Source organism: Delphinus delphis, chromosome 5 (assembly GCF_949987515.2).
Source record: "Delphinus delphis chromosome 5, mDelDel1.2, whole genome shotgun sequence".
NCBI classification, from domain to species: Eukaryota; Metazoa; Chordata; class Mammalia; order Artiodactyla; family Delphinidae; genus Delphinus; species Delphinus delphis.
The window spans coordinates 67,798,460-67,851,089 of record NC_082687.1 but is presented as its reverse complement, the minus strand read 5'-3'; the positions used below and the strand labels follow the sequence as shown (position 1 = coordinate 67,851,089).

General features: G+C 41.9%; 1 protein-coding gene across 1 annotated transcript; it reads left to right on the top strand.

Annotated features, from left to right (window-relative positions):
* The first annotated feature begins 2,244 nt into the window (after window positions 1-2,244).
* CWH43 (cell wall biogenesis 43 C-terminal homolog) lies at window positions 2,245-50,629 on the top strand. The gene is given in 16 exon segments (XM_060011748.1): window positions 2,245-2,287; window positions 3,913-4,104; window positions 9,509-9,629; window positions 10,224-10,378; window positions 12,530-12,612; window positions 12,614-12,732; window positions 16,637-16,725; window positions 21,441-21,698; window positions 24,516-24,641; window positions 29,632-29,711; window positions 31,512-31,617; window positions 32,680-32,815; window positions 35,126-35,275; window positions 40,400-40,544; window positions 45,413-45,474; window positions 50,470-50,629. Coding segments are annotated over 16 exon segments (2,025 nt in total).
* The last annotated feature ends 2,001 nt before the right edge of the window (window positions 50,630-52,630 follow it).

Here is a 52,630-nt window from a genome sequence, read left to right as displayed (position 1 = left end):
GGCTCACGGGCCCAGCCGCTCCGCGGCATGTGGGATCTTCCCGGAACTGGGCACGAACCCGTGTCCCCTGCATCGGCAGGCGGACTCTCAAACACTGCGCCACCAGGGAAGCCCTATCTGACTTTTTTGATTATAGCCATCTTAGTGAGTGTGAAGTAGTATCTCATTGTGGTTTTGATTTGTATTTCCCTAATGAAATGATATTGAATATATTTTCCTGAATATACTTTGCTTATTGGCTACTTGTAGATGTTCTTTGGAAAAAGGCCTATCAAATCCTTTGTTCATCTTTAAAGTGAGTATTACTGAGTTATAATTTTATTTTATTTCTTTTAAAAAAAATTTTTTTATTTATTAATTTTTGGCTGCATTGGGTCTTTGTTGCCGTGCACGGGCTTTCTCTAGTTGTGGTGAGTGGGGGCTACGCTTTGTTGAGGTGCGCGGGCTTCTCATTGCGGTGGCCTCTCTTGTTGAGGAGCACAGGCTCTAGGCGTGTGGGCTTCAGTAGTTGTGGCTCACAGGCTCTAGAGCACAGGCTCAGTAGCTGTGGTGCACAGGTTTTGTTGCTCCATGGCATGTGGGATCTTCTTGGACCAGGGCTCGAACACGTGTCCCCTGCATTGGCAGGCAGATTCTTAACCACTGTGCCACCAGGGAAGTCCCTGAGTTGTAATTTTTAAAAATATATATTCCAGATACCAGTTCCTTACCAGATGTATAATTATAAAATATTTTCTCCCATCCTGTACATTGTCTTTTCACTTTCTTGGACTGTGTCCTTTGAAGCACAAAAGCTTTTAGTTTTGATGAAGTCCAATTTATTTATTACTTCTTTTGTCATTTGTGCTTTTGCTGTTGTATCTAAAAATCCATAGTCTAACTAAAGATCATGAAGAGTTACTCCTATGTTTTAAGATTTTTATAGTTTCATCTCTTACATTTAAGTCTTTGATCCATTTTGAGTTAATTTTTGTATATGGTATGAGATTTGGGGGGGGGTGTCCGATTTACCCTTTTTCCTGTGGAATTTCAATTGTTCTAAATCCATTTGTTGAGAGGACCACCCCTTCCCTCATGTAATTGTTTTGGCAAGCTTGTTGAAAATCATTTGTGCCTAAATGAGAGGGTTTATTTCAGGACTCTCAATTCTATTCAATTGATCTCTATCTGGTGACAATGAGTACTAGTAAGTAATTAAGCGATTTGGAACTCTGCTCAAAACTGCTCTTAACTGATTTACACTTTTAGGCAATCCATCATTGTTTAATTTCAGAGCAAACCTTCCGAAAGTGGTAAATGACAAACTGTTCCAAAAAAATTAAAGCGAATTAAAATAAATTGTTTGAGAAGGTTCTAAAAAACTCAAAACATCCTGGGGTGTGGTAATATTTGAATGAGAAATAACTGGCCTAGTTCACTCGCTCCATTGTTAGAACGTCTCTCCCTTTCTCCTCAGGGACGGGCACTCTCAAAGATCATTATCCATAAAGTGGAGGAAGGCAGAACTTCCACTGCCATCACTGGTTTTCTCTCCCCTGAGCAAGTGTTGCGACGTCTCTAAAAGCCATAGAAAATTCTGTAATCTCTAGAATTTTTCAACCGCCTTCCCAGAATGCGATTTGTTTACTACCAAAGCTGAGCAGGAGAAGCGCACACCTGGCCATCGCAGGTGCCCGCTCGCCCGAGAGCGTCGCCCAGGCCTTAGGAACGCCAAGGTCCTGTTCGCACCTGCTCGCCGGAGGCGCTAGAGCCCCTGGCAGCTCAAGCTCCCCACCTGCGTCTAAGCCTTCCCCTCGCAACGCGCCCCTGGGCCTCGTTTAAAGGGCACCGCGGGTGCAGAGTTGCAATGATGCAGTCCTCTTGGGCGCTCGCAGCGCGCCATCCCCGGGGCCGCTCTGCCGGCGAGCCCGGCCACCTGGTTTCTTCTGGGCGGCAGGTCAGAGGCCCCCGGGTCCCGCTCGCTGCGCGGTGGCGTCGGCGGAGGCGGTGGCGCCGGCGGGACCGCGGGCCGCGCAGAGGCGGTGGGGCCGGGAGGGCGGCGCTGGATGGGACGGGGCGGGGGCAGCGGGCCCCACCCTCGCGTGGGCGCGGCTTGCGGGTGGGCGGGCGGCTGGGCGGCCGGCGGCAGACTTGACGGGAGCCTGAGGCGTGGATGGCGACCCCGGAGAACTCAGCGGCCGGCGCAGTGCGGCGGGTGTGCGGGCCGCGCGGCTTCCCTCGGCGGCGCCGCTCCGGGCCTCGGCCATGCCCTCGCTGTGGAGAGAAGTGCTCCTGGAGAGCCTTCTGGGTAAGCCGAGGCCGCCCGCCGCGCATTCGCCGGTCCGCTCCCCCGGCCCTGCCCGGAGCCGCGGTACTCCGCCGGGTTGGCTGAGCTCCCGGAGGGAGGAACGCGCGCTTGGTACCCGGAATAGAGATGCTTATCGTCCCCTGGCAACTTCTGCTGCTGGAGGAGTTGAGAGAGAGAGAGAGCTCCCACGCCACCCTGGTGTTGCGCCCAAGGGACCCGACTTCTTCACCTGTCGGCCTTGAACCGCGAAGCTGGTACCAACCCCGAGTCCCCTCACCCGTGATCTTTAAGTTTAACTGAATAAATTTCAGCACCGAACTTTACCTTTCAGAAGGAAAGGGGCACCCGTTTCCCCCGGTAGCTGTAGGTGAGCACTCAGCGTGGTGGCTACCGCGTGGGTTGACCCCTCACAAGTGGCCTTGGGTAGTGGCTGCACATTTGAGTATTTGGCGGAAAACGTCGAACTGGAGCCCCATGTGCTCACTTAGCAGCTTTGCAAAAAGTCCCAAGAACAATTATTGTTGTAATATTGTCGGAGTTGTATGGTTGAAATCAGAATTCCCAGACAAACGTTCGGGAGATTGCTAGCATCTCGCTGTTCACGATGAAGGGGAGGGGTGCCTTCCTAAGAACTTGATTTTCTGGGAGCTGGTAATGCTCGGGCTGGGGGGCGGGGCTCATTTTTTGGCCCAGTCTGTATCTCACAAGTACGCGATGTAAAGCGAATTACATTCAGTGAGTACCTAGGGTGCTAGGTACTGTGTGTACTTAATCTTTTTTAATCTTAATAACTGCGAGGTGGTTAAAAGTACTGCTTTCGGTGGTTAAGGATGGTTTGGAACCAGACCACTCGGTTTTAAGGTCACTCTGCCATTTGCCACTTTTGTGACCTTAGGCAATTACTTAACTTTCTGAGTCTAAGGAGTTTTTGTTGTTTGATTTTGCATTTGTAAGAGGGGAGTAGAAATAGTGTCAATTTCATAGGATGCAGAAGAAGAGAGAGGATCAGGGTGAATACTTAGCACAGAGCCTAGTGCATGGTAACTGCCCATTGGTTAATTATCATCATTGTAGAAGATTGCACAGTCAGTAGTTGGCAGCTGTGAAAGTAATGTCAAATCTGCGTTTTCCACTACTCTACACTGTCTCCTAAGGGTTAGGTTTAAAATAGTTTGCTCACAAGAAAATGATTATTTCCTAACTAACGTGCCTTTGGCTGTAGTCTGGAGTGGGAGGAAGGAGTTCTGCCGTTTGTTACTCTTTTTGATTTTCACGATATTTCTCAATAAAGAAGGGTCGATTTAGTTAAGGAAATTTTATCAATCGGGGTCCTGACAGGAAACCAGATTTAACCTAGATGGTCCAAATGAAGAGCCTTTAATAAAGGGACTACCTACCTACGGGAGGTATGAACGAGGTTAAAGGGACAAGCAAGGGATGTTGAGCCATTCTCATTCTGGGCCTGACAGGAAAGGGGAGGAATTCTGTTACTGGAACCCAGTTAAGGCCAGGGTCATGAAGGAGGGCGGCCGGCTGGAGGAGTTTTAGTGGAGGGAAGGGCTACTGTTTGAAACAATGAGAAAGTTATACTTTCTCTCTCTCTTAAAAACTTTTGTTTTCCCTAGGATATGTTTCTTGGTCTCTCGGCGATGGCCTGGGACCGATGATCTATTACTTTCCCCTGCAAACACTAGAACTCACTGGGCTTGAAGCTTTTGCCATAGCATTTCTTTCTCCATTATTCCTCACAATTCCTCCTGTCTGGAAACTGGTTAACAAGAAGTGGATGGTAGCCCTGCTGTGGATAATTACCGTTGGTAAGATTTAAAAGTGATTCCTTAAGTTTTTTGGTTTTTTTATTTTTAGCTAAAAATGAAATGAAAGTGAAAATATGTAGACTGTTCTTTGAATGCTAAATGATTAAATAAAAAATAAAAGATTTCTCTGTCTCTTACTACTACCTTGAAGAGTTTTAGTAGAATTGGAAGTCTAGACCAAGAGTCAGCATATTTACGTGTTTAACTTTTCCGTCAGTTTGGAAGAGCTTAAGGATCACTGAGATGAAGAGGGGAAAGATACCTTGGAGAACAGCTTAACTCTTGAACATATTTTTGTTCTTTTTTCCAACTATGACATGAAACTCCGAAGCCATTAAAAAGTTGTTAAATGATACTGCCTAAAAATATGAAAATTATGCATGATGAACACCGTGTTAAGCAAAGGCAATCAACAGGTTAGGACAGCTGTTGCAGCTCTTCCAGTCAGAGGGCTAATTTCATTAATATATGGAGTTCTTACAAATCAATAATAAAAAGGGACCAATAGTTCAACAGAAGAGAAAGCAAAGGATATGATCAGTTTACTGGAAAGGAAATATAACTGGTTCTTAAAAAGATACTAAAATGTATAGAATACAAATCATACACACACACATATATGCATAGACAGTCTCACATATCAGGTTGGCAAAGAACAAACTCTGACAACACTGTTGTAAGCGTGGGAAAGCAGGCACTTACGCATTGCTGGCAGAGCTGTAAAGTGTCACAACTTCTGCAAAGGATCAGTTAGCATTGTTTATCAAAAGGACAAATATGTATCTTTCACTCAGCAGTCCCCCTTCTGGGAGTATATCCTATAGATAAACTCACATATGTGTAAAATGATAAAAATAAAAGGTTATTTAATCATTGCAGCAATGTTTATAATAATAATGTTAGAAACAACCTATATGTCATTTGTATGGGATCGGTTAGGTTAAATAAGTTATGGTTCTAAAACTTGGAGTACTATAGAATACTATGCAGCTATATTAAAGAATGAGAACATTTCTGTAAGGAAATGGAATGTTCTTCAAAATATGTTGTTAAGTGGGAAAAAAGAAGCGCTAAACAGTATGTGCAGAATACTAGCATTTGTGTAAAATAGGTTAGATGAAAATATATTTAATAGTTAATTGGACATGCATTAAATAGGTCTAGAAGTATTTTTTAAAAACCTGATACCATTTTAGTTGCTTCCAAGGTGAAAAATTTGGTACCTAGACACAGGTATGAAAGGGAAAGTTTGCACTGTATACCTTTTGTAGTTTTCGAATTCTGAAGTTCAGTATGTCACATTGCCAAAACCCAGCAATTAGAAAATGTACACTTACTATCACAGACACTTGAGGTTATTAACATTAATAAATATTGAGAGACCTTGGAGAAGTACTGGTAGTAAAAAAAAGTAAGGTGAGGTCATGGAGAAAAGGTTTTAAAAAACAAAAACACCAGACTCCAGTCTGGTGGAATCTGTAGCTGAAAAGTCTGCCTGTCTTGCCCTTCTGCTATTACACAGTTGGTTTCTCTGAGTTTTCCAAGGGGCATTTGTTCTTGAGCCACGCTGTGTATATCTTCTGTCTAGGAACAGTCACTTGACTTTTTTCAGAAACAGTGACAGGAATCACTAGGGAATTGCCTTCTATTTTTCTGTGCATCAGTCCCTGAAGAAGGCAGAACGTGGTTAGTGAGTGTAGTGAGTTATGTGGTTACCCACAAAGGTCTAGAGCTCAGAAATGGCTGTGGTCAAGACCACTGGAAAATGCATCCTTTTAAAAGATGATGTCTATAGGAATGAAATAACCACGAAATTTTCAGCTCTAGAAATAATAGAAATGAAACTTTCTTCTTTTTGAGTATGTATAGTAACTGAGTTAAGCTGGCCTTGGCTTACAGAATCCTTCTATGAATGACGATGGCCTCATCACACTCCTTGGTTGGCTTTACGAGAGGAATCTGCTCAGTGGCCCTTTTTCGCTGCCTTTGCTCAATGCTGCCTGTGGCAGCTTTACCTACAAAGCCACCCACTGAACAGTTACTGGGACAGTTTTGTATTTTTGAGTCCAGTTCTGGCCCAGGAACTTCTGGAGGCTATAATGTAATAGGAAATAACTTCGACGGGGGGTATGGGATTTGAGATGCTTCTTGTTGCTCCCCTTTCATCTGCTTCTTCCCTGAAAACCCATCACCTTGAGTAGAGGTAGAATTGTATTTGAGAAAGGGGAGTGGGTAGGAAAGTGACTCAGAGTTGAGGATGAAGAAACCAGTTTTTTTTTTTTAACACCTTTATTGGGGTATAATTGCTTTACAGTGGTGTGTTAGTTTCTGCTTTATAACAAAGTGAATCAGTTATACATATACATATGTTCCCATATCTCTTCCCTCTTGCGTCTCCCTCCCTCCCGCCCTCCCTATCCCACCCCTCCAGGCGGTTACAAAGCACCGAGCTGATCTCCCTGTGCTATGCGGCTGCTTCCCACTAGCTATCTACCTTACGTTTGGTAGTGTATATATGTCCATGCCTCTCTCTCTCTTTGTCACAGCTTACCCTTCCCCCTCCCCGTATCCTCAAGTCCATTCTCCAGTAGGTCTGTGTCTTTATTCCTGTCTTACCCCTAGGTTCTTCATGACATTTTTTTTTTCTTAAATTCCATATATATGTGTTAGCATACGGTATTTGTCTTTCTCTTTCTGACTTACTTCACTCTGTATGACAGACTCTAGGTCTATCCACCTCATTACAAATAGCTCAATTTCGTTTCTTTTTATGGCTGAGTAGTATTCCATTGTATATATGTGCCACATCTTCTTTATCTATTCATCCGATGATGGGCACTTAGGTTGTTTCCATCTCCGGGCTATTGTGAAGAGAGCTGCAATGAACATTTTGGTACATGACTCTTTTTGAATTATGGTTTTCTCAGGGTATATGCCCAATAGTGGGATTGCTGGGTTATATGGTAGTTCTATTTGTAGTTTTTTAAGGAACCTCCATACTGTTCTCCATAGTGGCTGTACCAATTCACATTCCCACCAGCAGTGCAGGAGTGTTCCCTTTTCTCCACACCCTCTCCAGCATTTATTGTTTCTAGATTTTTTGATGATGGCCATTCTGACCGGTGTGAGATGATATCTCATTGTAGTTTTGATTTGCATTTCCCTAATAAGCTTAAAATGGATTAAAGACCTAAATGTAAGGCCAGACACTGTAAAACTCTTAGAGGAAAACATAGGCAGAACACTCTATGACATAAATCACAGCAAGATCCTTTCTGACCCACCTCCTAGAGAAATGGAAATTAAAACAAAAATAAACAAATGGGACCTAATGAAACTTAAAAGCTTTTGCACAGCAAAGGAAACCATAAACAAGACCAAAAGACAACCCTCAGAATGGGGGAAAATATTTGCAAATGAAGCAACTGACAAAGGTTTAATTTCCAAAATTTACAAGCAGCTCATGCAGCTCAATAACAAAAAAACAAACAACCCAATCCAAAAATGGGCAGAAGACCTAAATAGACATTTCTCCAAAGAAGATATACAGACTGCCAACAAACACATGAAAGAAACCAGTTTTTGTCAGATGCTCTTCCAGGTGGCCATTGAGCTTTGTTGATGCTAAAGAGAGGCTGAAGTAAGCCATGATTTGCCTTAAAACTCCCTTTTCAGATGCTTCTTAAGGAAACAAAACAACTTTGTTTTTACAGAGTCCTAAGGCATTCTTACATAACTACAAAGAAGATCTGAGTATTCTGTGCTATCTCATCGCTGACACCTCAGATATTTTAGGTTGATTACTATGTAGTTAACTATTAAACTAGTTCATACTACCAGTGATTTAGGTTATTTTTGACCTTAAATATCTTGACCCACTAAAATGGCTATGTTCAAAATCATAGACAATAAGTGTTGACAAGGGTATGAAGAAATTGAAACCCTCACACACTGCTGGTGGAAATGTAAAATGGTGCAGCTGATTTGGAAAACAGCTTGGCAGTTCCTCAAGATGTTAAACATAGTTGTCATATGACCCAACACCTCCACTCCTTGGTATAGACCCAAGAAAAATGGAAACATATGTTCACATAAGACCTGGTACACAAATGTTCCTAACATCATTATTCATAGTAGCCAAAAAGTAGAAACAACCCAGATGCCCATCAACTGATGAATGGATTAAAAAAAGGCAGTATATCCATGCCATGGGATATTATTTAGCCATAAAAAGGAATGAAACTGATACATGGTACTACATGCATGGACCTTTTTTAAAAAAGATTAAAAAAATTTTTTTTTTGCGGTACGCGGGCCTCTCACTGCCGTGGCCTCTCCCGTTGCGGAGCACAGGCTCCGGACGCGCAGGCTCAGCGGCCATGGCTCACGGGCCCAGCCGCTTCGCAGCATGTAGGATCTTCCCGGACCGGGGCACGAACCCACGTCCCCTGCATCGGCAGGTGGACTGTCAACCACTGCGCCACCAGGGAAGCCCCTAGAAAAGATTTTATTGAAGTTTAATTGGTTTACAATGTCATGTTAGTTTCAGGTATACAGACAGTGATTCCGTTTTGTATATCATATAATATATTTTTCAGATTCTTTTTCCCTATAGGTTATTACAAAATACTGAGAATAGTCCCCTGTGCTATACAGTAGGTCCTTGTTGGTTATCTATTTTAAATATAGTAATGTGTATATGTTAATCCCAACCTCCTAATTGTCCCCCTCGCTTACTTTTCCCATCGGTAACCATAAGTTTGTTTTCTATGTCTGTGAATCTCTTTCTCTTTTGCAAATAAGTTCATTTGTATCTTTTTTTTTTTTTTTGTAAGATTCCACATGTAAGTGCTATCATATATTTGTCTTTCTCCATTTGGCTTACTTCACTTAGTATGATAGTCTCTAGGCCCATCAACGTGGATGAACCTTGAAAACATTATGCTAAGTGAAAAAAACCAGTCACAGAAGGCTGTGTATTTTATGATTTCATTTATATGAAATGTCCAGAATAGGAAAAATCCATACAGATAGGAAGTAGAGAAGTGATTGTGGGGGCCTGGGGGTCGGGGTTGGGGGGAAGAGGAGGAAAGGGAGGGGCTGCTAATGGGCACAGGTTTCTTCCTGGGGTGATGAAAATGTTCTGGAATTAGATGGTGGTAAGAGTTGCACAACTTTGTGAATGTATTAAGAACCATTGAATCATACACTTTAGCAGAGTGAATTTATGGTACGAATGATATCTCAATAAAAATTTTCAAAAAGATTTATGCACTCAGATAATTATATATTAATTCTACCTTCCCGAGTGTAACCATGGTATCAGACACAGCAGTTATCAAATGCAGATCATTGAATACCAATGCATGATTGCCAGAAATGTTTAATTCTCCTTCATTTGCAGGCAGCATAGCCTCCTTCCAGGCTCCAAATGCCAAACTTCAGCTCGTGGTTCTCGCGCTCGGTCTGTCTTCCTCACTGGTAGTGCAAGCCGTGGCATGGTGGACAGGAAGTGGTTTGCAAAGGTATGTTCATATCTTGTGCCTACAGACAAACAAATGTGGTCAATTACCAAAGGGAAGGTTGGGACTAGGAGCTGCAAGATATAGTCTTTACCTTGCATAAGGCCTTGTAGAAGTCTCACTTTTCACAAAATCGGGATGTGAATATTTGCCATCAGTCTCAATAACGTTGTGAGAATGAAGGCATTATAACAAGTTGCCTAGGTAACGGCTATACAAAGGCTAAGTCATGTGCCAACGAGGCTAAGTCATGTAGATTACCAACAAGACTACCTCATATACTCCTTCTATGACACTGTGAAATTCACAATGGACATAGTACGTTGAAACCACATAAAAAGTTGTTAAAGGGCTTCCCTGGTGGCGCAGCGGTTGAGAGTCCGCCTGCCGATGCAGGGGACACAGGTTCGTGCCCCGGTCCGGGAAGATCCCACATGCCGCGGAGCGGCTGGGCCCGTGAGCCATGGCCGCTGAGCCTGCACGTCCGGAGCCTGTGCTCTGCAATGGGAGAGGCCACAACAGTGAGAGTGCCCGCGTACTGCAAAAAAAAAAAAAAAAAAAAAAAAAAAGTTGTTAAAAATACTTCTGTACTTACAGGTACTTCGGAATCTGGGGATTCATTTTAGGACAGATTCTTCTTGTTGTTCTCCACATTTGGTACACTTCACTGAACCCAGTCTGGACTTATCAGATGTCCAACAGAGTGATACTGACATTAAGTACCATCGCCACACTCGATTGCATTTACACAGGTAAGTGTAGGCCCAGTTTATTTAGGGATTTTCTCTTTCTTATCTGAATGTAACACATCTTGGAAAGATAAAACTAGTCTTTCTGCATCTATCTCCATTTCTACTTTTTCTCCCTCTGCAAGAGTAGCCGGCGCAGGTAGTGGACTGTTATCTAAGCAGAAGGCACCTTTTCCTCGCCAGCATAGAGGGTGACGATAGCAATGCGTCTCTGGCTTGTCTCAGCGTGGAGTGCGAGAGTAGACCCAGGCCTCATACTCCCTGCTGGCTTTCAGCTCTGTCTACCTCCTCTTTCCCTCTGGACAGGACTTTCCAGGACGAGGACTGTGGGAACTGCATGGGTTTGTTTGGTTTCTTTTGGTTTGTTTGTTTTTTGCTTTTGTTCCCGCCCCGCCCCGGGCCCAACTCTGAAGATATTTAAGCTCCAAATATGAAATTTAAAAAGAAAGGAAATCCTACATATTCATACCACCTTTCAGATCACCTGTCTGGAGCTGACAAACAAACTTGGACATTCGCTTCACATGCTAACTCGAGACTCTTCTGAAAAGAAGGGACAAGTGTTACTAGATTCTACATAACTTGCTCCTGGCTTTGTGTGTAACTCTCAGTGAGTCGCTGTTCTTTTGTAAATACAAGGAGAAATCTCACAGGTTAATGGAAGTTTAGAGGGTTTGGCTCACCATGAACAAAGGGCTTGTATAATTCCCCCTTGGCCCCAATTTTGGCATGAAGTGGGGTTAGTGAGAACAAGGGAACATCATGCACGTAAATTGGTCGAGGGACATTGATATTAATTAGAACATTTAGAACTCGGTCTAGTGCCCTAGTATATGTCTTCTATTTCATAAATCGCTAACATGAAGTAGAAACTCAGGCAGCAGATTTCACAGGTACAGCCTGATAAGGATATTCAGGGTATCGCTTACATTTCCCGACTGGAGTTTTCTTCTTTCTCACCTCTGTTTTAAATTTATGTGACCCAGTTGTTGGTCCCTTCCTGTTTTTGCACTGTGCCCCATTTACAAAACTTGACTCCCCACCAGCTTCCCCAGGATGTCTGATCATCCCAGGCATTTTTGGGGGTTGCTTTGTTGAAGATTTGCTGGGTCTTGGGGGAGGGTCACCCACCATAGTATGAAGCAGTGTTAATCAGCAAATTCAGCTTAGGCTTCTCTCTTCTCCAAAGACTGTCTCCTAGCCTCCAGGCCCTGGCCTCCTTCCGTCTTCACATCTTCTCTCCCTCATCCCTGTAGCTTTCAGCTCTGCTTCTCCTTCCCCTCACTCCTTTATTGGCAGAATGGCTTTCTTCCTCTTTGTGAAATCGGCCTGTCATCCTCACAGGCAGACCCGAAGTTTTCTTTCTATCCTGGAGAGGGCTTCTCAGTGTCATGAAGCATCTACCCAGCAGGTTCTCTGTTCCTACAAAGAAATTCTCCTGCCAGCATTTTCTCCAGTAGTTACATTTCTGTATGTGAAGTCATTAATGCAACACACTGAGACCTTGTGGTTAAACAGTCCCGGGAAGTATAGTATAGTGAAGTGCACAGGTGCTGCCTAAGTTCTCTTTACCAGCTGTATGATCTTGGGCAAGTTACTTGTTTTCTCTGAGCCTCAGTTTTTTAATCTGTGAAATGGGATTAGTAATAGAGCCTACCTCGTAAAGTGGTTGTGAAAATTAAATGAGTTCATGTAAAGGGCTGGGCATAGGGCCTGGCCCATGGTAACTGCTCAGGCGATGCCCTGTTATCACTCCGGGGACACAGAGGGTTAGATGAGAGCCCTGTTCTTCTGGGGAGAAGCAGCCTGGTATTCTGAAAGTGTTCCACTCAAGGTGGACTGCATTTGTTTCCTGAACATACCTTTCACTTTTCGTACATATATTTTAGCTCATACTCTTAATTTCACTTTAATGAAGTAAATAAATTTCTGCATTTTCAGTTGTCAAATTCCAAAATGATGGGTTCTCCCTAAATCGTTCCCGATCTAGCCTGCCTGAAATAACCCCTCCCACTGACTACCTCCCAGCACATTCTGCTTTGGACTGGGTCTCATCTCCTCTTCTGAAGTCAGCTCCTTGAGGCCAGGTACCATTCTGTTAAATACAGAGGGTAAATTTCCATGTAACGGATCCTTTTCCATTTTTCATTCTAGATGGTGCCTGCTGTAGACCTGAGGGGAAGAAGTCTGAGGAGGCAGCCAGGGTGATGGCTTCTAGACCGAACTGGTTGTTGGCAGGGGGCTGCCTTTGGCAGTCTCATGTTCCTTACCCACTGGATTTTTGGAGAAGTCTCTCTTGTTTCCAGATGGGCAGTGAGTGGGCATCCCCATCCAGGGCCAGATCCTAACCCATTTGGGTGAGTTTGGGTGTGGAAGCAATCCAGCAATTGGCTAGTATTGTTGAAGAAATTCCTCCTCTATTTGAGCAGGTAGACCTGCACCAGCCCGATGTTTCGTATTCCTCTTTCCCTAGATGTCAGAAACATTGCAGGACGTTACTGCAGTAGGACAGTACTGGATCCACTCTGGAGATGACGGAGCTGGAGGGGTATTTGCCCCAGTGCTGAAGGATTGCTGGGAGGTAGATGAGGGAGGACTAAGGATTGTGCACGGCTAAGTGAGAGGTCCTGGGAGCTCCTGCGTGGGCACGCTGAGGAATTCCTGCCAAGAAGAGCATTCTCAGTGGCAGGGAAAGCATGGCATTTCCTCCAGATCCCCCTATTACAGTTTTGGGCACTGGGTAGGGCGAGACAAGAGGGCCTTGATGAGAGAGCGGGTTGGCAGCAAGGCAGAGAGCTTTAATCTCTGCAAAGGAGGGAAGCCTGGGGGAGCTCTGCATCCTCTGTACTTTGGGACTTGTTCCAGCCATGGGGCTCGCAAGGAGTTAGCAGTCTTGAGCTTAAGTGCTGGTTCCTGTGCTTGGTCCTCACTGACCCTCTCTCTACTCTTCCTGACACCTCTTTTCTCCCATGGTCAGGTCCAGCCTTTCACATAAAAAGATGGGAGGAACCCTTAAAACATCTGCCGCAGATATCTGTTTTCTCCTAAAGCGCTGAAATTCCCACATATGGAGACACACTGGCTCTTTCCCCAGAGGATGTCTGGGCACATTCCACAGTTGTCTCACATGCAGTGTGTCCAAGTCTGGCTCAGTAGTTTTCACTACCCAGAGATGTCCTTCCTCCTCTGGGCCTTGGTTTACTCTGTCTGTCCCTCTACCGTCTAAGCTGGAAACCAGGAATCATCTTCGAATTGTGTGTCTTCCTCATTTTCTGCATCTCACTTGGTATTAAGTCCAGTCGATTCTACTACTTCTCTTAAAGCACCTATCCCTCCCTCGCCATCCCCCACCATATCTCCTTAGTGGATCCTCCCATCTTTCATCAGGCTACTGCTCTGGTCTTCTAATGGCCTCTGTGCAGTGTGGCCATCTCCACACTGAGAGTGCGATCTCTAAAATGTACACCTGACCCCATCACTCTTTTGCTTAAAACCTTTCAGCAGTTTTTCTCCCCCAAACCAGGTCATATGAGACAGGATCTGCACCCTCAGCCTCACTTAATGTTTTAAAGATGCTCCCTGCCTTATCCCCAGGCTTCACCTGGGCTGAAATCACTTTCAGTTCCCTAGACGTGCCAGATTGTCCCAGCCCCCCATGTGTATGTACGTGCTCTTCCCTGTGTCTGGGCTACCTTCTCTGCCTTGATGTCTCGGCAAGCTCTCACTCACCCTTCAAAACCCAGGTCATGCATCTCCTCTGTGAAGTCTTCTCTGATTATCCCACAAACTACCTTGAATGCCCATCCCACCCCCACCCCCTTGTACATCTCTTATTATTATTCTGTATTACAAATTGTTTATACTACAGTTATTTTATGTCCTTCATCCTTTCTAGACGCTAAACTCTTTGAGGGCCGGGAATGGGAAAAGGAACTAATACTTATGAGTTCCTCTGTGTCCGGCCCTGAGCTAGGAAGTGTACATATGTGATCTCATCCAGAGTCTATATCTTTTTGATCTTGGATGCTCTGGCATATTTGGGAGGAGGAGAGAGAAGGAAGAAAGGCACAGAAGAGAGGGGGAGGGAAGGAGTTTATTCTTATGTGTTAAAGCTTCATTTCCAAAGCTCCCATGAAAACAAGCATAAGATGTGAGGAAGAGCGACAGGAGAACTGGACCAGGAATCCGAGGCCAGTCTTGAGGGTTGGAGTCCTGGTTGGCCGACAGCAATTCACCATTCAACTTTGGACCAGTCGCCTAACGTCCCTGGCCTTGTTTTACTCACCTTTAAAATGAGGGTTTTCATTTTATGATTTTGTGTGCTGGAGTGACACATTGAAGATGGAGATGCACCGCCTGAGACCAGCATTTCCCAAATCGTGTTGTGTGGAACACTGGTTTCTTGAGATGTTAATGGGTAATCTGAGAGAAAAAACAAGCAAAACCAAAACCTCATTTAGATCAAGTAGGTTTTGGAAACACTGTACTTCATCTTCCTTTGTGATTCACAAGGCACATTAGCATCACAGAGTCACTCGGGAGTTTCTCCAACTTACTCGAACATGGAATTCCTTTGTTAGAACACCTATCAACACATCATAAAACTGGTGTTTCTCAGAACCCTGTCTGAGAAGTGTTGCATTAGATCATCATCACCTATGACCGTCATAGTAGGAATTGCTCTCTAAAATTCTCTAGTTTCTACTTAAGGGGATGGGTCATAAATCTATTTTGATGGGCTGAAGATGTGGGAGATGGGAGGAAGCTGAGAGAGAGGCACAGATGGTGCTGAGGGGACTTTGGGAAACCAGAGGATCAGTGCAGACCACAGAGCCTGGGAGGATGAGGGAGCAGGACACTTTCTTAGCCACATGTTCCAGCTTCCCATTAGCCCACCCCAGCACTCCTGACCCCCAAACTCTCCCTCTTTAGTGTCTTCTACCTTCTAATATCCTGTGCTATTTTCTAACTGTGTTTATTGTCTGGCCCTCTCCGCCACTGGAATGTGAGCGCATGAAGGAAAGGGATCTTTGTTCACTGACGCATCCCAAGCCCCTAGAACAGAGCCTGGCACACAGTAGGTCCTCATAAACATTTGTGGTTGACTTGGGGATAGACAGTGATCCACAGTGTCCTCGCCAGCCTTTTCTCTCTTCTGTAGACCCAGGACCACCCTTAACCTTAGAAGGTGGGGATAGGCAGGAGAGCGGCTGAGAGCCTCACTCCAGAGCTGGAGGGCCTTTTTTGGATTCTTAGTCCTACGTGGGCGACTGTGTACAATCTGTGGCAGGTTTCTTAGTGCTCTTTCCCGCAGTGTCCTCCTCTGCAAAATGGGGATAATTATCGCATTTACCACAGACTTGTGAGTGTTAGATGAGCTAATATATGTAAAAATCTTCAAACAGTGCCTGGTATGTAGTAAGTACTATGTTTTTTAGTTTATTTATATTACAGCTATTTTACTGAGTGCCATGTTGTAGCTTTTATTGCTGCTGGATTTTCCCCTAAAGTTTAAATTCCTTTTTTTTCTCCTCCTCCAAGTTTTTGCCAAAGTAGCAACAGAATGAAATAGTTTGTGGTTGTTTTTAAAAACACACAACTATTAATTATTTACCAAACTCACATCAGTCCCAGGAAGGCAGAGACTTTTTTTTTTTTTTTTTTGCTGTACGCGGGCCTCTCATTGTTGTGGCCTCTCCGTCGCGGAGCACAGGCTCCGGACACACAGGCTCAGCGGCCATAGCTCACGGGCCCAGCCGCTCCGCGGCATGTGGGATCTTCCCGGACCGGGGCACGAACCCATGTCCCCTGCGTCGGCAGGCGGACTCTCAACCACTGCGCCACCAGGGAAGCCCAGGCAGAGACTATTGATAAAAGCAGTACTGAGGTTGAGAAAAGAGGCACACTAAATAGAAACTATTCCCAGTGTCTTTTTCTTTTTATCTTTGGCAGAGTCATTTAAAATGTCACGTGGCCAGTATGAACTATAATTTAATAGTCTGAGAAAACTCAATTACTGTGTTTACACTGACCATGAAAGACTGCAGATATCGTTTATCTCAAGTCAGAGGTGCTTTTATGTCAATGTTCTGAATGTATATAATATTGGTTCCCAGTGGGCTTTCATTATCTCACTGGTTGTTTCACACTCATACTATCTCTTGGATGTGCCTAGAGGTAGTAGATACATATCTGTTTTATATTTGGGACAATGGAGTAGTAACAATGTCAGATGTCCTATAACGTATCATTTTTTTACAGAGGTGCAGTTCTGCTGGGCTTGGCGAGTGGATTGATGCTTTCGCCTTGTTCATGGTTTCCTGGTTCCAGTTTAACCTGGTGGATGACAGGTGTGTGGTTTCCCTACAGAAATGCTTCGTTGTCCAATTTACTTGCAGTTGTCCAATTTACTCCATGTGCCCCTGGAGTGGAAGGAGATGACCATATAACATGTGCTGTTGCCCGGTGGGATAGTCTCACCAAGTGCAGCCACTAAAACCCAGATATCACCACGGTTACCAGTGACTACTGGTTCCAGTTCCCTGCTTTCTCCTCCTTCACTTTCCCTCTCCTCCTTAGCTGTCTTATCCCCTGACTGTGCTGATATACTCTCCCCTGCCTCCTAAATGACTTATCCAGGCACAGATGTCAGGAACAGTTTTACTGACAGTCTGCGGAGATGGAGGGTCAGACATTGCCACTTTGCCAGACCTCTTCCCCTCTCCAAGCGCTTCTCTGTTTTCAGGAATACCTTCCTTTGGGACTCGACAATGAAGCTCACTTTCCCTTTCTCTTTTGTGTGTAACAGTTTTGGCCCTCCTCTACCCAGCCTTGGGGTCCACGTTTGCTTATTCAAAGGCTTGGACCCTCTCTGCCCATTCACACCCTTCAGGAATATAGAATATCAATGGAGACTATCATACTTCTGGAGCAATCTACTTATTTTTATGATTATGACCATTTCATTACTGTGACTGAAACTGAATTATGCCACTCTGTTCCTTTCCCCTTAAAAGGCAGGAATGGTGAGAGTCAGTTTTAGTGTTAAATAAAAGAATTCCCGCTCTGTGACAGGGCAAATAGTGTGTTTGGTTTCTGTGAGATGTCCTTATACATTTTAATTAAGCAGGTGATTCAGAGTTTTGTACTAGAGGCTGGCGTGGGTTTCTGAGACTACACGTAACGGTAATGGAAGATGAGGGTTAAATAACCTCGTAGGTACGTTTCTGTGCACCCTCAGTGCCATCATCCTTGCATGAAGACGTGTATGTCATCCAAATAGGCTGCTTAATTCCTAAGGTTAACCAGGTCGTCATCCTCCTGGAGCTGTGTGAGCAAACGGTTGCGGTCATGTTGAGCTGTTTTTACTTGCTTGTGTATTTTCGGGTAGACATTCCATATGGGGATGCTTGTGTGAATATAATGTAGGAGGAACTTTTCTTCTCATCAGAGAAATGCCTCCTGAGATTCCGCACAAAAATGGCCAGGTAACTTTGTAAATGCGGAGTGTGCAGTGAGCATATATAGCTTCTTAATCTCTATGCAATTAGGAAAATGAACATGAAATACATTGAAAGTTGCGCAGCATTTATATCATGTCTTTTCTTACGAACTAGGAGCAGAAGGCTTATTGGGCAGGTAATTAGCAGCTTCATTTCAAACATGGGAACACTGAGGTCCACAGAAACATAAACTTAAAGAACAGAAAAGCTGTGAACTTGTTGTTTTATGCTCATGCTTATTTCCCCAGATAAGTAAACATAGCCTCCAGAGTTAAAGCTAATTTAGTTTGACTGTCTCTCTGAAGTGTGAAATAAAAGGCCCTCGGGGCAAGCAGATTCCGGGCTTCTAATGGGCTGTTTGCAGTAGAGAGGAAAGCAGGGCCGTAATTAGTGAGCTCCATCTCCCTCTCTGATGGTCTCCTCACCTGAATTAAGTAGGAGCTCACAATTATCTAGAGATGGTGCCCACTTTTCACTGTGATTCGTCTCTGGAAAACACCTCATAAAGCAGAATGCAGATAAAGAAATCATATTTTTTTCATTGTACAGTTAAAGTCCCAACTGGGTCCCAGTATGAAATTAATTATGGAAGTGACCAATAGAATTTCCCAAATGCAAAGATACAGGAACTTTAGATCTTGATGGCGATTAAATTAGTAAAATCAAAGTTCTATTTAAAAAGACATAAATGTACTCAATGCACTGGTAGGACCCCAGTGTGCTATACAGTGTGCTTACAGTTTTATTGTATAAGAAACTTGATCTGTTTAAAGTGAACGTGTTAGTTACTATAAATATCATTGGAATATTCAATTACCATGAATTCTGCTTGGTGTCTTAGATGTTATAAAGATCTGTGGGGGGATTATTTGGGAGGACTCAGTCTCAAACAAAAAATAGTTAAGCTGTATAGTTAAGAGAAAAAGGTAAAGTAACAGTGTATCATATGCTACCACTGGTGTTCAAAAAGGGAAATGCACACACATGCCTTTTTCTTCCTGTGCACAGACTATCTCTGGGAGGATGCAGAAGAAAATGCTAACATTGTTGGCCTTCGCTAGGGGAACTAATAGGTGACAGGGGACAGAGGGACTCTTTTTTACCTTTCAGAGTTTGGATTGAATTTATAGTCTATTTAAAAGGACAATTTTAGGGGCTTCCCTGGTGGCGCAGTGGTTAAGAATCCACCTGCCAATGCAGGGGACGTGGGTTCGAGCCCTGGTCGGGGAAGATCCCACATGCCACGGAGCAACTAAGCCTGTGCACCACAACTACTGAGCCTGTGCTCTAGATCCTGCGAGCCACAACTACTGAGCCCACACGCCACAACTACTGAAGCCCACGCGCCTACAGCCTGTGCCCCACAACAAGAGAAGCCACCGCGATGAGAAGCCCGTGCACCTCACCGAAGAGTAGCCACCGCTCGTGGCAACTAGAGAAAGCCCGTGTGCAGCAACGAAGACCCAACGCAGCCAAAAATAAATAAATAAAATAAATAAAATAAATAAAAGTACAGTTTTAGTGGACTTAAAAATATGTAGCCTGTTTAAAAATAGAAACTAAATTAAAAATGAAAGTGGTAACAGTCGAGGGAAATTTGAAGAGATGTTTTCTTTCCCTTCAGATAATTCTTTGTAGTAAGACAGACACAACAAAGTCATTTTGATATCTTTAGATTAAAATATCAAACTAGGACTCATTCTTTAGAAAAATAGGCATTATAAGCTGGTAAACAGGAAAAATTCCCTCTCCCTAATAATCAAATAAATGAAAATCAAAATATGCTATGACTTAATCATTAATTTGGTAAAGATTTTTAAAAAGAAATGGTTTTGGCAGGGTCCAAAAGGCTCACCTTTTGGACTTCTGGCAGGGTTTCTGGAGGAAGTGAGAACTGGTATAACCTCCCGGGAAAGCAGTTGACCACAAGTATTGACTCTTTAAAATGCTTTCGCCTCTTGACATAGTAGTTGTACGTCTAAGAATCTTTTTAAGAATTATTTTAAGGAAATAATCAGAGGTGTAGTAAGAGATTAATTGACAAAGAAAGATGTTCCTCACAGGGTCAGAAGCTTCCTAAATGGCCAAGAATAGGAAAATGGTTGCTTATTTTTGTGTGTATTTATCCAGTGCAAGAGTGTACGTACATAAACATGTTTTAGAAGAAAAACATTAATAACACGAAAAACATGTTCTTGATATAATGTCCCACAAAAAGCAGAATAGAATCCTCACTATGTGGTACGATTCCATTTATGTAAAAATACTTCTTCATATACACAGAAAAAGACATAGGGGAAATACATAGGAGTATTAGCTGGGATCATCTCATCTCAGTCCTAGGCGATCCTTAATTGCTTGTTCACAGCTCTGTATTTTTAAAATTTCTGCAGTGAATAGGCATTATGTTTGTTCATTTCAAAATGAAAAAAAACTTTTGTCATTAAAATAATTGTTGTTGGATCTAAGATTTTGAAGGTCTAACTATGGAGTTAAAATCTGTGGGTTGTTTTTGAAGTGGGGAGGAATAGGCAGTCACATGGCATTGTCCTGTGATGGTGCAAGTAGAACTTACTGACGGGTGAGCGCCATGGGGCACTAAGAAGCTGGCTGGATCCTCTTCCCGGGGTTCTTGCCGCAAGCAGTGAGGAGGCTGCTGTAGACATACTTGAAGGGCGGCTCACTGTTATACAACATTGACTGAAATGTCCAATGTCTAGAGGATGTCATATTCTCTGCAAAGGTGTTATATTGATGGCTCCAAAATGGGGTGCTGTAAGCCCCTGCTGTGCTGCTGTCTCACAGCGGATTTCATAGGACTATGGAGAAATGTTATATTCCCTCAGATTTGGCTCAACGAATTAGCAGACATTTACTAAGTGCCTGCTGCGGACCAGGCAGATTGCACAGCCCCCAGCACCTCCGAGGCTGTTGTGTGAATGAATGAACTGCCTGCAGAACTGTAAACTAGTGAGTCTACAAATGCAGTCTCAGTCACAGCTTCTTTGGGGGGGGCTATGGGGTTGGTAAAGCCAACTTATATATTGTGGGACGAGGGGCAGCATTTAAACTCCTTTAGAAAGTTTCTTAACAAAAATGTTCTACAAACATGACTCTCCATGTTTCCTAATGTCCTAGATCTGGCTGGTTAAATTAAATTAACAAATTTTGGTATTACAGGTAATTTCCTTTTTTTTTTTTTTTTTTGCTATGTTTGCTATGAAGATCTTAACACAAATAAACTAAAAATGCCTTCTTCTCTCCTGCTGTTCTTCCTGAAGAAATAGCACTGGACTGAGATTTACTGGACCCACATTCCACCTCTAGTTGTGCAAGTAACTAGCTGCATGACCTTGAGCAAAGCATATTAACCTTGCCAAGACCTTAGTTTCTCACCAGTCTAGAAACTGAACCAGAATGGCCCTGAGGTCCCTTCTGGCTCTAAATAGCTATAAATCGGTCATCCTATATAAGTTTATTATTCCTTTTTTTTTTTAAGAAAACGGAAGAGACTATTACTACTTTCCTGTCTGATTGTTTTTCTTTCTCTCTCTCACAAACAGGAGTGACCTCGGCTGTGGGTCTCCTTTACCTGCCCACGTGGGCAGCCGCTCTCTCTGGCTGTGTGCTCGCCCTCTTCACGGCGTCCATGTGGCCTCAAGTGCTTGGACACCTTATCAGCTCAGGGTCAGGCCCTGGGAAAGCCATGACCACTGCCATGATATTTCATCTTCTAGAAATATTTTTCTGTGCACGGTGCACAGCTTTTAAATTTGTCCCAGGAGGTGTGTACGCTAGAGAAAGATCTGATGTGCTTTTGGGTGAGTACATGTGAAAGGTCTGGATTCAAGTAACTACTCAAAAATCCCCTTCAGGACTGACTAGGATTTAGCACTTTACATGACTGATTAAGATAAATAGGATGGGGCTTCCCTGGTGGCGCAGTGGTTGAGAGTCCGCCTGCCGATGCAGGGGACATGGGTTCGTGCCCCAGTCCAGGAAGATCCCACATGCCGTGGAGCGGCTGGGCCCATGAGCCATGGCCGTTGAGCCTGCGCCTCCGGAGCCTGTGCTCTGCAACAGGAGAGGCCACAACAGTGAGAGGCCTGCGTACCGCAAAAAAAAAAAAAAAGATAAATTGGATGATCTTGCCTTTCTTATTGAAATAGACTCTCTTGGTTAAATAAAAACAACCTGGAGAAATGTCTAAATTACTATTTAAAAAGAAATTTCTTAATTCATTAATGAGTTTCAGTAATATTTATTACTGCAAAGGCCTTGGAAGTGAATAGCTGTGAAAAAAACAAGTTTAATCCATAATAAGTTATAAAAGAGGTCCCCGTAACCCCATATTATATGATATGTAAGGAAAAAATACGATCATGGTGCTCACATTGCTATTTTGGTGGTAGGCTTGTAGATATATATAGGAAGTGTGATTTTTTTTGGTTCCCTTGAATTTTATGTATGGTTGTTTGTTTTTTTGTTTGTTTGTTTTTTTTTGCTGTACGCGGGCCTCTCACTGTTGTGGCCTCTCCCGTTGTGGAGCACAGTCTCCGGACACGCAGGCTCAGCGGCCATGGCTCACGGGCCAGCTGCTCTGCAGCATGTAGGACCTTCCCGGACCAGGGCACGAACCCATGTCCCCTGCATCGGCAGGCGGACTCTCAACCGCTGCGCCACCAGGGAAGCCCCTATGTATGGTTTTTATTTACCCTCTTTTTACCAAAAGATCTTTTCATATGTGAATCTTAGTGTAAATGGTAAATTCTCAAATCATAGAGTACATATCTTCCATTTCAGTGGTTATGAACTTATGTACCAAAATTCAAATAGCATAAACTTAGTTCAGTTTAATATTTCAGAAATTGTCTTCTGGCAATAGTGAAATTCCTGATGTGTACCAAGTAGACACAGATCAAATATTGCCTGTCATTTTAGTATAAGTAAAACATGTCCAAAGCCTCCAGGATAAAATCTTTGAAAAACTGAGGAGACAAAACATGTTAATAGGGGATTCAGTTTTTGTTTGCTCAGACATTTTTCCATTTGTTCACTTACTCATTAAAAAATTATTGACCTACTATGGTCCAGGCGCAGTGCCAGGTGTAGGGGATTTTTTTTTTTTTTTTTTTAGGTATAGGGGATTTAAGAGACATAGGGTCCTACCCACCTGGAGCTTCTGTGTAGTGGGGGAGATACCACACATCAGATTAGACAAATTCTTAGAGGGTTATAGCTGGGGTAAGTGCTGCACAAAAGTCTGGGCTTCTACTTATGTTCGTCTGCAGTTCCCCCTTGTGCCCTTGGAATATATCCAATCACCCTGTACAGTTTCACATAAACTTTTCTCCTCTATGAGCTAGACATCTGTTAGGACAGGCTGATTTGGAAGAGGTATTTTTCAATTATGTGAGATATTTTTAAAAACTTTTGAGGATTTGCTATTTCTGGTGGGACATCCAGGCTGTCAGCTGATCAGAGACATACATCGCTGCATTTCCTCTGTGATAATCTCGGCTTTGCGACCTTTGTATTTCTTCTGATTTCTTTCAGGTGTGTGTGTACTCTCTCCTGCTCTATCTTCCTATCCAATGCCCTGCTTTTTTCTTACTCCAGCTTGTTTGGGGGTCTGCCATGTGGAGCAAACGAATGAAAGTAAGAGCCATTCTAAGCATATATTTCTTTCTTTAGAATGTTATGAATGAAGGGTGTTTTTAGTTCCTTCTCGCTACTTAATGGAATTGCAGAAATCGTGCTTTATTCCAGCTTCAAACAACTAAGAATTCTTTTTAGTAAGAGTGACATTATGTCGATAAGGCCACAAAAACTAAGGAACATTAGTAATGTTCAGAGTAGCTTTGAATAATGATTGAAAAGAATCTGTATTAGATCAGAAACTAGATATAAATGTATTGTCTCCTGCTATTTCCTGGAAATTGCACATAACTCTTTTTTTTTAGCCTTCCACCTAAGCATAACTTTTACTTGACATTCTCTAATTTATATATTGTTCAACCATACCTCTGTTTCCATTCTCATTATATACAATGTTAGAAGTCTGTAGACTTCACGTGTAAGCTACATTGGAATGCACCCCAGTTAAGCTCATCTTTCTTGGCCCAGTGTGAGTTCCAGTATGTATCCTCTGTGTGGACCCACAATCCAGGCCAGAACTGTTGCCACAAACACTGCTGTATCAAGAACCTACAAATCCTCCTCTTGTGCTCCTCAACTCGGTGCCTGTGGTCCCTTCAGTGGAGAAGACTGAGTCCGTAAGGCAGTCCAGAAGGCTGCTTTCTCTTCTCCCCACCCTTCCCTGCATGACCAACAGTCAGTGACTGACATTATTACCAACCTAACAACTAGGAAACACTCAGGAAATTCAAAGAAACCCCTCATCAGAAAAAGTACGGGTTTTTTTAATGTAAAGCGTAATTTCTAGAACCCTACCTGATTTCTTATGATCATCCTAATTATCAAAAGTAACACTGGAGTAATTAATTAGGTACTGAGATAACTCAATAACTGATTTTTCAGGATATGTCCATTTAAATGAAATCGAGGCTCCTGGAATTTACCATTAGAAGGATTTTTGGATTAGAATGTAATATATTCATCTTTCTTTTTTTTAACAGTGACAGTGATGCTAATTATTGGACTGAATATGCTATTTGGTCCCAAGAAAAGCCTTGATTTTCATCTTCAAACAAAAAACAGTCCTAAAATGCTTTTCAGAGAGAGTGGAAAATACATGAAACTTGGTGAGTATAGTTTTGCTTCCTTTTTAAAACCATTTTATTATCATATATGGCCTTTATTATGTTGAGGTTCCTGGACTTCAGACTATACTACAAAGCTACAGTAATCAAGACAGTATGGGGACTTCCCTGGTGACGCAGTGGTTAAGAATCCGCCTGCCAATGCAGGGGACACGGGTTCGAGCCCTGGTCTGGGAAGATCCCACATGCCACGGAGCAACTAAGCCCGTGCGCCACAACTACTGAGCCTGCACTCTAGAGCCTGAGAGCCACAACTACTAAGCCTGCATGCCACAACTACTGACGCCCACGCGCCTAGAGCCCATGGTCTGCAACGAGAATCCACCGCGATGAGAAACCTGTGCACCGCAACAAAGAGTAGCCCCAGCTTCGCAACTAGAGAAAACCCGCACACAGCAACAAAGACCCAGTGCAGCCCAAAACAAATAAATAAAAATTGAAAACAAAACCAAATAAAACTCTAAAAAAAATAAAGACAGTATAGTACTGGCACACACACAAAAATATAGATCAATGGAACAGGATAGAAAGCTCAGAGATAAACCCATGCACATATGGTCACCTTATCTTTGATAAAGGAGGCAAGAGTATACAATGGAGAAAAGACAGCCTCTTCAATAAGTGGTGCTGGGAAAACTGGACAGCTACATGTAAAAGAATGAAATTAGAACACTTCCTAACACCATACACAAAAATAAACTCAAAATGGATTAAAGACCTAAATGTAAGGCCAGACACTATAAAACACTTAGAGGAAAACATAGGCAGAAGACTCTGACATAAATCACAGCAAGATGCTTTTTGACCCACCTCCTAGAGAAATGGAAATAAAAACAAAAATAAACAAATGGGACCTAATGAAACTTAAAAGCTTTTGCACAGCAAAGGAAGTCATAAAAAAGATGAAAAGACAACCTTCAGAATGGGAGAAAATATTTGCAAATGAAGCAACTGACAAAGGATTAAGCTCCAAAATGTACAAGCAGCTCATACAGCTCAATATCAAACAACCAAACAACCCAATCCAAAAATGGGCAGAAGACCTAAATAGACATTTCTCCAACAAACACATGAAAAGATGCTCAACATCACAAATCATTAGAGAAAAGCAAAGCAAAACTACAATGAGATATCACCTCACACCAGTCAGAATGGCCATCATCAAAAAATCTACAGACAAGAAATGCTGGAGAGGGTGTGGAGAAAAGGGAACCCTCTTGCACTGTTGGTGGGAATGTAAGTAAAAGAAGCGAAATTGAGTTATTTGTAGTGAGGTGGATGGACCTAGAGTCTGTCATAAAGAGTGAAGTAAGTGAGAAAAAGAAAAACAAATACTGTATGCTAACACATATATATGGAATCTAAAAAAAAAAAAAGGTTCTGATGAACCTAAGGGCAGAACAGGAATAAAGACACAGATGTACAGAATGGACTTGAGGACATGGAGTGGGGAAGTGTAAGCTGGGACGAAGAGAGAGTGGCATTGACATATATACACTACCAAATGTAAAATAGATAGCTAGTGGGAAGCAGCTGCATAGCACAGGGAGATCAGCTTGATGCTTTGTGACCACCTAGAGGGGTGGGATAGATAGGGTGGGAGGGAGACGCAAGAGGGAGGGGATATGGGGATATACATATGCAGATAGCTGATTCACTTTGTTATTCAGCAGAAACTAATACAACACTGTAAAGCAATTATACTCCAATAAAGATGTTTAAAAAAAAGCATTTTATTATGAAACATAAATTTTCAGACATATGAGATTAAAGAGTATGATGAACTCTCATGTACCCTTAAACCAGTTCCAACAATTATTAACATTTGCTAATGTTGTTAATACCTATCTTACATTTTTTGGTAAAATACTTTAAAGCAAATCTCTGATATTGTGTTTTTTCAACCATAAATACTCTGTATTAGTTTTGTTTCACTTCTAATGTAGATTTAACAGGTAGGATTTCCAAAATATTTTGTTGTAATAGTTGAGACCATTTATTTCATTTCTTGTTCTTTTTTGGAAGATTTAATATGTTAATGTTTGGAATATTGATGAGCTGGAAACTCAGGCATGAAATTAGTTTGCTATTCAGTCTGACTCATCTCAAAATATACTAGATTAAATAAAAATGTTTATTGAATGTTTAACATTTGCAGATAGAGTATTAGGATACAACATACTGCATAACTCCATAGCATTATGTAGAATACAAAGATATATAAAATCTGGTCTCTACCGTCAATGACCTGATGCTTTACTAGAGAAGACAGAATCTTATGGTGTAAAGAGCTAAAACACAATTAAGAAGCTAAATAAAATTTTAATATATTTCTAAAGGAAATGTCATGAAGCAGTAAGGTCATTATATAAACACTTTCATATATGTTCCATCATAATTTGAAAAAGATATTAAAATTTAGGGGGAAAATTTAAATTTAGGTGTTTTTTTGTTTTTTGTTTGTATGTATTCTTATACTTTAGGTCTGTCCCTTGAAATCAGGATCTGGCAGCTTTTGTTTGTTTGTTTTTAGTCCTGATAATCTTTGTCTTTATTATTACTATTATTATTAAATTATTTAATTCATTCATCAAATTGAGGCACTTGAAACAACTTATTCACAAAGTTGTTTAGATAGCTTTGTATGATTTTCCAAAACAAGCTTTATTTTTTGGGCCCATTTTTGGTTCACAGCAGAATTGAGCAGAAAGTACAGAGATTTCCCGTAGGACCCTCTGAGCCCACTTATACACAGCCTTCCCTGCTAGTGACATGCCCTACCACAACTGATGAACCTACAACGAAACAGGACTATCACCCAAAGCCCTTTGTTTACATTAGGACTCATTCTTTTTTTTTTGCCGTACGCGGGCCTCTCACTGTTGTGGCCTCTCCCGTTGCGGAGCACAGGCTCGGGACGCGCAGGCTCAGCGGCCGTGGCTCACGGGCCCAGCCGCTCCCTGGCATGTGGGATCTTCCCGGACCAGGGCACGAACCCTGCGTCCCCTGCATCGGCAAGCGGACTCCCAACCACTGCGCCACCAGGGAAGCCCAGGACTCATTCTTGATGTTGTACATTCTGTAGTTTTTGATGAATGTATAATGATATATATCCACCATTGTAATATCATATGGCATAGTGTCACTGCCTTAAAATCCTCTGTGCTCTGCCTGTTCATCCCTCCCTCCCCTGCCAATTGCAATGACTGTCTGCTTTTTAAAAAAAAAATAATAGATTTTATTTTTCAGAGCAGTTTTAGGTTTACAGACAAATTGAGCAGAAAGTGTGGAGTTCCCATATATCGGCTCACACTCCCACCTCCTCAGTTTCCATCATTATTAACATCTTGCATTATTGTGGTGCATTTGTTACAATTGATGAGCCAATATTGATACATTATTATTCACTAAAGTCCACAGTTTAGAGTTCACTCTTTTTTTATATGTGTTCTTTGGGTTTTGACAAATGTATAATGACATTTATCCACTATACAGTGTCATACAGAATAGTTTCACTGTTGTAAACATGGTAATGTGCTCAACCAATTCATCCTTCCCTCCTTCCTCCAGACCCTGGCAACCACTGACCTCCTTACTGTCTCCATTGTTTGCTTTTACTAGAATGTCAATCTTTGTCTTTTAACTTGAAATGTAATTTATTTTTGTCGTGATTTCCCTTGTGTTATGATTTATTTCCATACTCTTACTTTGCTTTTTCTACTTTCTCTAGGTGTATTTTTCCTCTTTTTTCTTCTTGCTTTTGCATTGACTGAGTTTTCTTTTTCCTTTTTTCTTATCCTTCTCCTCTCCACTTCTGTTTCTAGGTTGGAAATTATACCTTCGATTTCTTTTTTTCAGTAGTTGGTTATTTTTTTCTCAGAACATTAAAGATAGTATTCCCCTATCGTCTGACTTCCATTTTTTGCTTTTGAGAAGTCAGCCATCAGTGTAATCTTTGCTCTTTTGAAGATACAGTGGCTTTTCTCTCTGGCAGCATTTAAGATTTTTCTTTGTTTTGGTGTTCTGAGTTTCACTGTAATACATCTGGATGTGGATCCAGCCCCTCCCTTACTTGTGAGTGTTTGGGCTTTTTGAATCTGAAGAGTCATTTTTTTTAGCAATTCTGGAAAATTCTCAGCATTATTTCTGCAAATATTACCTCTTTCCCTTCTCTCCTTTTTTGACTCCAGTTAGATATGTGTTGGATCTTCTTATTCTCTTCTTCATGTCCCTTAACCTCTTTCATATTCTCTACCTTTTAAGGTTTTTAAAAAGGTTTTTAAACCTTTTTAAGGTTTTTAAAAAACCTTTTTAAGGTTTTTAAAAAACCTTTTTAAGGTTTTTAAAAAACCTTTAAACCTTTTAAGGTTTTTAAAAAACCTTTTAAGGTTTTTAAGCTGCCCCTTGTACTAATTCTCCATTAAGTTTTGTCTAATCTGCTTTTTATCTTGTCCATTGAGTTTCTAATTTTAATTGTTATAATTATCATATAATTTTATTTCTAGAAGTCTAATTTCTTTACAAATTTTCTTGCCCATTAATTTAATCTCATATTTCTTAGTTATCCCATTGAATATCCTCTTTTATTTTTCTAAACATGTTAAGCATGCTTATTTTATATTCGATTCTAAAATTTTTAATATCTGAAGTATTTTGGGTTTGATTCAGCAGGGTGTTTTTGCTGTGGTTCCTGCTCATGGAGACTTGCTTTCTTGTATATTATTTCTTGTATATATTTGTGATTTATTTTTATTTTAGTTCATGGTTCTTGGAACGTTTTTAGGGAAGCTTCTTTGAAACCTGAGTTTAAAGTATGGGTTATATATGCATGTCACACATGAAAATTAACCCAGGAACTAGACATTGCCCCTTTACATACAATCTTGGCCAATAAATTCAATATTTTCATAAAGTTATTTTTTTAAAAAAGAAACTTAGTTTCTTCTAAACAATTATTTCAGTTTCTGTTTAGTTTTGTGGCTGCTTGTCAGTGTGAAGTTGTTGGGACTAGGACTACGGCATAAAACCTATGAGAAGAAATTGGGAAGAGGGGTAAGTCATTAAAAGTTTTGATATAGAATTTTATATGATATATGGCCTACAGAGCACAGAAAGGAGTTCTGACTTTATTTTTCTTGCAGTGGAAGCCACCAGAATATTTCAAGCAGGAGCAGGAAGAAATAGGATATATATTAACTTGGCTGCTCTGTGAAGAATGGATTGTAGAGTAGAAGCAGGGAGATAAGTTATGAGGCTTTTTCAGTTGTCCAGGAGAGAGACCCTGGAAGTTTGGATGGGAGCCGTGGCCCTGGAGTTGGAGAGGAGTGGATAGACTTAGAATATATTTTGAAAGTAAAGCTGATAGAAGTTGCTGATGGATTAGATGACACTGAATGAGAAGAAGGAAAGAATCAAGGATGACTTCTATGTTTTGGCTTGAGCAACTGGATGGAGGGTGGTGGCATTTACTGACGTGGGAATAACAGGTTTTGGAGTGATGAGAGCCAGAGTTAATCATAGGTATGTAGTTACGTGAAAAGCTATAACTTGATGAATATAATCATGCCTCTCAAAGTCTCTCTTGATGGTTCTGTTCTCTTTATAGGACATTCAGTAAACTGAGTAATATTTCTTGCATAGAGATGCGATTCACACCTCACTGCTGTAGCACAATGAGCTGTTTAGGTTAAGTGGTGGCCCTCCTATGCAAAGAGGTGGTGCTTACCCTTCTCTCAGCTTGAACTTGTATGTTCCACTTTGAGTTGTTTTTTTCAGTTGTGGTGATAGAGTTGGTCTAATGTGGCCATACTCTTTCACAGGATCCCTGTTGTTGATCCGTTGGTATTAGTTTGAAATAGATGGTTAGTGTTGGGCACTGCATTCTCTGACTGGACCCATGGGCTCAAAAGAGGACTCTTCAGAGGGTGCTGTGCTCCTGAACCTTGGCCTTGCCAGCGCAGTGGGGAGCAACACCACGTATAACGCAGAGTTGGCAGACCACTCTGTAAATATGATAAAGGACTCTATGTATCCCTCTGTGGTCTCATTCTCTGATATAAGGGTAACCCCTTCCTGCATATGCTTGTTATCATATTCATGCATTTCTTTATATTGTTATTACATATGACACACCTCTATACAATATTGTATTTTTCCATGTTTTTAACTTTATCTAAATAACATCTGACATATATATTTTGTAACTTAATTTTTTTTTTTTTTTTTTTTTTTTGTGGTATGTGGGCCTCTCACTGTTGTGGCCTCTCCTGTTGCGGAGCACAAGCTCCGGACGCGCAGGCTCAGCGGCCATGGCTCATGGGCCCAGCCGCTCCTTGGCATGTGGGATCTTCCCAGACCGGGGTACGAACCCGTGTCCCCTGCATCGGCAGGCGGACTCTCAACCACTTGCGCCACCAGGGAAGCCCTGCAACTTAATTTTTTATTTAAAATAATCCTGGTGAGATTCATCCATATGGAAATATGTAGCCCTAATTCATTTATTAGGGCTGTGTAGTATTCCATTTTATGTATGATCGTTTTTTTATTCATTTTCCTATTTTTCCTATTGAAACAACAGCCAGGTTGTTTCTAATTTTTTGCTATTATAAACAGTGCTTATCAGAAATATCACTTTCTAAACATTCTTCCTAACTTCCAAGCCTAAGCTAGAAATTCACAGATTATAAAATACCTACTAGCAAATATCTCATTATTATGCATTAGCTGTGGGCAGATGCCTAAAAAATATCCTTTGCTGAAATATGAATTTTGGTGGAGAGAGGTGGAGAAGAGTGGATCACTGAAACTGCCATTGTTCATTCATCCTAAATTATCATTAAAACAATTCCTCAGGCACCAGCCACAGAGGTCTTTGCCGCCATCTGGCCTTTCAGGTTTGGCTTTGACAGTGAAGGATGGTCTAATTTAGAAAGATCAGCTCAACTGCTCAGTCAAACAGGTAAGTCTTACTGAAATTATTTCCAGGTTTTGAGAAACTCCTACTGTTACGTTTATTTTGAACAAGGTCATAAGTAATAGGAGGAGGGTTTGCTGGGTCACAAACTAATCTCTTAAAAGGGCTTTACTTTGGTGGGCGGCTACAGGAGGATTAAGCTTCTGTAACCACATCTGTGTTTGCTTGAGAGCAATTAATTCAGTTGATTCTGAACAAAGTCTCCTACTGGGTATCTGCAGGAGAATCTTGTCATGCCTTTGCTCTTGGAAATGCCCCTGCTAGTGGCTCCTGTCACTTGGGAACCCACTGTTGGGGACCAGAAAATTGTCAGATGAAAAGGCAGAATGGGATGGAGTGATACTCATTTGCAAAGCAAATTGCTTTCTAGAGGCTGAGGGCCAATTTTATTTGTTTCCGTGCCCTGGGGTACTCATCTTTGGATGAAACATCCTTTAAAATATGTGGGTGTTTTGTTCTTAGATCAACTACATGGAGAATGGAGCAAGAGACTTAAAGGGCTAAACTGTTCTAGTTATTCCTAATGATAAGCATGTCTCCTGAGAAATAGCTGAGGGTCTGTATGATTCTAATGCCATTAAGAAATTTCTCTGGCCCTTAGTCCTTTAGTCCTGATTACAGGCCTCTGGGGCACATCTGACCAGGGTATCTGAATAAACTGACTTCTGTGTCAATACGATGGAGGTGTTTGCCCAGGAATAAAACACTACTGTATACTCTATTGTTTCTGAACATAAATTGGATATTTGAAAAAGGTATTAAGCTTATTTGAAATTTGGGGAATGATGTTAATATTTGAAAATTTAGAAAAGTTATGTTTTTATCCTTTCCTACTTTTCCTCAAGGTGTCCCATGTTTTAATTACATTCAAAATATGGTAAAAAAAATTTTACAGCTCAGATTTGAAACAGTTCACTTTAGTAACTCATTAGGAATTACTTTGGTTTTTGATTTACGAGTAAAGGCAGGGGATTAAAGAATCAAGTTTTGCTAATTGTTTTTACATTGCTATGGTTAATCACCATGTGCATTTTTTTTTCTGAACAGGTGCAGATCTCATAACAATTTTGGAGAGCGATGCTTCTAAGCTCTATATTGGGAACAATGACCTGACCATGTGGTTAGGGGAGAAGCTGGGTTTCTATACCGACTTTGGTCCAAGCGCAAGGGATCACACTTGGGGGTGAGTGTCCCTTCGGAATTAATCCCAAACATATCCCTGAAAGACTAGGCAGCGTGGGCTTGGAGTGGAAAGTTGATATTGTTATACCTTAGTCCTATGAATATGTCCCAGTGATGCTTCTTGGAGGATGAGGAGGTGCTGAAGATATGCATATTCCATCCCGTTTTAATGGCTTCCCTTTTGCTGGATACTTTCAATTCTTCACTCTTATAAACCATTTAGTGTAGGAGCTGAGCACTAAACGTGTCTGTCCTGGACGCTGTCCTCATGGAGTTACATTATAGTGTGAAGAGACGGAAAATAATCATGGACACACAAATAAATAATTTAAGACGATGGTAAGTGCTGTGTAGAAAAGGAGAGCGGCTGGGTGGGCAGGGCAGCAGGGGATGCTGCTGTAGGTAGCGTGGTCAGGAAGGTCTCTCTGCCGACCTCGTGATGGAGAGGACCCAGGACCCACTGTGGGAGGAGCCAGTGTAAAGACTTGAGGCCAGGTCAGTCTTGGTGTGCCGGAGCACAGGGTTTGAGGGGGAACTAGTAAGAAAGGAGGTCAAAGGTGGGCCCCTGATCTTACAGGGTCCCATAAGCCATGCTTAGCCCTGATTTAATTCAGTTTTTAAAAAAAATACATTTATTTATTTAATTTTATTTATTTATGGCTGTGTCGGGTCCTTGTTGCTGCACGTGGGCTTTTCTCTAGTTGGGGTGAGCTGGGGCTACTCTTCGTTGTGGTGCGTGGGCTTCTCATCGCAGTGGCTTCTCTTGCTGCAGAGCACGGGCTCTAGGCACGCGGGCTTCAGTAGTTGTGGCTCATGGGCTCTAGTTGTGGCTCACAGGCTCTAGAGCGCAGGCTCAGTAGTTGTGGCGCACCGGCTTAGTTGCTCCACGGCACATGGGATCTTCCCGGACCAGGGCTCGAACCCATGTCCCCTGCATTGGCAGGCGGATTCTTAACCACCGCGCCACCACGGAAGCCCTTTAATTCAGTTTTGATAGGAAACCACTGGAGGATTGTAAACACGGGAGCAATCTGATCTGATTTACATTTTTGAAAGATCATTCTGGCTGCTCCTAGAAAAACAGATTGTCAGGGGCAGGAGTGGGAGCAGGGAGACAGGTGATGAGGTAGAGGCATTAGCACAGGTGAGAAATGACAGTGGGAGACGTGGAGATGGAGAAGGGGTCAAACTCAGGAGCTATCTTGGAGCAGGGCTGACAGGACTTCCTGATGGTTTAGATATCGGGGCTGGAAGTGACAAGGATAGCACCAGCGTGTTTTACCTGAGTCCCTGATAGGAGATGATGCCCTTTAATGGGACAGGAATGACCAGGTGAGCATCAGGATTGTGCTAAACTGAAGATGCCCCTGGACGGTCAAGTGACGTCCATAGGTGCTTGTGTGCAGCCTGGAGGGCCGAGTGGGACAGCACAGGCTGGGCCTGTGCATTCAGGGATCATCACTGTGGGCGTGGTTCTGTCAGAGGAACTTCGGGAGGAGGCCAGACAGTGCGCCCAGCCTGAGGTCTGATCATATGTAGTTCTTTGACTTAGAGTGAGGCGGAACCGGTTTTCCTATCTTTATCGGACCATTTGTAATTTCTAATTTTGTAAATTGTTGCACTGTGTCCTGGCTGGCAAGGTCATACATTCTCAAATGCGTTGATTAATATTAGAATTGTTTATGCAGATAAGTTGCCAGAGTAACAGTGCTAGTAAAATGGAGTTTGTGTATCCTAATTCTGCTCTTTTCATGTTTCCATAGCACTTATTATTTTTTTATTAATTAATTAATTTATTTTTGCTGTGCTGGGTCTTCATTTCTGTGCGAGGGCTTTCTCTGGTTGAGGCAAGCGGGGGCCGCTCTTCATCACGGTGCGTGGTCCTCTCACTACCACGGCCTCTCTTGTTGCGGAGCACAGGCTCCAGACGTGCAGGCTCAGTAATTGTGGCTCACAGGCCCAGTTGCTCCACGGCATGTGGGATCCTCCCAGACCAGGGCTCGAACCCATGTCCCCTGCATTGGCAGGCAGACCCTCAACCACTGCGCCACCAGGGAAGCCCTCCATACCACTTATTAAACAGAGTTGATAGTGTTGTTCTTGGTGACACAGTGAGACGTGCTGAATAGCCCAGATGCAATGAACAGTCTGGCAGACTGCCCCATACCTCTCCGCCACATTAGTGCTCTCAGTGCCCCTCAGTGGGATGCTTGAAGTGTGCACATCCCTCTTGAACACATATTCTTAGTCCCGTTTGCATGATATGGTGGGACCAATAGTGACGCACGTGTTTCTTTCCATTGGAATACAGGATTATGGTTTTGTCAAGATACCGCATTGTGAAATCAGAGCATCACCTTCTTCCGTCACCAGAGGGCGAGATTGCACCAGCCATCACTCTGACTGTTAACATTTCTGACAAACTGGTGGATTTTGTTGTGACCCACTTTGGGAATCACGAGTGGGTTTCTTTTGTCTTTCTCGAACTACACAAATGCCAAGAAATATTATTAACACATTACTTTGACTTCCATGCCTTGACCTTTCTTACTTTCTTCTTCATTTTTTTTTTTCTCAAAGTATTTTTCTCTGTGTTGCTGGTTTTAAAAATCAGGCATAGAGGGAGTTCCCTGGTGGCCTAGTGGTTAGAACTCTGGGCTTTCACTGCCGGGGCCCGGGTTCAATCCCTGGTCCAGGAACTGAGATCCCACAAGCTGTGTGGCGTGGCCCAAAAAAAAAAAGAAAAGGAAAAAAAAATCAGGCATAGAAACCTTTGAGATGCAGGCAGTCCTTAACGATGGCACAAGGCAGCATGATGGCCATGTTAGCCAGCAGTTACTGAGCAGGTGCTGTGCTAACTGCATTATTGTATTTAATCTTCATTTCGTATAACGTTATTACTATTATAGCTCCATTTTACAGATAAATAAACTAGACTGAAGGTTAGAAGACTTGTCCAACCTGGGTCACACAGCTAGGAATTAAGTAGACCCAACTCAGAGCCTGCAAGTGCTTGAAACCACATGGTAAACCAGACTACGGAAAGATGAAATTCCCTTTTCCTACAGGATTATTCCAGTTGGAAGTACTGCTGGGATTTGAGAGTACTAAATAACGTTTCTTTTTCCCTCATGTTTTCAATCAACTGAGAGATAGGCAGAGGAATCTGGCAGGAAGATCAAAATAGCTCTTTTGATTCTGATAAACGTATTTGGACAACGTGGCTTAAGTGTGTCCACATGGACCTGCTAGTACATTCGCCCAACAATACATGATGCTGGCTCCCCCAAAGCAGCTGGCCTACCTGGCAGGGGCAGAGTCTGCCCTGTCAAACTCTCCCCTTAGTGGAGAAGATAACACAAGGGAACACCCTTTCTGCAAACCGGCAGATTCCGGGAGAAGAATGAGGAAGTGTTTGAGACAAGCATGCCCAGTTTATTCTTACAAACTTAATTAATTATAAAAATCCTCCCAAGAAGTAAAGGGTGAGAGGGAGAGAGGCCAGAGATGATTTTCTGAGTCGGTTCCCCTCCAAGGAGACATGAAGAATGGGGAATGAATTTTATCCCCAAAGAATAACATTCACAACCAGTGACTTAGTACTGAATAAATCACGAATAATGCCAGCAATATGTTGTTAAAGCAAAGATAAAAGTATATAATTTATACTCTACCATACTAAACATTCTCTAATAGTAATTGAAAACACAAATGCAAAGTGCTTAGCGTTATAAAATACAGCATATGGGCCCTGTCCACATTAATGATACAAGAGACCACAGAGCTTTACAGTGACATACAGAACATTAGAAAAACAACAAACAAAATACGGGTAGCAGACATATTCGTTTTGTTTAGGTGAAACTTACAGTATGACAGAACCCAACATTGTTGTACTGTAAGTTTCACATAAGCAAAATGCGTATGTCTGCTACCCATATTTTCCTATTACTTCCCTTTTTCTCGCAGTATTAACATGGATCTGTGAAAGCGTACTTGACTGTTTTCTGAAATAAGTCAGAGCATAAGGAATATAACCCAACCATTCAAATGTAATTAATGTGAACTGTTTGCTAATCAGACTCTTGCTGGTCTTCTTAGAAGTGGGAAGGGTGTTTGGAGGACGGATGGTATAGACAGTCCACATCTCTGTAAAAAGATGTTTGAAGAAATGCTTTCTGTTTCTCCCAGCAATTTTCAGGTTGCAAGTATAGACATTCAGAAATCATTCTGCTGAGCTTAAATTGCACTTGAATTGGGTTTATCTTTTTAAAAATAGGCACTTTTGTGTTTAAAGGTTGCAAGGTCTCAACCTAAGAAACAGTTGAGTATACTCCATCCTGTTTTCCTTTGCTTTTTTTCCCCTGCCCCCTTTAACTCCCTCTGACCTCTAAAATGTGAAGAAGAGACTTGTGAGGGAAGAGAAGACTAAAAGATAGCCCTCAAATTGTTTGGAAAAGAGGAGGGAAGGATTACCTTTCCTAACTTTCTATTAACCACATATTTAAAGCCCTGTAGCTAACAACATACCCTTTGCTTACTACCTTCCTCACTTGATTTAATAATAATTATGACAACCACAACAGTAATGATAATAGCTAGCACCTGTCGAGGAGATGTGACTGTAAAGGAAGAGAAGGGAAGCAGTATAGTTTAATGGCTAAGCGCGTGAAACTCCAGAACCTGGAATCAGACAATCTGGTTTGAATCCTAAGTCAAGGTGTATCCTTCACCAAATTATTTAACTATCTTGAGCCTCAGTTTTCCCATCTGCAAATCAGGAGCGATAATCCTACTTAAAGGATTCTTGAGGGAATTAAATAAGATATATTATCTCATGCAAAGTATGTGTAACTGCTCAATTAATACTGGCCATTATTATTAAAGCAAATCAGACACCTCTAAGTGTGAAGCGCATTGAGTAGCTTTAAAAAAAAGTCATTCATCAAACACGAATCAAGCATCTATTGTGTCCCAAGCACAATGCCAGGTGCAGCCTTTTCCCTTAGAGCCTTAGCTCTTGTCTCACTCTTTAGAAGCCCTGTCCACTCCCAACAAGTGACATGAGAAAGTTCATGCTTCAAATAACTTGTGAAGCCGTCACTACGTATTTTTGCTTGCCTTTGTTTTTATAATACTAGATAAAAAATTCTTACTCTGAAAAAATATTTAGTGATTTCATTTTCTAGTGATTATGGCATATAAACATAAAATCATATTAGGAATGAATGCTTATGCATGTTATTAGCTGATTCAACGGGATTTCTAAAATTACTGACGACACAAATATCTCTTTACAACCAATAAACAGAAAATAGCAGCATTCCTTAGAAGTTACTTAGGTATACACTGTAACTAAAATTGGTATTATTTTAGGTAATTAACTGAGCCACCAGTTACTTACAGTGTTTGTTTCTTAAAACATGCATAAATGTACAAAAAAGAAAGAGCACAGAACCTGTAGTCTGTAGTTACAGTTTTGGTTCCGTTGTAAGATAAACTCAGTGAGCTCCAGTTCCCTTGTCTCTGAAAATCAGATAAAATTATTTTTTCTAACCCACATCATAGGGCTATTGGGCTGATCAAATATCAACAGATAAGAACGTAAAACGTGTTCAATCTCTCTCTTTCTCCCTGTCTCCTAATTCCTCCCCCTCCTTTCTTTATACCCATACATACATATAGGTTTTATTTTTATTATTATCACTGGATAAAATTTATCTCCTGAGAAAATGTAAAGCCAAATTCACAGATTATTTTCCGATGATATATTGCTAAAACCTATTTGAATGAAAGCTCTATCTGTGGTGCAGTGACTTTGACATTCTCTAGATTGGATTTGAATCCCAGTTGTGTGTCAGAAGGAATAGAATTCACTGCAGACTTAATGAAGGGACTACTTACCACGATGTTGGAAGGGTCAGAGGAACAGATAAGAGATGCTGAGGTACTCAGACACTAGTAATGGTGGGGAACCAGTACCATCCTTAGGGCTGAAGGGACAGGTAGAGGAAACAGTGTTCCCAGAGCCCCGTTTGATCTGGAACCAGAAGAGGGGCCACCAGGCATGAGGAATGCAGCTCGAAGAAATACTCCAATTTCTCTCTCTTCCTACCCAAACCTCACTGGAAATTAGTAGACAAGGAAGCCCAGGAGATGAAATTTGCAGAGACCAGCCTCCAGGGCATAGAGAAGGGCTGGGAATGGATCTAGGCAAAGATGTTTAGCAAATGGTCATCCTTTTCACTCTTCTGTTTCTTGAGACATCTTTTAATAGCGCTCAGATGTCTATACGTAAGAATGGATAAGCTTAGTCCTGTCTTCTGATCCTACCTCAATGAGGTTTCTCCAGTCTTCTCAGCTCTTGGTGATCTCCCTCTATCTTCTTTTGTCATTGATTTTTCTTAACAGTCATTTATTAGCTGTCTTACTCCGTAAGTGCCTGTGTTGGTCTGCTGCCTATTTGCCTTTGGATCCATTCCCGGGTTCAGCTCCCTTCCAGCTACAGATTGCAGGAAACCACATTTCCCAGAGTCTGTTGTCTTCTGGCTTCTGGGTAGGTTTAGCCAATGGGACGCACTAATGCAAGGCTGGAGGGCTGGAGGAGGGGAGGAGACAGAGTACTTCTCATTCGCTCTCTCTTCCTTCTCTGTTGTCTCTGGCAGCAGCTAAGTCTCTTCTGTGGCTCCAACTCCTCCTTCAATGGCCCTGGATCCTTCTGAGTAGCTTCCTCCATAGTACCATTTCCCACCAGTTAGGACTGGCTTGTGGACTCTGGGAATATCACCTCTTCCTGTTGTCCCTCTAGCCCTAGAGGTGGTAGAGGTTTCTCACTGCTACTAAACTCTAGTTGCTTCACTGATTCCTGTTTGGCTTCCTATCACCTAGTAGCCAATCCCTTGAATTAAATTCACTTTGTTTAAAACACCTAGAGTGGTTTCAGTTTTTCTTGCTGGGTCATGCAGATAATGATGTCCCTATTTTTCCCCAGACAGACTGACTATAAACCCCTCAGAGCCTTGATGTACCTGCCTGATTGTCTCAGTTACACACTTATAGTGCTTAACATGATAAAAGCAGCACACTTAGCCAGTATTTGACCAGGAGAGCCAGGGAGGCTTTCAGAAACTGTTTAGTTGAAGGAGCTGAGTAGGTTAACAAACCTGGTGTGTTCTGTGAATGTTAGGATTCTCCCTCTTACCGGTACTCCTTGCTTTTTTTTTTTTTTTTTTGAACTACTAATCTTTAGCTGTAATACTGATGACCAGGTCTTAGATTATTGTTATAATTTCTTCTGATGAAAAGTTGAGCAATTGCTGTTTTTAGATATTTCTATCCACTGGACTCCAAATGATTTGTGGGGAAAGGTCATGTTGTTCTTGGTCAAGTCTGTCAGCCTGCTCAGTTGAAGCACTATAGCTGTCTTGCTCATTTGCATAACATTAAGTCAGTGTGTCCCAGTAGGAATTATTCTGGGTTTGTGCAGTGTTTGAAGATATTCTTTGGGAACTTAGTTAGGTACCTAATATTTTTAAAAAATTGTTTTGCAAATACAGTAAAGAGGTATATTTTTGCATTTTTTCAGAGATGACCTCGATAGGAAACTTCAAGCTATTGCTGTTTCAAAACTACTGAAAAATAGCTCTGAGCAAGTGATATTTCTGGGATATATCACTTCAGCACCTGGTTCCAGAGATTATCTACAGCTCATTGAACGTGGCAATGTGAAGGTAACACAATCTTAATAGGATTTCTGATTTCTTAAATAAAGTGTTTCTTCTTCATGTTTTGGAAAACCTAACCCAACATTGTAATATGTATCCTGATTATCTACTGCTGCATGGAAAACTACCAAAAAACAAAAAACATACTGGCTTTAAGTAGCATTCATCTCTTTGCTCATCAATCTGCAATTTGGACAGGACTTCGTGGGGATAGCTCATCTCTGCTCCACACAGCTAGGCGGCTCACCTGGGGACCGGAGGAGCCACTTTGCAGATGACACATAAGTGGCAAGTTGGTGGGGCTGTTGACTAGGAGCTCAGCTGGGGCTTTGGCCTCAGGGTCCTGCTTCCTCTCCGTGGGCTGCTTAGGCTTCTTTCCTGCGTGATGGCTGGGTTCTAAGGGTGAGTGTCCTAAGAGAACCAGGAAGAAGTTGTATTGCCTTGTATGACCTAGCCTTGTAAGTCATATAACGTGATTTCTGCTGTCATCACAAGCCTGCTCACATTCAAGTGGAAGAAACATAAACCCCATCTCTTGATGAGAGGAGTATCAAAGTCACATTATAAGAATGCCATATGGAAAGTGGATTATTGTAGCCATGTTTAGAAAATACAATCTGCCACATTGTACAAGTTAATCATGATGAGAGTAAAAGATAAAATGGCATACAGAGAGGCTGGCTGATCAGGGCCTCACTAAATGACACTGAATTTGTCCTTACCTGTCCAGGTCCAAAACGGTTGAATTTCTCAGTGTATCCAGATATAATCATACTCTGGGAAACTGACAGACAAATCAAATCCTTGAGACATATATACACTAGAAGGTTAAATGCATTCGTTTATAATGAGAAATACAATTATTATATTTAGTTAAGCCCTATGTAGATTTCTTGGTCCTTTACATGTCTTTTTTTTTTACTTCATTGTCTTGAGATAATATCTGCAAACAAAAAATCTTAACCATTTTATCAAGTGCTTGGAAAGACAGGTGAGAGAGAACGTTGTGTGATGAGGGTATTCTGTATGTGACAGAAAACACAAAACGACAGTGGCTTAAATAAGAGAAGTATAGCTCTTTATGTAAAAGTCTGGGCAGGTGATTCACCACTAGTACGGCACTTTGTGGTATCAGGAGTGTGCTCCTTCTATCTTGTGGCTCCACATTACAAGGCTTCCACTCCCAAGTTTGCCTCATGGTCCAAGATGGCAGCATCCTTGTTCTAGTTAGCAAGAGGGAGGAAGGGATACAGAGGGGCCCAAGAGCATGTGCAACTTATCTCTAAGGCAAATTCCAGGAAACTGACCTCTTCTACCTACATTTCATTGACTGGAATTTAGTCATTGGCCATACCTCACTGTACGGGAAGTTGAGAGATGCAATATTTAATCTTGATACCCTTATACCTAGCTAAAAATCCTACAACTTTGGAAGAGGGGCAAGGCAGATATTAGGGAGATGAGTTAATCTCTGCCCTGGTGGATAAGGCAGAAGTGGGGTCAAGATGGACTCCTAATTTTGGCTTTGGTCAGAGGGTTTATGATGGTGACCCTTATTATTATAGAGAATACATAAGGAAGAAGAGTTTTGCAAAGAAGATGAGTTCAGCTTTAGGCTGAGTTGAGGCATCTGTGGGATACTAGTGGAGCTGTCCATTAGGCAGCTGGACATATGGATCTGGAACTGAGAAGGGCTGTCAGGACTAGAGATACAGATTAAGGGGTTGCTACCATCTAGGTGATCATTAAAACCATGGAAGGGAATGATATTGCTTATGGAGTTAGAGATTGCAAGAGGAAGACCAAAGAAAACTCCTGATAGAGTCACATTTAGTGTGGCTATCATGGGGGTGATGGGTGAGGGAAGAGGAGGGAGATTATCTCAGAAGAGAGATTAAGGAGAAGTCAGAAGAGTAAGAGGAAAATCTGGAGAGTGGAATCACAGGGGTTGCATTAGTTATTTATTAGTGCATCACTGTGTAAGCTACAAACCTTAGTGGCTTAAAAAGAACAATGGTCCAATATCCTCATGACTGTGGGGGTCTACCGAGTGGTTTTCTGTTCTTGCCTGCGTTCATTCGTGGAGTCAGCTGGTGGCTGTGGCTGGGGAGGTCTGACATGTCCCCCACTCACTGGTCTGGGGCCTCGGTGCTGGTTGTTGGCTGGACCTCTCTCTCCATGTAGTCTCTCATCACTAGCCTACCTGGTGCCACATTTACCAGCTTTGTGACCTTGAGGCAAGTTATTTAACCTTTCTGGGCCTCAATGTCCACATCTATAAAGAGGGGATAGTAATACCTATTGTATCATAGGGTTGTTGTGAGGATGAAAATAAAGTAATGCCTGAAAAGCCCTAAGCCTTGCATGTAGGAGGCACATAATAGGTGGTAGCTACATGTTTGTATTATGTATGTCTGGCTGTATGTATCAAATCACATTAGATAAATGTGTAAGTATATGGTCTATAAAGTATAGAAGACTACTATACAAGATGATATTTGGCAAATTTAAGAAAAAATTGATTGTATCCTAATAAGAGAGAATTTGTGTGTGTGTGTGTGTGTAAGAGGAATTTTATTTGATTTTTATTTAATACTCTGTTGGGTTCCACTGTCACAGTCAAAAGTTGTGTCAAGATTGGCAGTGGACAGACACTGTAAAACTCTTAGAGGAAAACATAGGCAGAAGACTCTGACATAAATCACAGCAAGATCCTTTTTGACCCACCTCCTAGAGAAATGGAGATAAAAATAAACAAATGGGACCTAATGAAACTTAAAAGCTTTTGCACAGCAAAGGAAACCATAAACAAGACCAAAAGACAACCCTCAGAATGGGAGAAAATATTTGCAAATGAAGCAACTGACAAAGGATTAATCTCCAAAATTTACAAGCAGCTCATGCAGCTCAATATCAAAAAAAACAGCCCAGTCCAAAAATGGGCAGAAGACCTAAATAGACATTTCTCCAACAAACACATGAAAAGATGCTCAACATCACGAATCATTAGAGAAATGCAAATCAGAAGTACAATGAGATATCACCTCACACCAGTCAGAATGGCCATCATCAAAAAACCTACAAACAATAAATGCTGGAGGGAGTGTGGAGAAAAGGGAACCCTGTTGTACCGTTGGTGGGAATGTAAATGGATACAGCCACTATGGGGAACAGTATGAAGGTTCCTTAAAAAACTAAAAATAGAACTACCATACGACCCAGCAATCCCACTACTGGGCATATACCCTGAGAAAACCATAATTCAAAAAGAGTCATGTACCAAAATGTTCATTGCAGCTCTCTTCACAATAGCCAGGACATGGAAGCAACCTGAGTGTCCATCGACAGATGAATGGATAAAGAAGATGTGGCACATATATACAATGGAATATTACTCAGCCATAAAAAGAAAGGAAATTGATTTACTTGTAGTGAGGTGGATGGACCTAGAGTCTGTCATACAGAGTGAAGTAAGTCAGAAAGAGAAAAACAAATACCGTATGCTAACACATATATATGGAATCTAAAAAAAAAAAAAAGGTTCTGAAGAACCTAGGGGCAGGACAGGAATAAAGACGCAGATGTAGAGAATGGACTTGAGGACATGGGGAGGGGGAAGGATAAGCTGGGACGAAGTGAGAGAGTGGCATGGACTTATACATACTACCAAATGTAAAATAGGTAGCTAGTGGGAAGCAGCCACATAGCACAGGGAGATCAGCTCGGTGCTTTGTGACCACCTGGAGGGGTGGGATAGGGAGAGTGGGAGGGAGATGCAAGAGGGAGGAGATATGAGGATATATGTATATGTACAGCTGATTCACTTGGTTATAAAGCAGAAAGTAGCACACCATTGTAAAGCAATTTTACTCCAATAAAGATGTTAAAAAAAAAAAAGATTTGCAGTGGATTCTTTTTTTTTTTTTTGTGGTACGTGGGCCTCTCACTGTTGTGGCCTCTCCTGTTGCAGAGCACAGGCTCCGGATGTGCAGGCTCAGCGGCCATGGCTCATGGGCCCAGCCACTCCGCGGCGTGTGGGATCCTCCCGGGGCACAAACTCGTGTCCCCTGCATCGGCAGGTGGACTCTCAACCACTGCGCCACCAGGGAAGCCCTAAAAATATTTTTTAAATTAAATTTTAATAGTCAAATTTAGTCAACATAGTCAAAAGTCAGGTATATTTTTTAAAAGAAGAACATGAATATTTCTTTAGTATAAAAGCTCCATATTTAGAATTTTGCCAACACATTATAGAAAAAAAATGTTTATGTTCTGATTTTCTGATGAAAAGTAACGCTAGTCTCAAGCTTTCAACGTCAAATAGACTCATGATTACTTCTGAAACGTGTGTTGCCAGTGACTCAATTTAACAAACAGACTGAGCTCCTGACAAATGCCAGCCTTCATGCTGGGAACCAGGGAGCCTAGGTGATTGAGTCTTTCTGCTCAGGAAGGGGAGAGTGGAGGCATCTAAACAATTAACTATACAGAGTGGTGTAGCTGGTGCGCGTAAAGGACTACACAGGATGACCGATGAGCATGCAGTCAGTTCTGCTTGTGATGAGAGACTTGGAAAACTGTGCGGAGCCAGTACCGTGTTGTGATTGCTGCCTAACTCTCTCTCTAGATCACCTTCATGTTTTACTCCCAGCATCTCATACTGGGGCTAGATGGGCATATGGTAGGTGCTCCAAAAATATCTATAGAATGAATAAATGATTTTGACCTTAAAAAATCAGTAGGAATTAGGCAGAGAAAATAGCATGCACAAAAGAAAGGCATATTTATTACTGTAGCTCACGCATTTTCTTGGCAATTCAGAATACAGCACCGTTTTGAATGCTTTAAACATTCTCTTCTCTCTTCATTATTAGGATATTGACAGCACAGATCAAGACAGATGGTGTGAATATATTATGTATCGAGGGCTGATCAAGTAAGCATAGGTGTTTTTTGTTTTTTTTTCTTTTTCTTTTTTTTTTGGATTGTTGTTTTTCTTAATCTACTGTTATTGTGATCTTTTGGGTCTATCCTGGAAGGAAAAACTTTCTGGAAGCAATTAGTTAATTGTGTTACTTTTCATAGACATTGATTTGACTAGTTACCCAGTTTAACATTTTTTTTTCAATGTATAGCCTAATGAGTTAAGAAGGAGTAAATGGTTAAGCAAATTAAGTTTAATTATACAAAGAAGATACTGTGTGAGTTATTAAGCCTGATCATTATGTAACTGTCAGTACATGTTAGCAATGGCACCATATTTTTTTTTTTTTGCGGTACGCGGGCCTCTCACTGCTGTGGTCTCTCCCGTTGCGGAGCACAGGCTCCGGACGCGCAGGCTCAGCGGCCATGGCTCACGGGCCCAGCCGCTCTGCGGCATGTGGGATCTTCCCGGACCGGGGCACAAACCCGTGTCCCCTGCATCGGCAGGCGGACTCCCAACCACTGCGCCACCAGGGAAGCCCAGGAATGGTACCATTTTTGACTGTATGCCATGGTGGAAACAGCATGGACCATGGGCTTGAATTCCAGCTTTGCCAGCTTCTAATCATGTAATCTTGGGTAAGGTAACTGCCTTTTTGGAGCCACTACTATATTGTGATGAGCTCTCAATGTACATTATATTTTAAAAAAATATCACCCCATATCATCCCATATCAAAAAATTAATATTATCCATATATATGTAAAAATTCAAAAATACTATAGCTGAAAGATCTCAGAATTCAAACACGTAACTGTGTAAATCTGTTTTGAAGGCAGTGTTGCTTTAAACAAAGCAAAGAGCAGTTTAATATCAAAAAAGCGACTAATCAATCAATCATTTATTCAGCAAGTATTTATTAAATACCTATTACATGATTGACATTGTTCTAGGCATTGGGGATATAACAGGAACAAAATAAAATCCTTGACTCATGGAACTTCCACTCCAGTGGAAAGAGACAGAAAGTAAGCACGTAAGGAATAGATTATGCCAGGTGGTGATAAATGTGATAAGAAGGATGAATAAAGCCAGGTAAGAAGGACGGGGAGTACCGAGGGTGGGCAGGGTCGCTGTTCTGATGGGGTGCTGTTCAGGCAGCAGCCTGAATGAGGGGGAGTCCGCCTGCATACATCCTGAGAAGAGCATTCAGGCAGAGGGAAGAGGAAGTGCAAGAGTGTTAGGAGGGCATGCTTGGTATATTTTGATAACAGTGAGGAGGCCAGCACGGCTGGAGTAGAGTGAGATGGGAGGTGATGTGAGAGAGGTAAGGAGGGACAGATCTTGTTGACAGTGATGGATTCACAGGCCCCTTCACTTACAGGGTTCTTTAGTGGATGCAACATGCTGGCGACCATCCCTGAAACTCATCCTGAAATTCCGTTAGCACAGAATCTGTTTGGAGCTATTTGACCTGAGAACTCTAACTACCCTCCTTGGGGCAGTGCTGGGAACTGTGGGACAGTGGGGCCTTCTAGGGTGGACCTCTCTGGGCCTTACTTCCTCCTCCATACAGAGCAGTTCATCACCCAGAGACATCTTGGCATTGCCTGCCTGAAGAGGGGAGCTGGTGTGGAACTGATCACCCCTTAGGTAATCTTCTGTTCTAAGATCTGTGATCTGCATTGATGAAAGAAATGGTTGCCTTCTGGAGATGATATAGAATCACAGGGTCAACTTCTCTCCCTTTGGAGATATGCCTTGTTCACTTATGAGTCACAGTCTGGTGAAAGCAAACCATTAGGTTCTACTGTTCTTTACCCCATTTGCCATTCAACAAGTATTGATGGAGCATAATGTATGTCAGCCACCAGGGGTATAGCAGTGAACATTCAGAGAAGCATCCCTCAACTGGCTGAGGGAAGATAGACAATGATTGGAATGATGGAGTCAATAATTCCATTGTGTCTTATTTTAGGAGGTGATAACTATAGCGAGGAAAACTTGAGCAGGATAAGGAACATCCAGAATATGGAGATGGGATACAGTTGTAAATAGGGGCTTGGGTAGGTCTTAATGAGAAATTGACATTAGAGCTAAGATTTGAAGGAGTGGCCCATGTGGCTGTCTGGGAGAAGACCTTTCCAGGTAGAGGGACCAGCTAGTGCAAAAGCCCAAAGGCAGGAGGGCTGATGTTTTTGAAGAAAAGTGGTATTCGTGGGGCAGGAGTGTGTATATGGAGATGGAGGTAAAGGAGGTAAGTGGGGAGTGTATGGGCAGCGAGGGAATGGAGCAGGTCTTGTGGACTCTTATGAAGGACTTTGGATATTACTTAGTAAACTGGTTCCTGGATAATTTCATTGGTTCATATGCTTACTGAGGTGGCCAGGGAGGCCCCTGAGATGCTAAGCTCATTCTGATTACACTAATAATTCAGAAACTCTAAAGACCCAGCACATGCCCATATGGCTGCAGGACAGATAGCTTGACTATTATTTTGGTGTTCCCAAAACATTAAGGTGGGAGGGAGCATGCTAGTTTTGTAAAGTATATGATATCTCAGATTGAAAACACTGCTTCTATTTAAATTCATATTAAAGTGGTTGCTTTAATGGGGTTATTAGAATTTCTAGAAGACAGTTTATGATATAGACTGAAAAAGGTATATATTCAAGATGTAAAAATTGTTAGTTGCCAAGGGACAGGGGTATTTATAGTACCAGTGTCCATAATAGTTGATCACTGGGCTCTGTTTGTACATTTGTGGCCCAAGACCTTCTTTGTCTCTCCTTAGGAGAGTGGGATGGCAAATATATGTGTATATTTAGAAATATTTGGAGATATATATATATATACACACATACATATAGTAACTATGACTGTCAGAGATGGTATAATAGTCTGCTTAGGCTGCCATAACAAAATACCATAGACTGGGTGGCTTTAACAACAGAAACTAATTTTCTCATGGTTCTGGAGACAGAGGGAAAGAGCATGCATGCTCTGTGATATCTGTTCTTTAAGGACACTAATCCTATTGGATCAGGGACCCACCCTTATGAACTCATTTAACTTAATTACTTTCTTAGAGGCTCTGTCTCCAAATATGGCTACACTGGGGCAGAGTGGTTAGGGCTACAACATATGAATTTGGGGGGAGGGAACACAGATGTTTAGTCTGTAACAGACATGAAGGTAATTTTGAAAATACCAAAATTAATGAAGTTAGGACTACTGTTATTCAGTTTCTGTCCACAAAACCAATTCTATAAACTTTACCTTGATCATCTAATTCAATGCCCTGCTCTCAGTAGGCACTTGATAAATATTTACTGGACAACAAGGAGAGAGTCCCTGTTTTAGTAGAAGATTTGGATTGTCAGGTTCCTTATCGTCAAGGACTTTTTGAAGGCTGTGTCTATGAAATGGGTTAGAAGTTTGATCTTAGAGATTTGGGAAATAAATAACCTAGATTTACTAGAGGCAGTGACATAGAATTACAGGGAACTCCACAGATTTGGGACCTGAGCTTAGACAAATGCATTAACCTGTCAGACAACTCAGACCCACATCTGATGCCATCATAGCTCTTCTCTTACCTGCTGTGGTGGGCAGATTTGCTGCCTCTGCTGGTTCCAGCTCTGGGTTTCTGTCTCTATTTTGTATGGAGTTACAGGTTTTAAGTGTTCCTCCTACTGCCACTGTGGCCCAAGCCCCCATCGTCTTTCACCTAAATTGTTGCAGTGGCCTCCTAACTGTTCTCTCTGCTTTGACCCTTTCCCTGGAGTCTGTTCTCTACACAGTAGCCACTGCAACTCTGCACAAAACTCCTTGGATTACCATTTCATTCTCAGAAGAAAATCTCAAGTCTGTCAGGAAGGCTTTGCATCATCTGCTGCCCCCACCCCCGTGCAAACTCAGGTTTCCCCTATACACTCCACTCCAGTCATTGTGGAGTTGGTTCTCAGAAAAGCCAAGCGCATTCTACCCCAGGACCTTTGCATTTGCTGTTCCCGTTCCCTAGAACGCCCTTCCTCCAATACCTGTATGGTTTGCTCTCTCACTTCATTCAACTTTTTGCTCAAATGTCACTTTGTCAGAGAGTTATGCTCTGACCATCCACTATAAAATAACAGCCTCTGCCACCTAGCATGCCCTGTCCTCTGTACTCCGCTTGTTCCCCCATAGTACTTGGGTACTGGTCACCATACATATATACATATTTAATTTGTTCTCCCCAACTAGGATGAAAGCTCTATGAGAGCAAGACCTTCGTTTTGTTCACTGTTTATCCCTGGTACCTGAACAATGCCTGCATGTAATAGGGACTGGCTATGTATTTGTTTTTTAAATAAGTGAATGACTGAAGCTGACGTTTTTTAAGAGGCAAAGTATAAATAAAATAAAATGAATTCTTGGCTGCTCATGATTCTCCCATTTTTCCATGTGAGCTTCTCGATAACTATCCAGATAGATAACATCTACAAAATGCTTTGAATTTCCTGGAGAACCAAAAGATGTAAGCAAAAACAAGATGTACAATTTTTTCAGACATGAAAATTGTGCAATTTTTCAGGCATTAAAAATCTTTTATTTTAGATGTTCCAATATGAATGAAAATGTGCATGAGGTATTTGGATTTTTTAAGGTAAGAAAGAATTTAGGCCTGTGCTCCTGTCATTCTGAAGTATTCCTGCTATTGACGCAAAACAAATGTGTGAGAGGCGATTGTACAGACAGAATATTCATTAGTGTAATAAAGTAGAGTACGTTTGCCAAGTATGTTTAGTTAATTAAATCTATGTGCATATTCCTTATTCATTTATATCATAAAAGCAATATTTTGATAAATATTTAGAGTAATATATCAAGTTAATTCTAGTGATATACAGAGTAGAGTTAGAAATGGGAAATTGGCTTAATAATGAAGGTGTTATCTATAATACTAGATCTCATCAGATTTCTGTATGATAATAATATCTTTACAAACCATTTGTTTCTGCCACAGATTGGGTTATGCAAGAATCTCCCATGCTGAGCTGAGTGACTCTGAAATTCAGATGGCCAAATTTAGGATCCCTGATGATCCCATTAATTATAGAGACAACCAGAAAGTGGTCACAGACCCCAGGGAAGTTCCCGAGAAAATTCACTTCAATCCCAGGTGAGTGAGTTCCTTTATGTTGTGAACTACAGCTATGAGATTGTCCATCCCCTCTAGGGACCTAAATATTACCTCACAATGAGCTACAAATTAGTTTCGGTTCTAGAGGTTTATTCATGTTAAGGGAGCTCCTGGTAAAGATTATGACATCCTACTTGGGTTGAAGTTACGATCCCTGCTTTCTGGGATAGAGAAACATGTTGAAGTCCCAACCTCAGGCAAAAAAGATCAATGGCACCATCACCATCATAATAGCTAATATTAAAGTGTTTTTGTGTCCTAGACCCTGTTCTAGATGTGTCATGTGTTGTCTCGATTAATCCACATTGGATTAGTCCTCTTGTTATCCCCATTTTAGAGGTAAGGAAGCTTAGGCCGAGGAACATAACTTCATCAGGGTTACGTGGCTGGTCAGTGACAGAGCCAACAAGTGGGAAGGAAGCCTGTTAGCATCATTGGGTTGCTGTGATTCTCAGTGCTGGCTGCACTTAGACCCACCCGGAGAGCTTTTAAAAACTCCCTCTGCCTGGGTCCCACCCCAGACCAATTCATCAGAACCTCTTGGTGATACATGGGCTTTGGGTTAAAAAATAATCTTTTCAGGTTATTCTGATGTGCAGTAAGAATTGAGACTACGGAGAGTGGATTATTTATTTCCATTACAGATACTCTACCCTCTGAAATATGTTGGGTGTTGTTTAGTTTTAAAGAGAGGTTATCTGAGAAATCTGTTTGCAGCAAGACATGTGATTTGGAGTAGTTGCTCTTTTTTCTTCCCATGACTGGATAAGGAGAGGAAATGTCTGCCTGAAACCAGACCCAGAACATGTCATATACCTTGTTAGTATTATTTGACATTTCTACGACTTTTACCAGCTAGTAGCTATAGAAACTTCTCAGATGTCATTTTGTTTGGGGGGTAAATGACATTTATCCATTCTCTTTTTCTTCCTTGTCTCTCCCTACAAGAAAAAACTGTATCAAAGTGTAGGCAGCAAACGTAGGAGAGCTATAGCCAAGTCTTGATTGGCTTCAGTCACTGTATTTGATCTTGCCCTTTGTAACTGCAACGTGGCTATGAAGAGCATAGGCTCTGGGGAAAAGCTGCCCAGTTCAGACCTTCACTTTTTGCCAGTGAACAGCTGCGCAACTGTGAGCACGTTGCTTAACCTCTCTAAGCTTCAAATCTCATCTGCAAAATGGGAAAAATAGTAGTGCCTGACTCCTAAGTTTTTTCAAGGTTTGAATGACACCCAAAGTTCTTAAAATAGTGCATGGTAAATCCTCCAGAGCCAGTAGCTGCAATAGCAGCAACAGTATTTTTACAATACAGTGGGAAATTCTATCAATTTATAACATATATTGCTAAATACAAGCATTTCTCCAAATTGTTTTTCTTAAATATTTGATAAAAAATAGAATGTGGGGTAACCTAAGAAAGTTTTACTATGAGAGAGAAAATAACAAAAATGTCTTACCTTTTTTTTTTTTTTTTTTTTTTGCGGTACGCGGGCCTTTCACTGTTGTGGCCTCTCCCATTGCGGAGCACAGGCTCCGGACGCGCAGGCTCAGCGGCCATGGCTCACGGGCCCAGCCGCTCCGCGGCGTGTGGGATCTTCCCGGACCGGGGCATGAACCCGTGACCCCTGCATCGGCAGGCAGACTCTCAACCACTATGCCACCAGGGAAGCCCATGTCTTACCTTTTTAATGCTTAAAAATAGGAAATGGATTTTTTGACAAGCTGGAAGGATCACTTACAGAAATCAAGCAGCCTTACATCCCTCTTGGAACAAAGCAGGGGAAAAAAATGTTTCAAGATTAAGTCTAATTGTTAGAAGAATAATGTGTACATATAACTGTTGTTGACTCAGCAGCTGCAGCACGCCCATTGCCATCCTTCCCTGAGCTATGAAAGCATCGTGTCTCTTCTCTGGGTTTGCATCACTCCCTGGCTGTACAGGACACGCTCTGTTGATGTCTCCAGTCAGTCAGGCGATCAGTTG